General features: G+C 27.6%; 2 protein-coding genes across 3 annotated transcripts; one reads left to right on the top strand and one right to left on the bottom strand.

Moving 5' to 3' along the window:
- Positions 1-12,758: 12,758 nt before the first annotated feature.
- LOC112593304 (inhibitory POU protein) lies at positions 12,759-50,576 on the bottom strand. Of its 2 annotated transcripts, XM_025337684.1 has the most exons (4): positions 49,743-50,576; positions 30,622-30,681; positions 20,080-20,358; positions 12,759-14,618 (listed from the first exon to the last, which is right to left on the bottom strand). In XM_025337684.1, exons 1-4 carry the CDS (start codon positions 49,890-49,892, stop codon positions 13,833-13,835), a joined length of 1,275 nt encoding a protein of 424 aa, XP_025193469.1. In that variant the 5' UTR covers positions 49,893-50,576; the 3' UTR covers positions 12,759-13,832. The 2 variants fall into 2 exon arrangements, with proteins under 2 accessions (XP_025193469.1, XP_025193470.1); XM_025337685.1 differs by lacking the exon at positions 30,622-30,681.
- On the top strand, positions 22,054-26,374 carry LOC112593305 (facilitated trehalose transporter Tret1-2 homolog). Its single transcript, XM_025337687.1, has 6 exons — positions 22,054-22,114; positions 22,668-23,024; positions 24,369-24,610; positions 24,701-24,904; positions 25,670-25,903; positions 26,165-26,374. The coding sequence occupies exons 1-6, from the start codon at positions 22,054-22,056 to the stop codon at positions 26,372-26,374; spliced, it is 1,308 nt and encodes a 435-aa protein (XP_025193472.1).
- Positions 50,577-61,673: the final 11,097 nt, after the last annotated feature.

Here is a 61,673-nt window from a genome sequence, read left to right as displayed (position 1 = left end):
AATTGATATTGTTGATATTATTTAATTTTTATTACACGCTATAGGTATACTAGATTACAGACTAAACAGCGATGTAGGTATGGGTATTTATCAAATTCGGTTTAATAAAACGAGTCAGAATGTTTAAAAAGCTTAAATATTGAAAATTTAATTATTAAAATAAGCTTTAGTATTATGTATGTAATAAATACTATAATATTACAGGAGTTTTTTGTCACCGAAATATGTATGTATTTCAAATAATCACAAAAATGGCAATTGTATTTATTAAAATAACTGGTCAATTTTTGGTAAAGACTTGAGTTATTACACTTGAAAGATACACAACAAATGGATCGAAAAATGCTGGTAAGTCATGTTTTTAGTTTGAATTTGGTTGTAGTGCTGTGCATAATAGTTAGGATTACTGTGTAAAAAAAAAAAATTACAAAAAAATAGCTTAACTTGTTTAATTCCGAAAAAAAAGATTATTTTAAATACATTTTAAGCTACATTTATTAATTCAATCAAAGATAGTAAATTAATTAGAATTTTAATTGTGAATATTAATTTTTAAATGTACTTATCGTTTAAAAAATAAAAATATGTAATATATTATATACGATATTTTGGTATATTAAAAAAAAAAAACTTTTTAGATTCAAACATTTGATTTATCATTTTATTTACATTCGTTATTCAGCTTTCTTTTCATCTAGGATTAACCTTGTCCATAGTGGAAACTAGCTTAATGAGTCATGGCTTTACATCTTTTGTGCACCATAGCGATGTTTACACATTCGACGACTGCACGATACAGATCAGTAGAACTTCAGTAGGCGATGGAGAGGGTTTTTTAGAAAACATTTTATCAGTATGCGTAATTTTATACGTGCACCCTTGTTTAATACTTCAGTTGCTTAAAAGATACACTGTGAACGCACTAGAGTTGTATTTATGTATACTATGTTTGAGTAATATTTAAAAACTATAGTTTTCTTTTGTAAAATACAAAGAAAATAAATCGATATATTTTATGTATTATAACATTTATATGCATTAATTTTTAATATAATAATAGTAAAAATAGAAGATAAATTATCACTTACCTACTGGCTGCTAAGAAGTATAGTGTATAGTACGTATGATTGATGATTGGAAAAATTTTAAATTTAGAATATTATTTAATTAAATTTTTGACAACTTTTCTTTTTAAACTAAACGATATTGGTCATCATATAATGTTTTAACGTTTAAGTAAAATAAGTATTTTATTCGTTAAAATAGAAAAATAACTTTTTATTGTACATAGAAATCGATTTATTCACTTATTCATAATTTTACTATATACCATACACGTAAAAATAAATGATTTTTTTGAATACATATTTTCATAGAGAAATGCTCACCCACAGATGGGGTAATTATTTTTATTTATTTTTAAAAGTATGATAAATCAAATTAATTAAAATGAATATGTTAATTATTATAACATTAATTTAAAAGTTGACAAAAATAATTATGTATGCCAAAAAATGAATAAATATTTTAAAACAAATTCAGTATCACTTTTGAACTATTTGAAATTGCACATGTGTAAGTTTTATTATTTATTATAATATCAATCAATTTTAGTATCTATAAGTATTAGATAATCGGTGTAAGTTATAAGTAGTATAATATATTGTTATGCTTTCTGCTTTTAGTGACTCTATTGGGTTTTATATAATATTATAGTTAATGTTTTAGTCTAATAATCACATTTCCTATCAATAATTTTCAGTATTTCCAGTGAATTCCCGAAAATAATAATAAATGGAAAATATTAATATGCTACGAAATCAGTATGATTTGATCATGAAATTTCATTAATTACATTAATTTAAAATTTCGAAAATTATAATTTATTTTTTTGATTTTTTAGAAGATATAATTTTTAATAAGAAACCCAAGTATACCCACAAACTGTAACTCGTAATTTTAGAAAACAGTACATTTTAAATAAAAATTAGACATGTCTCCAATCAACTAATATATTACATACTTAATGAGACAACGACTGGTTAAAGCTTTAATTGTTACGCAAACAAGTTGAATTAAGATTTTAACCTTTTATTCTTCATTCAAATTATATTCTTGGAAAAGTTTTACCTGTCAAATTCTCGGTTGACATTTTCAGCAGAGCCTTAAGTTCAGGAAGTTGGATAATAAATCCGTGTATAATAAAATATACATGCATTGTATGATATACTTCTTATTTTTTAAAAAATATTTTTATAATCAATTCATTTATTTACATTAATGTCATATGTGTGTATTTGTTTTTGTGAACTATAGGTGTGTTACCATTTTTTTCTAGTTAAAGGAGTATATAATCGAAAAATTGTTATTTAAATTTTACAATTGATTTACAACTGAACATAGTTTGTTCTTTAAATACGTTATCTAAAATTAATATTACATTACTATGGTAAAATATATTATTATTAATTAGAGTTGTAGCATAAACGAATTTAACCAAATCGATTTTGATATTTTTGTTTTACCCAATTCTATGGATAACAATCTTATAACATAAGTGTTTTTAGTAAATATTTATTTTAGAACTGTGCACAGTCATTTTTAAATGTTTAAAAGTTTTAATTTTATAATGTTATTTTGATTTATTTTTACAGTGAAATATTTTCAAAAATATTGTTTCATAATATTATTCTTGGAAATTAAATTGATTAAAATTTTATGAAAAATAAGTATAACAATAACTTAATAGTTATGCCTCTATTTGGTCTATTTATACAATAATATGAATACCGATTACTTAATATATCCGACAAATTGATATTAATTTTATTTTACATAAAGCTGAATCTGTTGGTACGTATTGTGTTATTTTTGATATAAGTATTTAATAATTTGGCAACGTGATAGTAAATGTTATTTTCTTGTCGATGGGTTGAGTGGTCCGTAACCATTGTTCGTAGATCGAAAAGTACAGAGCTTATAAAAAAAAAAAAACCGCTTTTAAAAATCGACGACCTAAACCCTTTCTCTGGCCATTGTCCGTACTTAAACAAACCGTCTATACTTCTACTGACATGACAACAATAGACGAGGCCGAACGTTGTGCACACAAAAACAGCTGTACAATATGAACACTCAAAAGTGTCGTACTGCGAATATGGTGGACTTTGTAGTTACGCATAACTGACAATATCCACTGTACATTCTATTTTTTTTCGAGTGTTTCATTAAGTAGAACCTATAGTTTTAATGACGTGCTTTATCTTTAAAATACACTATTTTCTTTTATCATTTTTGAGGAAATCGACAACAGCTCTAAACCCTTTTTATACGTAAAATTTTAATATTCAATTTTATTTTAAAGAAACATAATGGATATATTATATTTTTTTAAATGTTAATAATAAAATTGTACATTATAATTTTATGATTTAGTTATATTTTTATTATTAAAATATGGTTAGATTATTATATTATTAAGTTATTTAGTTGCCATAATATATTTTACGCGATACAATAATATGCGGATTGATCAGAATTTTATTTTAAACTGGTTGTACCTTGAGCATTTTTTTTTTTCAATCTATAAACTTAACCAAAATAAGAGTATTTAAATACATATATAATTTTTATCTAGACATTAAATGTTTACATCATGTTTATCATTAATTTGATTCAAAATAAAATTGATCTTGCTTAATAAACTAAGCTGTCTAACACTTTTAGCCTGTCTATTCAAAAATAACTAAAAATATAAACATTTTCAGAATGAAATTTAGTATAAGTATACGTTCTTCTACGTTATACCTGGCTTGCTCTATGACTTTATAATTTAGTCAACAATTTGCGAAACATTATTTGTAAGTAAACAATATTTCCTAAATAAATAATTAGTGTTAAATTTTCACTTTTAAATTTAATATTAAATCTATTGTGATGACTTTTTTTAAATTTTAATAATATTTATGTGTATAATATTATATATAATGAATAAATATCAAATAATAGTAAATATTTATATCATTTAAAAAATATATTATTTTTGTTTTCGATTTTTATTTAATAAATACAGAACTGCCATTAATTTACATTAACGATATAGACAATGATTTTGTATGCTAATAATTTATTTAGGTATATGGTTAATGTCCTGTGACGTAACTAGGTTTTTAAGAGTCTTTGGCATAAAATCTCCTACATTTTACATTACATTTTTAAAATTAACAAAAGATAACTCTTCATTATTTTAGATAGAAAAGTTTAACTATAATGCGAAGTCAATTAATTGGTACAAATCATAAGTATTTAAATGTGTTAAGGAACATTAACATATTTATAAAAAGTATGATAATAATAATAATAATAATTATTATTATTATTATTGTTATTAAATCATTTGACAATAAATATAGAGAAACTAATTTAAACGAAATATACAAAAATTTTGAAAATATTAAGTAAGAAATTAATATAAAAATATTTTTATCATAAGTAAGTACATGTTTTTATCTAGTTAATTTGAATTTTGAGTTTGGGGCCCCGGGGTCCCTGGGACCTAGGCCACTCTATGTTTACGTTATAGCCTTATGTTTATATTAAATAAACATTATAGGTAGTACCTAAATGTGAAAGTGATTCCAAAGTCTTAAATCTAAAATACGTAGGTACGTAAATAATATATGATTAGGTATTTATACAATATACGAATAAATAAAATAATTTCTTTTTGATGTGAAAATATTTATATTTTATACATGTATATTATGAGGATAGAATAATATTTATATATTTTATATGAAAACATATGCGTATGTATGCAAACATGTTTTCATAGTGATTAAAACAAGACATTTATGTATTTTTGTGTTTTTCCTAGTGTTAAACTTCTTCGTGTCCCACGGGATTGCCGAAGTACCTAACGTTGGATTCTGTAACGCACAAAAAATAACCGTCAGATCCCGTCATCTCCTTTTAATCCCTTTGGAAGAAGGGTTGAACCGGTAGAGCGGGCTGCGGATTGGCCTCCGGTTCTACCACCGAATCCCTATTCGCCAATTCCGGACATCCGCTCAATAATTAACAACCCCACCCTCTTTCGTCTCACCGTAAATATCAACCCTGGTCGGGGATGTTTTAACGCACAGTTATGCCAAAGGGTTATATCATTGCATTATCATCGTTTTGCCCTGGTTATTACCGTTATAATTATTATTATTACAAGTTGTTTTAATTTAAAATGAAAATTCGTTTTTGGTACTCCATTATTTTTTACGCCTTCCATTTTAATAAACATAAAAGATTTTTAATATACTGAAATAAAAATAAAACTAGCCTTAACATTTATACATTTGCGATTTTTGAATATTTTGATTATAATATTCTCTAAAATGTTTTATTAGGATTTAAAAATAGGTAACCATTAAAATTTTACATTTTAAATCTTTTATTAAAAAAAAAATAAACAAAAATTTTAAATTGTATATGATTGAACAACAATAAATAAAACAAGATTAATTATTGTTAGTTTTTTGTATATAAATTATATAGATCATAAATAAAATAATAATAACTGACTAAAGTATATTTAGATTTTAATGGATGAATATTATAATATTATTCTGTATTTAAAACCTATTATTATCACATTTTTTATAGTAGTAAAGTGTATCTTATTATTTTCAAGCATTCAATTGAATTTAAAATAAAATGTATGATATATAATACACATACGATAGATTATAGAAGATCCATTTAAAAGTCGTCTCTTGGATCGAAATGTAGAAATAACATACTGATTTAATTTAATGTATTTCAAAGATTTTACAAAGGTTTTAATAACAATTGAAGTGTAATTAAAATAAAATATTTGTATCCTGTCTGTGTCTCTGAATAATATGTAATAAATGTTTTCGTTAATTTATTTTAAATACGCAATCTTAAACATACATATGGTTTTTGAGATGTTTATTCGTAGTCAAAAAATATTTTACTTGATAGATATATTTTTGCCGAGACGATAAAAAGCACAGAAAATTATTATAACTTATAGTAGATTTTAATTTTTAATGTACAATTGAAATTTGATTTTTATTTGTAACACCATATATTAATATATAACAAGTAGATTGTAGATACAACAAGTAGTAGGAACAACAGTTTTGTTCTGAATCTTTTGTAATATCAAATATCTAAGTATTTTATATATTTGTTGTTTTAAATGAATTGTTTTTATAAGGATAAAAAAATTACTAATCATTTGTTTTAAACATTATCGGAATAAACTAAAAGATTGCTACAAAAGCTTTACATATACACCTGCAATAAAATCCATAAAATTGCTATTAAGTACCATATGAAGTTATTTAAGTTAAAAAAAAAATTAATAAATATTTTTAAAATATAGTTATTATTATGATTATGGAATAGCAGTAGTTAATAATATTAATGTTGTATATAATGATAATATTATGTTAACATACTTTTTTATTAAAAGTTTTTCTATTTTTACAAACATCATTACGCTAGTTTTTTACAATATAAATAGATAGATTTTTTCTATGTTAATGGTTATAATTATCAATTTTAGTGAAATCGTAAATGAAAAATCGGTAGGTACTTTGTTTTACAATAATTTTGATGTCTAATAATGTTAAAATATAAAATTGAGATTATGGGCTTTCATATTAATGTTGTTGTTGAAATAAAAAATAAATATGTATTTTAGTATTTATGTATACGTATAATAATATATCTTAATCGAATTGACTGTATGTATTTATTTGCTTAGAATTCAACGGTATTTAACTATCAACACAACGTTAACAAACGGTTTTTTTGAAAATACTTCATTTTATCTAAATTTTTTAAATTTGATTTTAATTAACATAATAATACATAGTCATGGATTATGTTCAGATAAAAATAGACAAATTCTGTTTGGTTATATGTATTATACTACTGTTTTAATTTTTGGCATAAAAATTAGAAAAACTATGAACTTTTATTAAATTTTTCAATAATTATTAACAGCTACACACCAACCTAAAAATAATTATATAGTATTTTTAAAAATTTAACTATTATCGAATTATTGTATAATTTTTTTTATACCAGTTTTTAGCTTAGGTACAGTAAATAAATAAGTAATTAGGTGAATCAATTTTGGTTCTAAGTTGTACTATGTTAAATGTTGCTATTGTCTTTACAACAATATTATATTCTTTGAATACTTGTATTTTTCTTCGTCGTATGATTTATAAGATAGGGCTGAGATAAATACCCATACGTCTTAATCACGTAGAATTAAATATACGTTCAAACAATCATTAACTAACGAATAAAAATTTGTATTTGATAATTATTATTATACCAGTGTATTTAATATTTATTTATAAAACAATTTTCTACATAAAAAGGTTTGAAAGGAACAAACGGTTTCGTATTCAAGTGTTGGTTTTTACGAAATTGGGGGTTGGTTAATCAAGACGGCCGCTGAATGTGTAATTAATTTATTTTACGACCTCCGACATTTTACTAGCCCCCGGGGTACGAAAGAGAAAAGAAAAAAGTACCAAGTTCATTCATTGTCGACAAGACCGCCCTCGTTCACAGAGATCGTAAAGCACACAAGAAACGCCGGTATATTGCTTAAACAATTTTTTTCTTTCTAGCCAAGTTGCTTTTTTTATTGCACAATAAAGAAAACCCTTCCTACGAAGAAAAAAAAAAATAATAATAAGGCAAACAATAAAAACCAAATTATATCCAACTCCATAGCCACACAAATTGCCGCTTGCTTTGTAATTTTTATCAATTATGTTTATACATTACCTAAACATTTTTTCCTTTTACGCTCGTATTGCTTTTAGTCGTAATATTTTATTTCATCATATAAAACTCAAATAAAAACGGTGAGACAGCACTGTAGTTTGTTTTAGTGAAAAAATGGAAATGACCCCTCCGAACGCGGTATTTGTATTTTTTCTTTTCTTTTTTTTTTCAGAGGGGCTAGGTACGTACTATGTTACTATACTCGATATAAATTATAATTATATTAACCACCGAGGGATTTGAACCCCATATGCGAACATTTGTGTGTGTGTTATTTTTATTCGTATATATGTAGGGTTCATTTTTATTCCGCTCAATCTGGTTGATAGCAGGTGGCTTTTGAACAGGTGAGCACCTGCGATCTGAAATTTGCGTGGGCAAACATTACGTGACAGAAGGGCTTGCTGTGTGACGAGTTGTTCAACCCTATGGTCAGTCAATCAAAGGTCACGGTAAAATAGATCGTGTAGAATACTTTACTACAGCGTTTGATGCCATCTAGATCAATTGGTAAATATTTTTTAAATGTATTTTCCATTTATTTTTCGTTTTCTTTCATTCGTAGGTATACAAAGACCTTTATTGGGAAATTTACATTTCTCAATTTACTATTTTCTATGACGTTAGATATTTTGAGATATAGTTTTATTCCATGTTCTACACAAACATTACATTTAATATTATACATTAGCTTAAAGTAGCACCTATAAAATGTTGATATTTTTTTCAATCACGTGTGGCACATGCGTCGTACTCAAACTTAATTCTTATTTGTGTTTTCTTCTAAGCGGTATCGATTTTCTCTTTTCTATACTAATTATAATTTATCCATAAACAATAAAATAATTGATTGCCCTTTGAAACATAATATACATAATTTTGTGATATTTATAGTAGATCTGTGTTATGTTTTTCATTAAACAGTAGTGGCTCTCTCTCTCTATATATATATATATTATTGTATAATGCCATAATGACGTTAATTTTTCACGAATCACTTTTTCATTTTATGTATTCTTTATAATGCGCCATGTTCGAAAACACGAACTGAATTAAATTTGTTTTTTTTGTATAATTTTTTTGAGTTAATTTCTTTATTTCTTAATCAATAATTTTAACACTATTTTTAAGTATATACATAAGTTTATAATACTAAATATTTGGTGTAGATAGATCTATTACAAGTAACAACTTATTAAATCAATAATATTATGTTTAATTTTATCGAGAAAATTAAAATAAATATTTTATTTATTTTCTTTTAGTTATAGCTATCATAATAGAAAATAATAGGAATAATATTGTTTTGTATGTCGTACATTTTATGTAAAATAGTTTAAAAATATTATTTTACCATGCATAAACGATACGATTTTACTTTATAACGAGATATTATGTGGATAATTTATTCATACACATAAATCTTATAATACGTTTTCAAGGTATATGATTCCTTACTTGTCTAATAAATTGATAATAATAATGATCAATCCTGGATTAACAATAATTTTGAATTTATGACTTGAAAATAAATTAAAGTCTTTGAAATACGATACTTAACATGTATATCTCGCGTAATCGTCAGAAATAAAATTACTTGAGAAAGGTCATGGGTATGATGTACGATTTACCTTATACATGTTCCAACTGTAAGGCAGTTTAATTTTTTTTTTTTACAGACCGCTTCATAAAAGTTTTTTGTTACAATTCTCCATAAAAATAAGTTTAACAAAGTTTACAACGTTGTGAATTAAAGTTTATTTTTATGAATACTGTTTACATAATGATATAAAAATGTCAAACAATAATCGACTCAATGGTTAATAATCGAAAGTATAAAATTACAACCAATTATCTGATATATTTTAAATGATGCCTCTGAAATAAGTATACTTACCGTGAACTGCAAAAATAAGATGCAATTTATTTTGCTTGAAAGATTAGCCCTATTGTATACTTTATACTTGATTTATTTCGTAGTATAAATAGAGCTATTTTTTTTATACATTTATCGTTTACTTGATGAAAAAAAATTTCGTTTTACATTCCAACAATAGAAATATCTTAAAGAAATATTAGTATTCATTTAAGAATAAAAACAATGTATTGTTATTTTTTAGTTTTTTATTATGTCTTCCAAAAGATACTGAAAATGTTATCTATATAAGTTGCACTGTTTATAAATTTTATATTTCTGTATTATTTTTTGATTTGATTATTAATTTTATAAGTTTTTTTATTCGTACAAGGGAAACTATGCAATGTAATAACATTTATATTCGTGTATTTTCGAAATTAAAAATTGGTTTTGCAGGAAATAAATATACAAAAATATTCGTCATAACTTGAAATCTATAATATTATTTGTTTGATTATTTAGTGTTTCTGTAGCCAATTAAAAAGTAAAATTGATACCTTATACTCATATAGGAGTTTATGAAAACTTCAAAAATAAATAAATTTATTATATGAGCTAATTTACCGTAAATTAAGATAATAATTGTTATGTAGTTGCATAATATGTCAAATGTTCTGAAAATACGCTAAATACTTACATGTGAAATCGACAAAAACATTTTATTCGATTTTAGTAAAGCTACATTAAAAAATATAATATGTAGGTATTACAATTAACACTGGAATAAACGTAAAATGTTTTATTTTATATTGAATTTTATTTTTTCATCTACAACTAAAAGGATACAATTCATCATAGTCTATTTTACAATGTCTATTTTTACAAAACTACAACTTTACTGTACATATTACCTAACATTACAATAGTCTAAATAAAGAAAAAAAAATACATCTCCGAGTTCGGATTAACAATTTTGGATTAAAATACGTTAGTATCTATACATAGGAGTTGTTGATTACAACATTGATATTATAACAAAAATATGTTGTTTTATTACGTTGTATATAACACAATAATATTGTAAATGTCAAAATTTCACTAGTTAATAACATTTTCTGATAAAGTGTTAGGGTTCTCGGAGAAAGAAACTGCCGAGTCATGTTAGTGCTTGTTTTGACAAATGATTTCAACAGTTTTTCCATGGGGACGCGGGGAGGGGGAAAGACCGTTACGAAAACGGGAAGTCTATTAATAAATTTAATTTTAATTGAACATCAATCTTTTAATGTAGTGAATGTAACAAGTAAAATAATATTTTCTGAAAATTACAGATTTATTTTAAATGTATTTTTTTTGTTTATGTTTACACATGATTGAAAAAAAAATACTAAATAATATAATTAAAATTAAAAAAAAAAAAAACCATCATCATAAATGAATAGTTATTAAAAATTATATTGCACATTTCCATTCTCTTATTACTCTACAGAGAAGAACACAATTTCGATGAAAATTACGAATTTCAATAATTTATTTACATATATACCTAATATAGATAACTATATCGATCGAATGTATGTACAGTTTTGATGTCCTGATAGTAGTATTTACAACAAAATGATATTCGCATGTTAGCGCAGTGAGACAATAATTTATTATTTAAACGTTGTTTGTACATGCAATTTGTGAATAACATATTAACATATGTGTAATTAAAATCGAATGAAAATATATACACGATGTCTATCCGCGTAATGTTGATAATTATAATCCATTGAGTAGGCAAGTACACTGGTAATATTTTCATAAGTTTGATTAAATTACTTCAAAAATGAATGATCACTATCAACATTTTTTGCTAAATTCATTTATAAAGCTTATACGAACGTAGTATTTTGTATTTATGATTTGTCAATATATTGTACTTTAAAAACAATTAGATAGGTACTACACTTAAGATACGAGAAATAAAATAACTATCTTAACAGCAAATTTAATAATATTGTTAGTATTTCATGTTTGTGTGATCAACTGTTTAAAATAAAATAAAATAATTAAATTATAACATAAAGGAATTTCTATATATACCTAGTTAAAATATAATGATATAATATTTTCGTTGTGGCTAAATATCTCGATCTAAACATAGCTTTATAACTTTTAAATAAAATAATTTACGTTTTAATAATATAATGTATAAATATTGGTAATTATAAATCTTCGATGTTATATTTATATTTTTGGCTTGTAATATTGTTATTATTTTTTATTTTAAATAAAGATTGTTATTTTTAAAAGATAACGTTAGCACATTATTAATTTTTTTTTTCGTTTGTCAGGAACAATTCGTTGATATTTTTTATTTTAGCCAGTGTGACTTGAGTTAGACAAAATAAAGAAACACAATATTAATGACTACTTTAACTATAGCGTCAAAAATATTGTATTTAAAGAATATAAAAAAAATATTGAGAACCAAATTATAAAAAAGCCAATGTATAATATTAACGTGATAGATGTTTTTCATAAAAATATTTAAAGAATTTGTTAAAACATAAAACTACAAAACAAGGAATTTCCATAGAACTTTTACAACGATATATTGTGTTATTATATTTTATAAATTGTAATGAAGATTAAAAAATGTTTAATGAACATAATTTTAAATACTTTGAACGCAATTCATACGTGTTATGTTTTATCATTAATCTGTTAAATCAATCGGAAATAAATATATTAAAACATTATTTCTATTTTAGATAATAATTGGAAATTTAAAAGTTATACATTTACATAATGAATTTATTATTTTACTCGCTTAAGGAATGCTTGATAATTATTCAATTTAATTAATGCATATAATCTGAACCGACGGTAATTTGTTTCAACAAAATTAATTTGTATTTTATTCCTTTAAAAATCACACACTATTTTGTGTAACTATTATAAGAGTATGTTTTAATAAGTATCGTATCATGTGGTATTTTGTATCTAAAATTAAAATGTGTTGTAGATTTATTATGTAATACTTACCTATAATATCTATAATATGTTTTATGTATCTACCCATACAAGTAACAAGTTGTATATATATATAATTATATATATTTACTGGCTTTGAATATTTGTAATTGATTGTTACTGATCTAACTTCAACTAGGTATACAATTATTTGCTACTGAAAAAGATATTCGACTGGAGAGGTATACATTATCTATTATGCGTTAAATATTAAATTTTTATAAAATAACGCTAGTTAAAAAATACGTGCATCCAAAACAGAGGCTTTAGTTTTAAATTTATCTTAAATACCAACATATATCATCTATAAGTCGCATGATCACATTTGTATAGATATTTGTGTTTTTAGGAACATATATTAAAATAAGTGGCATTTATATCGTACACAAAAAGCAGATTTAAATTTGTACATTAGATTTCCTAACATAATAATTACATATAATTAATAAATGAAACTATCATGGACGTTTTATAAAATAAAACGCACAACATAGAGAGAAAAAAAAAGTTGAATCAAAACCATCTGAAACTTTTACTAAAAGACAGAGTGAGAGAGATGCAATGTTTGAAGTGATTTTTATTTGAGACGATTGACCCAAAATCCCATATTGTTTGAGCGAAATTTATTTTGGGCACCTAGTAGGTAAGTCTATTATGCTTATCTTTCTAATTTTAGAATTACACAACAATCTGAGATTAGCTGAGCACGTCATTATTACCATACAATTTTTTGACTTATAAACCAAAATTGATCATCTTATAAAGTTATACTTGACTTTGGGCAGTAGGTATACACAGCAGACAGAAAGATAAATTTGCTTAAATAATGTATGATCTACTTAGATAAATTTCGGGTGATTCGCCCAAATCAACGACATCCTGTATTTGACAAGTTGGTCGTCCAAACTCATTTATATTATATATATATTAATTATATACACAACTATTGTTTTATATAGACGATAATAAATTTATGTTATTATTATTATTAATAATAATAGCAATGTCTATTATCTTTATATAGAAACGATTATTTCCGGTTAATGCGACTAAAATGAGCACGTGTCTTAGGAAGGGATTCAAGTGTAGTGACGGATGGCAGCGGCGGCACGATATCCCGTCATCAGTGTTGGGCCGCAAACTTCATACGCTTTTGCTTTTGCCTCTGGTTGCAAAACCACACTCTGACCACGTTCTTTTTCAGGTCGAGCTTTTCCGCTATGGCCGCGATCTTCTCGCCCGACGGCCGCGGCTGCACGGCAAAGTACGCTTCCAGCGACCGTTTCTCAGGCGCCGCGATTGACGTGCGCTTTCGTTTCTTCTCACCGGCCGGAAGCACGCTCGGTGCGTCCGGGTCGCGGCGCTTGTTCTTGGCCTGCGCTTCCGCCTCTTCCAGCCACGCTTGCAGGATGGGCTTGAGTGCGATCATGTTGTTATGCGACAACGTCAGCGACTCGAACCGGCATATGGTGCTTTGGGATAGAGCTCCGACGCCCGGTAGTTTAAGGTTGGCCAGTGCCTTACCTACGTCCGCCTGGGTTACGCCCAGCTTGATCCGCCGTTGCTTGAACCGCTCGGCAAACGCTTCAAGCTCGCGAGGATCGGTATCGGTGTCGGGGTGCTGGAGCCCGGCACCTCCGCCGGCGCCGATCATTCCGGCTGCCGCGGCCGCCGCTGCAGCTGCCGCCGCCGCATGATGATGATGGTGGTGATGGTGGTGATGGGGGTGACCGTTCGGACCGGCACCCGAGTGTGAGTGGTGGTGATGGTGGCTGCTCATCATGCCTGCACCGTAGACGCCAGGATGGAGCGGACCGTGGCCGGACCCGTCCGACATCGGCGTCAGTGTAGTCATGGTCGACGACGATATGGGTTCTAGAAGGTCAAGGCCCTCCATACCGGGGTGCATCTGAAAACAAATTGTAAAACGTATGTCGGTAAAAACGATAATAGGAAATAGGTGTGAGCACGATTAGTTAAACAAAGAAATATTTTGATTTCATGCTACGAGATCAGTGCGCATTTATATGTGTTAAATCTAACGATTAACAGATAGTTGATACATCAATTGTTTTTATATGTATCTTGAGTATTGATTATTTTATTATTGTTTTATAGAGTGAGCAAAAATATTTACTTCCCTTTGTATAATATTCGTACTCGGTAAATGCCTTCAATTAATTAAGGTGTTTTTTTTTCTTAATATTGAAATATTTTGATTAAAAATTATTTAATTGAAAATTTTTTGATGAGAACTAAAATTATTACTGCCAAAAATCGAGTGGAAAATTATTATATTATATGAATTGATATATATCACTATTATGGAATTGGTGGTGCCTATATATTTGCAAATATTCTGCGGTAAATAATTTCAGGGTAAAAAAATAATTTAATTTAGCCATTATTAAGCAAGGTGTAAATACTGAAAACTAAGTATAAATATCGTATGAAACATTATCATGTTTAGAGCCTTCATGTATGAAGTAAAACACGAGAAGAAGTCAAGAAATAGAACAGGGTAAATAATGCAGGTTTAATTAAAAAAATAAATAACAAAATTAATTATATTGTCTAAAGATTACAGGGAAATCACTTGGAACTATAATCGTTAACAATAACGATTTTGAATAGATTGAGTATTTTTAATACATTGAATCACACCTGTAACCAAACCAATATAGATGAGAGATCAACATAAAACTGTTCATTTAGACAATCTACAGAGAACGCATTTTATGGTCCAAATAATAAAGACCAGGCTGGCTGTAGAATACTATAGTTTATATCCATATGAAATGTACGTAATAATTTTAATTTAATTTAAATTGTATAACGATCATGAAATAATCATAATTATAAATATAATACACTGGACAATGATCTGATACACCTACTAAGTCTAATAATAAAATATGGTAGACAGTTAACATATTAGGCATCAAGTGCATGTTGTAAACGTACACTATTTGAGATTAACGCAGCACAGTTACCTGGGTGCCACTTATCATCATTTAATCGAAGCCGAATGATCCTATACCGGGAATCAATTTTTGAGTCGACTTGGGATTGGTCAGTTTTGATCTAGGAATATAATATTTGTTTACTTAAATCTCCTATAAATCTGAGTGACCCATAACGGTTTAAACGTGGACAGGCGTTTACATTTTTGCTAAAATTGATCTTTCCGAGTTTTCGTCTTGAAAAACTTCAGTTTTTTAAATTTAGTTAACCCCTCATTATAAAACATATGTAGAGTTATTGATAATTGACAATAATTTTAAATATAACACAAACATTTATTGCCTACTATTGGATGTGTTATTTCTTATATTTATAATCAATTTATTTTTAAATATTTGGGTTAAATTTTAAGTCAATTAAAACAGTAAATATAGATTTATAGTATAAACAGATAATAATATCAAAAATGTCTTCTTGTATAGTTAAATTCGCATGATTTATGTAAAAGTTTTAAGTTTCAACTAACCTAACTTTCACGAGATGTTTCCTGAATAACACTTTAAAGTAAAAGGTACTTAAACTCGAACATCTAAAAAATAGTTGTTGGACTCAATTTAATATTACCGATTATTATATAGCCATATATTGGTACCTACATATATTGCGTACTGCGATAAACGCATAGTAGTAATTATATTTATTGTACTTCCGTGTATATATATATATTATATTATATAGAGCACGCCCGTAAAATCCGATGATAATGTATGCGGTGTTAAATTTATGGTGAACATTCTCGGTGCGTGTGTGTGTATTGCGTTTGTGTTGTGCGTGAAACTAATTTTAATCAAGATTGAAACCCTCGGTGGTGGCTCTACGAATTCAGTGTGCGAATATTATGATATAGGGGAGAGATTATCGGTTTGGCGATGATGGCGCCCCGCAACCGCTTTACAATGAGTTTGAGCGCGTTATTGCAATACGTGGGAACATACATATACAACGTATATGTTTTTGTGCAATATACTATAGCTGATCGTGCACGGAGTTGTCAGTGAAAAATTAAATAACGCTAGTAGATTTAATTTATCTTAAACTCCATTGAATTTAAACAACACTTCATATTCTTCACACAGTCCTTTGGGTAGATTTTAAATAATCTAGAAGTAAATGTCTAAAATTATAAGTACTTTATTATAATAATTTTTTTATTTTCTGAAACCGATTGCAATAATTTATAGAGGAAAAAAAATATTCGTTTTTCGTGAGTCAGAAAATTCCTGCACAAGCCCCTCTTTTAAATGCAAAATTTTATAAATTATATTCAAGAGGATGATTGTCTTTGGGTATAGGATTACTTTTTATCAACACCAAATACAACATAACATACCAAATTTCAGAACCACGAGTGCGATAGACTTGGCTGTGAATCGTTTTTAACACACACACCACACAAACATGAAACATTGCCTTTTATTTGTATGGATATGTGCAGTCGGGCTATTGGTACCTACGAAATGTGTAGCACAAAAAAAAAAAATATATATATATAATAACAACAAATACGTGATGCGATTGTCGAATAAATAAAACGAAAAGGCAGTGGTGGCGGTATTATGTATATATTATAGCACAAACATTCGCGTACAGGATCGGTAAAAGTGTGGGAATTTGCATTTTATACGGCTCACGCGTATGTGAACGGCATATGTGTGTACAAAATATAAAGAAAAAAAGCGACGAGCGTACGTCACGGGAATTCCACATCGAGGGAGTAGTGCATGTTGTTGGTGGTGGCGAGGGTTGTTCACCACGCGTGAATCCGACGGGGAGAAATTGTCACTGGCGAGTATATATATGTATATATATATATATATATATATATCTGTGTGTATGTGTGTGTGTGGAGGTAAACCTATATACAGTACAGGCATAGGTATACACACACACACGCACACTACATACCTACTGTATTACCACTGCAGTGTATGGTACACCTACTATTGTATCGCATATATGCCTATATATTATACGTATATGTAAAAGTGTTACACATATAATACACGCGTTGCAGGATGTGGGGTCGCGTGTGTCACGCGTATGTGCATACATACATACATACGTATATACGTATATATATATATATATGTATAGATATAGATTAGAGTATTCGTCGGGGTCGACGGCGAGAGATATAGTTTGGCGGGACGAGTAACGTGAAGTACATAACGGTGAGGGGTCGAAAGGGATGAAACGGCAAACGCAATCGAATGAATAATTGATTTGGATTGTTATTATACACACGCACACGTACACACACACATACGTTCTCTTTCTCAATATACCATCGTCGAGTACACACGCACATATACACACATACACACAACTTACTTGGCCCTTGTCGTCGCCGTTTACCCCTTTCGATTGGTTACAACGACAACGTAGACGACGAGGAGTATATTATTATTATTATTATTATTATTATTATTTACACACATACACACACATACATATTACACTCAAACAGTGCTCGTTCCTGTAATGAGGTAATCGGCCGCGTACACACAAACGCGACGGTCATATTATGCGCACGCCGCACCCTCCCCACGCGACGGTTAGTCACAGTAGTGCAGTCCCCGCGCGACGTATATTTCATCATTAACTCGGTCTCTCGTCTCCCTCTGGCGTAGTAGTATACCCTTCATCTGTTGTGGCACACGCACGCGTAAACACCTATATACGAGTATTGCTGCTTCTGATGCTGTATAGTGAGATGGAGAGCAAGAGAAACAGAGAAAGGCGTAGAGAGAGAGAGGAGGAAGTAGATAACGTGAGGAGTATTCCGCTGGGAACGCGAGTCCGTGTGTTTTTTGGAGGGCGGTAGCGGAAATATACGAGCAAAAGTTAATGGATCGACAACTTTGACGAAGTGCTTCGGAGGAAAAATATTTTCGAGCGATGAGGGACGAACCACGACGACAACGCCGTTTGTGTTATAATATTCACCGATATACATTCTGCCCTTCCGCGTGAAAATGTATATTTTATTGATACCCACTCTTACGTACGTTTTGTTATTTATACAATATAACCAATAGCCTATACGAGTGTATAATATATATAGTTATAATAAGAGGAATAACTGTGTGTTAAGTATAACTGTGTGGGTGTGCTTATGTCTACGAATTTTCACGAGACGTAGATTTACACTGTCCGACTCGTTAGGTGAATTGTACACCGAGGGAAAAACGAAATTGTTGAGTCCTGTGTTCAAAAATGTTGAGTCTTATTTAAGAAATACCATTTTATTATTTTAACTTTGCTCATGCCCTTATTAACGATTTTTAATAGTATCTAAAATTACCAAAATGTATGATGCATATAGTTAGATTAAAGTTGAAAAGATTTTGCAGAACTAAAGATTTTGAGTTTAAAAACCTAATAATTTCTTCAAATTACTTTAAGTATCTAGTACCAGTTAAAATAATATATTTTTTTATAGAACTCTTAAAGTTTGTAATAAAAAGATATAGAGCATATAAATAATTTACGTGCCATTAAAATCCAACGAAATATGGCAATAAAATCAAATATGGCATAATAATATGGATAGTTATAAGGGTTATTTAGAGGAAAAAAATAACATAAACTATTTATCTAGACTATTAAATAATACTTAAATATATAACGATGTATATAATACGTGTTAAATATCAACATAATATATTATATATATAAGTGTAAAAATAACCTATAAACAATTTTTAAACTCAAATAAAATATTTTTAAACATAGATTATGTCATTAATTATCATTTAAATAATCATTGGTTTATAATGTGTTATGGTAAAAATTAAAAGTGTAAAAAGTTTCAATCGTTTAGTTTTATTATTTGTAACTTTTATGATTTTTATATTTTTGAAAGAAAAAAATGTATACATCTTTTACATTATTTTTAATTTATACGAAAATAAATATAAATACAATAGTTAATCAAAGAAATAATAATAAAATATAAAGCTATTTATCAATTTTAGAATTAAATATTTTTTAATTCTTAACGTAAGTCAGTATAAATCATATCAATTTAAAAGTTTAGGGATATATAATAAATAATATATTAAATTAAAAATGCTCTATGTTTGAAAGAAAAAAACCAATAAATCATAAATGTCTTATAATATAATACTATAATAATAAATTACTTTAAAATATAAAAAAGATGAAGTTTTGAAAAGTTTATGAATTACCTATCAATTATTTAAATTTCAATATTAAAATTAAAATTACATTTGAGTAGCCTCGACGTCTTGTTTAATAATAAATGTTTAAGTTTATGTTATTTAGTGTGGAATTTTCTATAACCCATAAACTTGGTTTTAACTAGTTTAATTAAATGTATTTACCTGGTGACCTCGATGGTTGGATTGGCTACCTGAGTGTCCACCGGACATTCCATGATGGTGGTGGTATGATGACATAACGTCGTGCTTGAGCTGAGAGAGCGGTCCAGGTGATCCAGTGGATCCAGGCCCCAATGATCCATTGCCTTGGCCTCCACCATTGCCATTACCAGGTCCCGGTGATTGATGGTTATGATGATGGTGATGCTTTCCCATATCCACAGCAGCAAGCACTTCAGCTCTACTGAGTAGACCATCATTGAGACCACCAAATAAGTCACCCTGTATAAAATAAATATTTTTAAAAATTAACTTTATGCGGTATGATGATTATTTTTGTTTAATTTTAAAGAATTAAATTTGTTTTTAATAAATAGAGAGAATAATTATTTGAGCAACATTTTCTTTGACGTGCAAAATGTGGAGAAGACGGTCAACAACTTCCCATACTTGAATATTAATGAAGAATGTCTATCCTTAGTCTTAAGCGGCTACGTTTTCTCACTAAGCGTGGAATAAATGCTGTACTGCGTGTAAAAGTTTTTTGTAAAGATAAAATTCACAGTGGACTTATGACGCCCAAGATAAGAAGTATGGAATTTACTGAAGACGTCAACGAGTATATAGAGTTTACTTACTAGGGTTTTTTTTTGGGGTGTGTGACAAGTGCTTCTGGACTTTAGAGACGAGTCGTCAATTATTTATGAGCTATCCCATTACTCTCTCATTCTTTTACATGGTCATTGAAAAAATGAAAAAGTATTATAAAAAATAACATGAATAACTACTGTGAAAAATAGATGGATTTTAATTATAATAATGTATACAAAAATATGAAAAATATATCCATTAAAAAGGTAATATAATATAGGAATAATAATAATCCGTATTAGGTACATAGACAATTATTGGATACTTTTTTATTTCACTCACTTCAACGAAAAATAGTGATGAAATATTATTATTATTTTGAAGTGATACTGAATTAACACAATTGAAAAATTACTTTGATCAGTGATTTACTACATGTATGCATAAAATAGATTTTAAAAATACTATAATAATAATTTTATAATTGAATTATAACGAAAAAATCAAAATGGGTTTAGCACTAATGCTACTTATTTCCAATTTATCAATAGAGTAAAATATTTTTTATGCTCAGAAAAACTACCCAGAGAATAAAAAAAGAACCTCCGTTAGTTCTATAAAGTACATTGTAAATAACATTTATTCTCTGAAATGTTGTCATGGACGTTAAGATGCACTCAAATAACAGATATCTAAAAGAGTGATCCTTTACTTGAAATATATAAAATCCTATCTATACTATTTTCGAATAATTTTTATAGATTATGAAACATTATACTTGGAATAAATCATAATATTTAATTTTAGTTTATTTTTCTAATTCGAAAGTAGTTGGATATTGTTTCATTAGTCAATGACATTAAAGATGTTAATGGAATTTTTAAATTATTATATTATGATCTAATAAAAGGTAAAGTGCAATACGAGTTAAATTATTTGTTTTCATATTTTCTATAAAACGAGTAAAAATAAAAATGGATTTATTACAATTTGTATGGAATAAAAATACTTAATAGTGTTTTAAACGTCTTAAAAGACTTTTTCTGGGCTAAAATAATATATATATAAATGACAAAAACTATTATAAACTATTTTATAGTTTATTATACGAGTATACTCATATAAAAACGTTAATTTAATTTTAGGTAAGAAAATAAAAATAATTATTGTTTTGATTACTTATTAAAAAAAGTAATTGGCTTATTAGTATAACAAATGTGTACTGTGATAGAAAAAAATAACAATTAAGTAGTTAATGATATAAAAAACTGATATTTAATTTTTTGTTTTATATTTACGTTTAATTTAATATTATAATTGAATCGATTCGTTAAAAACGTTAGTTTTGATTTCGTTGCATGTGTGTTAATTTTTACGAAAACAATTATGCCGGAAAGTATTGTAATACAAGAGGGGATATTGCGACAGATTATTTATACAATTTTAGGTGAGGATTAAGTATAAGTATTATTGTATTAAGTATATTGTTATAAATTACATTTCAAACGTCGTTTCCTTCTAAATCCCATGTTCCCTTTAAAGCTTTATTGGCCAATGCAATTATAAATATATTTATACCTATTCTTTAAGTATTACGTTTTTCATTAGTAATTAATATAATTACTATTAAAAAATGTAGAAAAAAAACGTAAAATTACCCATTAATAAACCTCCACAATTTCTAAAAATGTTTAATTATAATTAAATATTTGTCATATTTTTAAGAATCTATCTCAAAAACTCGTATAATTCAACTATTACCGATGCACGTCCTAGACATTTACTTTAATAAAATTATTAAATTCATTAAAATGTTGTTTATTGTAATATTATGACATAAAAAATTCTCTGTAGCGCATTTTATTTTCGTTTATATTAAAAGTTTTAACGTATTTATGTAACGAATACTCAATATGACATTTTATATTATTCCAGGTAATGTATGTACAAAAGTTATTAAAATCGAAAATTATAAAGTTTTTTGATTGTATATGTTAAAGTGTCTTGGTGTTCTTTAACGATTGGCATGTGTTTGGAGTGGACGTGGTACGATGATGACGTGAAAACTAAACACAATTTGGGTGTATCGGAAAGCACGATAAAAACTCTCATGTACGTAGGGGTAATCATCAGCGCTGGACCGGCGGCGCTCATCGCATCGATGCAGAAAAAACTCAGAGAGGTGCTAATCATCGGGATATTTTTAACGCTCTGCGGGTCAATTATATTTATGGCGTTTTCGATCAGCGCATTGCTCACACTTATTACTGGACGAATCCTGCACGGTATGGGTGCTGGGATCGTGTGCGTCGTCGTGCCCAATTACTCAGCAGAAATCACTGAGCCGAAGTATAGAGGTGAACGTTAATGATAGGTAATAATTTTATTAGGGCTAGGATTTCTAAGCATTAGTATATTTTTATTATCAGTAAATTTAATTTGTTTAATCCATGTACATTGGTTGACGGTTATAACCACGATTTGGTTCATATCGTAGAATTTAATAGAACAGTTTTTTCCTTTCATATTTTTATCAAAATGCGTATAACTGCACGTGTAGAGTTTTTAAGACGCGATATGAAAAACGAGCGTAAAATCATATTTGTCTTGTTAGTACCTATCTGTAATTGTTGTTGTAAATATACTATTTATGAACTATTGTGGTCGATCATATCTTAAAAAAGATAAAATTCTATTTTAATATAGGCTTGTTAACTATGTGGGGTTATTAATTTAATAATCGTTGGTATAACACATTTTTCAATGTAGGAAAAACATTTTATATTTTTGTGTGACATTCAGTGTAACTGTAACATTTATATTGGTAAACGATTTAGAAGAATGCCCAAAGTTCGAAGTGAAGGTGCTTAGTTATGAAAATGTATTTAAAAACTATTTAGTGAAGTTTGCCAAACTAATGGTAAAATACTTCATTTATTATTTATTTATTTGCAATCAATTTTCGCATAAAAACTATTTGATGATTTATAGAATTTAAAATATTTTTAAAAAAAATCTACACATTTATCATTTTATATTGCATACCTACCTATATAAATCCTAGCCCTAAAAATAATAATAATAACACGTGTTTTATGGAGTCTACATTTAATGTTATTGTGTGTTACATTTTAAATCATATGTGTTCTATGACATGTATTATGCGACACAAAAGGGTCAAGTAAAAAACGCTTTGTAATATCCACCTGAAGTACTTCCGCGTAAATGATAAACCCATTTAAAATTTTAAATACACTTTTTATTGTTTGTTCGATATTGGTTTAAGCTATTAAATTATATGAGTGACCATAATTTTTGCTATTCATATCACAAGAATATTAATATAAATTAAGATTACATCCATGAGTGTTGAAAAATTAAAAAAAAAATCTAAGCTTTTATAGAGATGAACGTTTTAAAGTTATAGGTATATACACAGATTGAATCATTGATAACAGTAAGCATAACTTTATAGTCTAAACTTCTAAGTATATTAACATATTTATTATATTTTACCTAGGTTAGCACTTGTAATTTGAACTATATGTTCTAGATTATGAACATTATTTTTTTATTATTTTTTTAGCAATTGTTTATGAATTATGATAAACATATTCATTATAATTACTAATTTTTTTTTGGTCGTTTAATTAAAAATTATAAATAGCAGATTATAAATTAATGTTTATCATTGTATTTAGACGTGCTAATTGGTTTACATCATGTACACTTGTTGAGTGGTATGATTTTGTCACACATTATCGACGAGTATTGTATGTATTCATATGTGAATATGGGAATTGTAGCTATGGCAATTTTAAACTTGATAGCATTATGTGCCATTAACGACCCACCATATTTCCAAACGATATTTTATGAAAAGCTGAAAAAGAGTGAATTAGAATGTAAACGCATTAATGTATCGAGCAATAGTTGTCACAACGTAAAAAAAAAGTTGCAATAACAAAATATTATGATTTCCGTGGATCATTGTGGTATTGTATTATGAACAAATGTATATTTATCGTTTCAGATTTTAAGAAAACGTGACATCGACAAAACAATGCATGTGTTTTCGATTTTTACGAAAAAACAATATTTTTATCCTTTGTTAATTAACATCTGTTTAATAAGTATTCAACAGTTTGGTGGTAACATTTCATTGTTATATAAATTACAATGTGCATACGGAGGACCACCATTAAATAAAAAAATGTCAAACGTGACTGGTATCTTAGTTCTCCAAGTATTAACACCTTGCTACTGTTCGTTATCACTTATCATGCATTATAAATAATAAAATGCACAAAATTTAGTATATTTTATGGGTAAATAGAAATAGTAGCGCATGTATACTATCGAATGTCAAGCATATTATGGTTATTACTTATTTCACTATTGGTTAGTAGAAACTTTCAGACATTTTATTTATCGTTCAATTGCCGGCTGGAGATTTTGTCGATCGGATACCACCCTAACTAATAGAACAGTAGACTGTATAGTCTCGGGACCTTTCAAAGATATCTTAATCCTGATTAGGAGTTCATACAAGAAGTTTTACGGAGTTTCAATATAGGAGCTCCCTTGGCAATTATTTGTGTTATTAGAACACTTCTATCGATTGCAGCAAGGTTAACTCAACCTTTATTTTCTTTGGGGGTGGGGGAGGGATATTATGTTCACATACATCAATAAAAATATATTTTAATTTTATAATTTATTACAATAATATAACAAAAGTTTATGGATTAATATATTATTTTATATTGATAATATTCTCTCCTATAATATAATATATAATATAAGATGAATATCAAAACACAAAAAAAGGTTTAAAAATATGTAATCTAATGTATTATTTTTTTTTTTTGATTCAATGAAAATCTAATTTTTTTCATTAAATCATAATATAAATATTATTTTTTTATCTTATTTTATTTTAAACGTTATGTGTATTTATTGTATGTTAAAAAAAGTGTTATTTTGTTTTACATTTTTTTAGCTCGTTTCATCAAGTTTTTGTTTATTAAGTCTCAGAATTTTAAAAAAGAAATATATATTAATCATCTCAGGACTTGGCATGGCAATCACCTTAATTTTGATGAATGGCAAATACTATATGCAAATTATAGATACGTTGTGGTTACCTAATTTAATCGTTATCTATATTATTTTTTATTCGATTGGATATGGTCCAATGCCATGGATTTTGATGCCTCAAATATGTCCAAGATATGTAAGTTATGAATTTAAAATTTAGTTTTTTTATGCGTATAATGCATATATAATACTATTTTTAGACCATTTTCCATGGATTTAATTTGAATAATGCATCATACTTTACAATTATTAATTTCTCAATTTAAAATTAATTACTTTATATAGGTACATAATTATTAGATTAGTTTAATATCTCATGAGAAATAAATTTATTTGTTAATATGAAATAATATCGCATTGGTTTTTAATTCAGTTTTATTTACCTATATTTTTTTAGACGAAATTGTGGACATCTGGTGTCATTGTAAGTCTATACGCTTTTTTGAATTTAATCATTAATCAACCGTTTATCGACATTATAAGATATATGATATATATGTTAAGTGGAGTGGATATATTTTTATTGATTTTCACTGTTGTAAGTGTTATTAGTATAATATTTGCGTGTTTGTTCACACCAAAAATAAAAGACCGTATTTCGTCATAAAATGTGTACGTTTTATCATTTAAGATTACAGATAAAAATAAACAAATTTTCCTACTTTTTTTTTTTATTTTAAGTTAGTAGTGTTTAATTTAGAAGGTTTACAAAGCTGTAAAAAGCTTTTAAAAAGGTCTTGACTTGGCAAAAAACCTCTCTACATTGTGATAAAGTTTGTAGATTTTGTACAACCATAATATAAAAACGGTAAAAATGCATAAGATCTCCGAAAAATATGAGATGTTAAAATATAAGAAAAAGTACACTTTTTAGATTATTTATCATTAATTTTCTGAATTCTACAAATACATCTTTTATGATAAGTGTATTAAACTAATAGTTAATACTATTATGTTATATATATTTTTAAAATCAGTAATACAATAACTTTATCTAAATAGTCTATGAAAAATACTGATTGCTATGAAATACCATTTTTCACACATATTATAATGAATAACTAATTATTAACAATATAAAAATATTGAAAAGTTAGAAAACAATGATATTCAAAGAATACAATTGAATAATTTTTTTAGAAAATACACAATTTATATTTGAATCGGTGAAAAAAAAAGTCACGACGTATATAAATGTGGAATATGATAATGCTCAGTATGCTTTTACGAGTACAAATTTTATAATATTCACTAAATTCAAAAATAAAGTGTGAGCTAAGTATGGACATATCTACGTTCATATTTTGTTTTAAACCCAAAATTAAATATCAAAAATAAATAATTCTTTTATATTATCATGATGGAAATTCATAGAATGATTTCATGTCATCGTAAACCTGAATTTCTGTAAATAATGGAGGGGGGGGGGGGGGTATTTCTAAGGTCTAGGATAATTTACACTTCCATTTCCCACAAATAAATTTATTTTACGATAATAAAAACCAAAAAATAATTTAAGCAATTAATTGTTTCTAAGTATATTGAAATTATATGAGTACATATATTATATAACCAAATATTTTCATTAAAATTAACAATTAAAAAAAAAAAAATTTTATCTTGAAATAATACATTTTTATGAAAACTTTTGTTATTAACTCAAATTGAAATACATAACAAATTTACTTTAACAATGTACAGATTCTTGAATACTAACCGCGAGACGATAAATATTTTGCATTAACCCTTTTGGTTGCCTGTCGGGATGTCAAGTGTTTATTAATATTCGCCCTTTCGACCCCCGCGTCGGCTACATCACGAGATGGTTCCCTTGCAAACTGTTCGCATAATGAGAAAATTACATGTTTCCATAAACCATAACTATATACGAGGTAAACCGCAACGACTTTATGAATAGGTACCATCAGAACAATATTATCTAACTATAAATTATTATATAATTTTAACATGCTTTTATAATAACCATGGTGGTTTCTGATTTTGGATTATAGGCTATAATATCAAAAAAAGCGAAAAAAAAATAACGAAATCAAAAATAGAGAAAAAATATTACTGTGATAAGTATAGTAAAAAAATATTCACAAAACCATAATATTACATTTGTAGGGTTAAGTTATTATTGATACCTTTTAAATAATTAATATTTTTGTAAGTATTGTAAGATAAGATTAGATAATGTATTTTTTCTGAATAATTTTCATAATTTTTTTTTTTTTTTTAATGTTTTTTTTACACTAGCAATAGACTGTTTTTATTTAATGTTCTTTAAATGTTGCTGATCTTTCAACACATCGATAAATGCTCAAAATGTTGGATGATTTAATAATTTCCATAACTCAAAAATATAATTCAAATAGAATAATAAGCACAATACTTGATTGTGACGTTCCAACGCCGTATAAAACTAATTGATGTTCATATCATATTAGGTATGCGCGAGGTATATTATATTATTCACAATAAAAGCGATAACGGATACTACTTCGAGTCACAATGATAATGACAGACTAATTAACTTATTTATAGTTTTTCCCTATTCCCTGTTCACTATTTACTCTAAAACAAGAGTTTTCCTCTAATAATTTATTATTTTTTGCTACAATTTAGTATCGTTATTTTTGTTTTCGATACTTTTTTTAATTCGTAATTTTTTTGTAATTTTTTTTTATCGCTTTTTTGACCGGTCACCTTAATTTTGATCTGATGGGTGCGCAATGTTTTATTTTTTTTTCATTAAATATTGGGGATGTGTATTGTTTTAATTTGTATATTAACACCAACATTGATGGAAATTATTTTATTTTAAATAATTTTCTAGGCACTTTAAAATATAGGTAAGTATAAACCGTCAATCGGTATCGATTGAACTCTCGGTGTGTGGCAAAATAGAGTTGTAGGGTAAAAGCGTGGCGATAGGCGCTATTCATGAAATATTTATGATTCGCTTGATCGTGCTTTTTTACCTCCACGATCGGTCTTAAAGAAAAGTGTTTTATAAACAACTATATATAAATCATCACCTCGATTTTTCACACACATACAATATTAGTTTTAACTCGTGGTGTAAATGCGTAATTGTGTTATAGCAGTATTATATTTATTTGTGAAATAAAAATAGATACATAAAAAATCGATACACGTTAATATAGATTGCAAGTACTTCATTATTATATGATTAATGAATTCTGTATTGTTAGCATACTTTTTAATAGGTTTATTTATTGTTTTATTTTATTTGTCATGAGTTTTGCTAACAATGATACTAATAATAGTCATAACATAATATATATATAAAAAGTTTTATTCTTATGACATTTAATGAATATTAACAGTGCGTATTAATATTGTAATAAAATATCAAATAATATTGAGCTCTTAACGGTTTGATAATAAATTAATTTTCAAACAACAATGCATTTAATTTAATTAAGATGATTTTGTTTTTGATTCATTAGAACTTTTTTGGTTATAAATAATTTTTATACATATGATTTATGCTGTATAAATTTCATTACTTTACAATAACGTGGAATTTAAAAAAATATTTATTTTTTTTTTAAATTTTTTCTATTTGGTATTTACTATCCACATTAAGGCATACTAAATTGTATTACTATTTTAGTATAATAATTTGACTTTTACGTTAACGTTTTTGTGATTTTATGGATTTTACTAATATTTTATAATAATTTAAATGGATTAATTGGTTTTGAGAGTTTATAAACATGCATATATGTTGTTGATGTATAGTCAGTACTCAGATGAGTTCAATACTTCAATGCAAAGAAATCCCAAGAGGGGATTTATGAATCCGTCCTTGTGTAATCGGACTAGTGAATGTGAATCGTATACATATAGTGTTATTTAGACATTATCTCCGGTGTGCTCGATACATAGAAGAGCTTTCCGAAACGTTTTCTCTTGGTATTAAGGCATCGGTGAAATTCTGCCTCACGTATCCGGTATAGTTAGTAGATGTGCAGAATAGAGGGAGCGGATACGACCGGGGGCTCATTTATTATTTACCGGAGCCGCGAACGGGACGGTTTTAAGGCCGCTTGTGTGTTCTCTACCCCGGTCGTCGCTCGGTCCACCGAATAAAGTCCTTTTAATTCCTGTTACCGAAGCCACTTTGCGACGACGAAAACCAAAAAGCCTTGCATTTCGTTGATGATTTTTAGTTTATAGTCTTCATCCTCCCTCATTTTTACTCTCGGGAGTTTTGTTCTCACTCGAGGGACTTTTTTTTTAATGTGTTGGCTAAATTGTTTCTTCTTTAAAGCAAAAATGAGAGAATTTAAAAAAATAAAATAAAAATGTTAAAAAAAAAAACAAAGAAAAAAGACACCCTTGACTGAGCGGAGAAAGAAAAAATACGGTTCTTATTAATGTTCACTTTAATACAATACTGTCTGCAACGTTTAGGACCGCTTTTAACAGAAAGAAGGAAAAAAGTTTCTCAACAAGTGTTAAGTCGATTATATAAAACTCGCATTTCTTAACAACTGAAAAAATAAACCTCACCTAACGATTTTTGACAAATTGATATAGGTATAGGTATAAAACTGTAATTAAAAAATACAATATACATTGTATTGATAAATTTATTTTTATATTAATTGTTAAACTTGGTAAATTTTCCTTAGCATGTCCCTTAAAAAAACGCATCTATCAGTCTATAAGCACTATTATTTTAGAAATAAAATGTAACACGATAACTAAACAGTCTACTTTTTTTAATATTTAGCACGTTTATCGAAGCAGTTTAATGAATATTTTCTACGAATTTAAGGCATAGTATAGGTACATATAGATGTTATAAAGAAAACGTACATTGTGTCGTGGAGACCAGGTGTTGCACATGAATGAGGACGCATCCTCTAGGATCCGGCTCTGAAAACACGAAAACTGTGGTTAGATTTGTAGAAATACTTGGGCGAGTTCCATAATATTTATGAAACTTAATATCTTTATAAACTTTCTTCTTTTTTTTTTTTAATTCTGTGATATTATATAATGCATGAATGTATTTTACACATCATACGGAAAATTCAAAAGTGCTACCAAACAAATGAGGTATTTCAAACATTTTGATATAATGTTTTTTATGTTTTGTATTTGAATTATTAATTATTTTGGGTATATCGTTTTTATATCTAACAATTAACCACACAATTTATGGTAGGTACTCGTTTACACAGGTAATTCGTAGTTCATAACCACTTAATATTTAACATAAATATATAGACATAACAGTCATTTTCATGTCAAAATAAACAATTTTACAAAAATCTAATAAGAAATATGTTTTAAATAATATATTATGTATATTTAACTTAATATATATTAAATTCCTTTTCAATAAGTAATAGTATTCAGTATAATAAATATACAAATTACAAACAATCGGTAATGTACGAAAATCAATCATTCAACAGATATTATTAGGTACTTATTAGTTATTTTATTGAAAAAGAAACCTAAGCACGAATATCGTATAAAATAATATTGTATCCATTGCAGATTAGTAGATAATTAAATGCTACGCGTACATAGATATATAAATATAAATCGTATTATTATATATAGTTCACTTTAATTATCGTAGAAAAGCTGGATTAAATATTTTAAATATTTAATGTTTTTTTATAAGTACAAAATAAAAATAGAAGTATAATTGGAAATGCGTGTGTGCTACGTGTTCATTTTAATTGTCGTAGAAAAGTTTAAGAAAGTCTTAAATATCAAATGTTTATCTAAAAGCATAAAATAATAAAAATATTTAGAAACACGCGCGTTTAAGTAAAATTGGTAAGTACACACCAACGACGATTAAACATTCGCGTTTTTAAACTTGGAACAATCACGATTTATTTTTTTATTTTTTTTTTGACACTTTAATTTTCATTCAATATACCTGTCGGTAAAACGGTGCAATATAATCACAGAAAAGATTAAATTAAACCTATATTCTACGGTAAGCATAATTTTAAATAATATAATATGGATATACCTATTATCTACGTCATACACGTCATTACATTACATTTGGACACTCTTAAAAAAAAAAAAAAGCCCCATACGAATTATTACGCATATACGACAACATATTATATTATAGTTCATGTATTTGAAATACGTCAGTGTAATCGTAAAACTAAATATATGTACACATTATGTTTATATCGTACTTGGCTAAATTGTGCATAAATCAAACGCACAGTGACACGAAAAGGGGTTTCCGTTATATATAGTGGTGTAGTACCTACATATACAGTGGCAGCGGCTGGATTTGCGTCACGTGTCATTTTCCCACTTGGAACGTCCGAGCTTCGGTGATGTGATAATCACTCGCACGTGTGTTGCATTACGCGCGTACTCGTAACGTGGACGGGGCCGGGGAGGAAGGAGACTTCGCTTCAAAATTCAGTTAGTACTTGACAGACGGTCGTATACACAAAATAATTACCACAACCCGCCGGCCGTTTAGTATTATATACATAAATACGAGCGTTGCACTGTTTTGACACAACAGTTACGTTATTATTATACTTGGCCGAGGTAGAATAAAAACAAAAAAAAACTTTTTTGTTCACTTATAATACGCACACAGAGAAGGGGAAATGTGCAAAATTAAAATCCTAAGTAATTAATGTAATTGTGTCAATTAGTATATTATATGTGTGTTGGTGTATAATATTAAACGCACCTGCATCAAGTTTTTACAGTTTTTCATCACAATTATTATCAATTTCTCAATTATTACAAAAATACATATTCCAATATTAGTAGGTATATCATAACGTATATTAGACCATTAGACCAATTTTAGACCATCGAAATGACTCTTGCTATGAGTATGAACTATGTTTTTTTGTAAAAAATAATATAATAATATTAAAACACCAACTTTTAATGGACACGACGGAATAATAATGATGTGAAATAAATAAAACTTGCTTGACTATATATACTGGCTAGTAGCTACTAATTATAGGTAGAATAAATAAAACCATTATGATTTTAATTTTTAAGCCTATTAAACACTATATTACATTATTCAGTAGATATACAGTTATATACTTTAATTTTTAATTCATAAATATACTATAATGACTTTAAGAATTAATAACAATTTTAATTTCTGTTTTTAAATATTTGTATAATATTAATTGCTTGCTGAAATATAGCTTATTTATATTATATTGATTAAATTTCGTTTTTGAAAATTATGCATAATAATATTTTTATTTTTTTCTAAGTAGTATGTGTTATAGTACAAATGTCTAATACATATATTATACCAAGTACTTTTGTTATAATATTATCAAGTTTCAATTTTTCAATAATCAAGACTCAAAAGACATAAAAATAAATGTTTTATCATTCCATAAAAATATAGTTATTTTCGTCAAACTGAATTTTATTAAATATTAAATTAAATTAAATTAATTAATGCATATTTATTTTATAATAGATTATTTATAAACATAAGGTACAATTTCATTGAATAAAATTAAATTTCATAGAAACCATATTTATATTAGCATATATCGATGTGTAATGGGTAAATATTTAAAATGTAAAAAATTGTTTATATAAAAAAAAAATAGAAAACCTAAAAGATTATTTTAATTTATAATATTAAAACTATAAATATAAATAACTTAAATTTAAATATTTCCCTAAAACTTGGTGTAATAAATACTAAACAACGAATTTGTCAATATGATGAGGGTTATTTCAGTTACGTTAGTGATGGCAGCAGGTTGCAGGTATATAGAAAACCGATCAATAGCAAATTAATGACCGCAACCTATGTTTCAGTCGACACATATATAGTTAAAATAAAAGGTATATTCAAGACAAAAACGTTTTAAAAAATTACATATATATATATATTGTTTTATACTCCTTATTTATTATAATTTTAAAACTTAAAAACTACTGATGATAGAATTCTACAATCAATTTAATATATCTACTTATTATACCTATAGAGTAATATAAAAGTTGCTATTTTATCACATCCTATAATGAAATTTGGAATTAACTAAATTATCATATTTATATATAAAAGAGATTTTATTTATTTGATTTATACAATTTAACATGATTATTATAATATTCTCTTTTATAAGAACAAAAAAGTTGTAATAAATTATGTTATGACAAGGTATACGACATTATTATAGGTAATAGTTATATTACGGTTATTAATTGACATTTATAGTCACTTAACGTATAAGTTAAGTTATAGGTACTCCTGCAGTATTTCACATAAAATAATATATATTTTATTAAACTTTTATTTTCTGAGTATTCAATATTTATTCAGTCATTTTCAACTAGGCAGTACAATTATTGTGCCGATTGTTGGTTTATGTATTGTAATAATAATTTTCGAATGTTTGTAAAGCGTTAACAAACTAGACATCTTTATAGAATAGTATATTACATAATTAAGTTCGTGTCAATTGTCAGCCTACTAAATATGTTAAATGATGTTGTTTTTAAGCAAATATTTGAAATAATAATAATAATAATAATAATAATTGATTATGTTGATTTGAAAATGTCCTATATAATCTGCAATATGACTTAATATACAATATTGCTATTCGCACTGTGAAAAACGAATTAATTTTAACCATGTGAATACCAAATTACATTTATATATATAATATATATTTAATTACTAAAAGTGTCCTTCATTTGAATGTACATTCTAAAATTGCTTATTAGTTATTTTAGTTTGTTTTGATAAATATGTATTATAACATAGTAAAGATTTTTTTCACGAAAACGCTTTGCAAAAATTGATATTGTCTAGTAAAAAACGAACTATGCATAGGTATAGTCTATTTATTCTTATCGACTACATTCAAAGACGAATTTAGACTGAATTTCTGGTTGGCTAGCGAACGGGGTATTCATTATTGTATCTGTGGTTTGGAAATATTTTACAATAATATATTTATAGTATTTAAAGCAAGTTCAAGGACTGTTTTTATCATTTATAGCTTATATATGTTCAAAATTTACCATCCTTCGCATAACTATAAATATTATTTCTGCAATTTTATCTACACTCGGTTTTATTTCTTTATAGCTAATATATGGGCGCGTGAGAACCAATCTAATATTCCTGCGCAGATTAATCGATGGATCGTTTAATGCTCTTTCATTGCTCTCACAAATGAATTTTTCCTAACCAACTGTCCTGTTCTTGGAACCGTCCTTGATGGTATCACTCAATAATTAAAACCTGCAACAGCGTAATAAGCCCAGTTCTATACTGCCTGAATGATCTTTCAAAAACGGTAAAACGGTAAGTTTGCGTTTAGTAATAGAAAAAAACCTTAATTAAATCGTTGATGATTTTTGTTGAACCACGAAACTCATAATTATATAACTGCATAAAAGGTGGTAGAATGATTTATTTGTTCCCGCACCGTAAAACGGTATTAGCGAGGTTTAACACCAGCTCACTGCTGCTGCTGCTGCTGCTGGAAACACGGATTTGATACGGTCAAATAATTGCGCATAATTGGACGCTATAATAGCATCACTCTCGTAGCCGTTTGTTACTTAAATGGAGATTTATTTCACGGACGGGTAGACGGTATGTATATGATGGGCGGTTCGGGGGGGGGGGGGGGGGGGGGGGGTATATACGTATATATATAATATAGCAAAGCTTTTGCAAGGGGAGATGGATGACGCGGATTCCATCGCAGCAGCACAGCCGAAAGCGAAAGATACGACGGGGGCGATTAATAAATTATTTAAGCGCCACCACCAACGACATCAATCACTCTTAAGCAGTAAAGTGAGGTAAGGCCGCTGTTGAGGGGAGAGGAAACTTGGCGGTAATATGACGTTATTGGCCTTACCGGGTCCGTTTATTTCTTACGACTTTTTATTTATTATTCCGCGGCACTTAACAGTTTATATATATATATATATATACTATACTCTTGTCGCCTGTACACGAGATTATTATTATTTATGTAAATACGCAGAGATATGGTTCCTTTGCAGCCGCCGTCGACAGATGACATACACCGAGTGACGTGTATCACGGTCCGGATTCATTTTTGTCGGAAAGTCCCGAGAGAAGAAAACAAAAAAATAAAAAAGCTATATAATGGTAAATTTGATTAATTTTATGTTTTTTAAGATTTTTTAATAAGACACCTGCAATCTGTACTGATTTCAGACGCACGCCAGTCACTAGAATGTGAATTAATGCAAATTGATATTTTGTATTATAATTTTAACACGAAAATAGATTTTTTAGTTAAATATCGCATATATAAAAGTACAAGCATATGCCTTCAATTCTATGTATATTATGTTTAACGCTTATAATACAATATATAATAGGTTGTCAAAGTACCTATACATGTACCATATACCTATAAAGATTAGCGTTCATTTTGTTCATAATGACACGAGTTCTGTTTAGAAATAATTAAACCCTTTTGTGGACATTTTTAGTACAGACTATATATTATACAGTGTATAATGTACCTAGTTAAAGTAGGTTTGTTTAATACAGTGAAGATATTATGATACATAGGTATAACTATTGAAAATAATATATATTAATAAATAATACAATATGTTATATGAAAGTAAGTATATACACGATTAACATCATATAAATTTAAACTGTGTTCTATACATAATAATCAATTATCAAAACTTTCATAGTAAGTCTTAATTTAAAAAATTTACAACTACCTATTAAAAATTATCTGCAGTGTATTATATCCATGAAAAAAATCTATTAAACTTTTAGCCAAAATCAGTGACGTATTTTTCAATTTTTTTTTTTTTTATCGGAGAGCGGAGTTATTATAATTTTTAAATATTTATAAAATAAAATAATGATATTATTACTACAGTTATAAATTCATAGCTGATCTCACAATGTCAAAGTGATATCACCTATATAGGCGTAGACTTGTGTGCACCATAAAGAATTAAAAATACATAGATGCCTCTGTTAAAAAATATTTGAATCCAAAGAAATAATTTAAGTTTTTCAAATAAAATTAAAGAGTAGATAAAGTGTTAAAAGATTTCTGGTGAAATACATAGAAATTTATGTGAAAATGAAAATAATTAATTTTTTTAGAACCTTTGACCACTGTAAAACTATCGTTATAATTATAATTTTACATTGTACCTATATACTCGTATTATATAGTCTCTATTAATTATAAGATATAAGTTTATATAGGCAGTGCAATATATATATATATATATATATATAGGTAAACATGAACCTTTAATCAATAAATATAATAAATTTAAATAAAAATTGTTCCCATTTAGGTAATTCAAATTTTTCGGTATTTGTGTAGGTATGCCTATTTGTATTATATTTTATATAAATGTATTACTACGTGTGATGGTATAACTATATATTATAGTTACGACTGAGTATTGTTCGCTGCGGCAATAGTTGTACTCCACGAGATCCACGCGTGCAATATTATGCGAACGAGTCTTTGAGGTTTACTCTTTACCGATAGGTACATATAAATACGTAGGTATATGTGTATATCATTTTTTACTTATCTAATATAATCATATTTTATATATTATGTACACGTATACCGACCATATCTATATACCTACTATTATTATTATAAATAAATATGCTTGTATATTGCAGACTGCACTAGTAGGACCTTCCTTTCTGTGTACATATATAAATATATATATTGGTGAGCGAGTATTTCTAAACAACGAATATATAATAAATAGATGCTGTATAAGTGTTATGTCCGTGATATTGGACGGGCGCGCATAACAACACTGGCAGCCGATATAAAAAGTACGTTTTACACGCGCGTCGAACGGAAATGAAAAAAATCGACCAGCGGATAACCAACTCACGGAGCAGTACTCTGCCGGACTGCTGCAAACATAATATATATTGTACACTAGCGAGTCATCGTGCGGTGCGTATTTATTTATATAAATTATATACGTGCGTATAAATGAAAGAAATAATATAACGTAGCACGTGGTTATCTCGGACCTTGCGGGCACGCTTATAATATATATATATATATATACACACCCTATATGTATGTATATATATCTATACGTGTTGTAAGGGGTATAGTATACGAGTTTTATGTATTATATAATATATATAAATATATATATATATATACAATATACCCACCACGGCGCGTTCGTTTATCTCGTTCAATAAATTGGAAACCCAACTCGGGGCACACGTGCGGAATACCAAAAACCGTTTATACAATATAGGTATATATATATATATATATATATATGTGTACGCGTTTCGTCGTGCTCGTCCGCATAAATTCCACATCGAAAAGTCTCTATACCTCCCCAAACGCTTTTATCGTATTCATCGTTTGTACAGGTATATTATATAAGTATATATTTGGACAGATACACGTATACATATATATACATATATATATATAAATAACCGTGCCGTCTTCGCGTTTGTCGCGGCGGCGCGTATATTAAAAGCAGCCGACCGACATATAGCAACAACGAATTACACATATAGCGTCTTGCATTCCGGTCACGGAAACCAATTCGCGGACGCGTTATATAATGTAGAGCGGTGTTCGCGTACCTTCGGTCGGTCGGTCGGTCGGTCGGTCCGCGCGGCGGCTTGCGCGGCGGGGCGGGGCGGGAGGAAGGGCGCGCGCGCCCGTGAAACGCCTGCACCGTCGTCGCGGACGCGCGCGACGCGCCGTTACGCCGAAAACTGTATAATATTAATAATAATAATAATAATAATAATAATAATAATAATATAGCAATGCGGCGGTGGTTAGCCGGGCGAGTGGGGGTGGAGCGCCGATGGACCAATTGACGAGCGGCGCGCGCGAGACCGGCTCTCCGTCATCGATCTCGGGCGCCATTTGCTGCCCGCCCGTCCGCCCGCCCGGGCCGGCGGACGACCGGCCGCAGAGACTCTCATCGTGCCGCCGAACGACGACGCGACGTTTTTATCGGGACGCCGCAAATTGATCGTTGCGTACGCAAACGGCAGTTTAACGTAAGTGCCCCTGTACAACACGCGTGTGTGCAGTGCGCTAGCTGTATACACCTACAACAATCTCCGCGGACATACACCTACCGCGGCGGGTGATCGGTTGAACCGCGTACGCGGAACACCATATTATCGTTATTTCGAAAACTTTTCACGTTTTTGAAAATATTTTTATCGCATCACTACCTCCGAGCGGTCAAAACACGGCGATCCCCTCCCCTTCCGCCCTACAAAAAAAAATTAAGCGTTTTATTATTTTTATTTGATGCCTAACATCAATTTTTTTTTTTTTTATAAGTTGATTAACACTTTTTTTTTTTTTTTTAATGACAGCACGCGCATTTTTAATCACTATTATTCCTGTATAAGTATAGAATATTTTCCGGAGTACCTATACCTACCCACTAATTGTAATTGTATAAAAATAACATTTTAAACGAGTAGTCCTAGATTTATTAATTATTTAAAGTAAAGATTATATTGCGGAGTCGAGTGATACGGGGATTACACCGCAAATTTTTGGTTTCGCCTAAACTTTGTAAATCCTAAATTAATGAGCAACAGCTTGTCCAAAATTTGATTATATATAAACGCATTGAACCCAATTAAAAATATGGTAAATTTAGTTATAGATGATTTTAGAGTTTAGACTAATAGGTATTCATTCTGCAATTTTTTTTTAATTTTTAAATTAAATAATTATATTTATAATCTAAATATAATATACAAAATAATCATATAGTCAGGTACATTTAATAAGACTATGAGAAACATATAATAAACCGTCAAACTGTTTAAAATAATAAAAATCTACACTTATAATATTTAAAGAATTTTATATTATAATATAAAAATAGTAGTAATTGCCATAAATTGTTTGCGTGTATAAATTAGAAACAATATCTACCTATATGGTTGTAGAACATTTAGAAGCAGTTTTATTTTTTTTCTTATTTACTACTTTAGAATTTTTATTTTTTTACTCTTATTGTTTTTATATTTTCAAAAATATGTTGAGGATCTAAAATCTAGTTTATTAAAAGTCGCTTTCCGTACTGTAGTTTGACTATTTCTGGAAGTACACAAAAGCATTTTAATTAAAAACATTTCATTTCCACTATAACATTATTATTAACAAGACCATCTATATAGACATAAAAAAAATTAAATTAGTAATATTTATGATTATAAGTACCTACTGTATTTTACCAGGAGAAGCGCGCTTTTAAATTAAAAAAAATGTTCATCAATAATAAGTCCACTTAGATTCACTTTACAGTTTAATTATTTTTCCAATGCGACGATAGCTTGTGGTTCAGTAGTTTTACTATAATCTGTTGTGTTGTATTCGAAGAATACGTCTTTTACATAATACCTATCATAAACAGTATTCTTGCTCAATGTAGTTGGTCGAAGTTTACAAACACGACCAGAATTTGAAGCTGTAAGCGGCTTTCGACGTTCAATATGTCAAATCCGAGAATATTGGCCTGGTTTCTTGTTATTTTTTTTCAATGAACCATTCATGTTTGTCCAATTGTAATGTATTTATAAAATCTTCTTTTGTTTTTTCTAATACTTCTTTTGAAATATTATCTCCCGATATTGGTTCAGCTAAACCATAATGTTAATCCGGGCGATTATTACAACTTTTTTTTTGAATTTCCAGAGAATGGATTTTGGCTGATATCTTTTCTTATCACTATATATAGATAGCTAGCTGGTACTAGTTTTATATATTTCTTCTTAAGAAAAACGAAAATTTTGATTAAATAAAATTAAAATAATATATTATACTAAACTCAGTGCACATTATATTTATAGTATTAGTACCTATAATATACTTATATAATACGATATATATCGTATATATCGTTAGTTTTTGTAAAATAATTGTTATAATAATCAAGCGTAATTTATAATAACATTATCATGTTTGCTTTATTGTTATAACCTTGATATTATAATAGTTAAAATGGTTGATTATCAGCACCGAAAAAAAAAGTTCCACAGTCGATTCGGTTATCTCTGAATTGTGTTATTTAAATTCAAATAAAATTGAATTATTCTATAAATTATATATTTTTAATTATTAAAAAAATCATTTATGTTTTCTTTAATTAGGTATTTGTTTTGGTTGTGGTTCTTCGTTTGTGAACTCAGATTCCTTTTCTCGATAACTTCTATTTGAAAGAATATCAATTGTATATTTTTTAATGGGTCCATTGTACGTTAGAAAATACAAGGAGTACGTAATAAAATAAAAGTTTAGTGAGAAAATATGAATTTTAAATATGACAAAATGATAATATATAGTATAACAGTGATTTATGTGTTTACTGGCTTATGCGCACATGTTAAGATTATAATAACCATAAAAATGATTGTCATAAAACGACAAACATAATCGTTATATACATAACATATTTATCATCTATTTTAATAGTCTAAATTAATAAGTGTTGTAATATATTATATATTTATACATTAATGATTATTTATTTATAATAATATTAATATCATCGATAGGTATAATTAAAATAATCTAAAATGAAAACATAAAGTTCACACTTCAACAACTAAAAAAAAAGCTTATAAATTTGTTATTTATTGTGAAAATCATTTAATTTATTCTAATCTAAATGTTGAATTTCAATCAATTAAATGTGTTCTATACACATGTACCTACAAAATTTGTACTCTATTTTTGCGAAATTGGAAACGTAATATATTTTATTTTCATTTATAATATTAATTCTCAACATTAGTTACGCTTAAAGAAGATAGATAAATACACTCCATGTTTATTGAAAAACTAATAGTAATTTAAATAATTGTAATAAATTTACTATTTTATACAGATCTTAAGTATTAATGCAATAAGTATAAATAGAACTGTGTTATAAAATGTTTTTATATTTCATGCATTTCCATACATATTTAGAGGAACTGCAGGAGCTTTAATTAATAATTAGTTTGTAAAAACATCAGCTAGCACGCATATATCATACTATCATGTTCAAATTATGTATCTAAGTGACATAAGCAGAAAATAGTCAACAGCAATGACACGAAACATTCTAAACGGGGGTCTATGTGAAGTAATAATGTACCTCTCTCGAGAATACTGCGTGTAGCCCCGCTGTGGAGACAATGGGCGTGGTTACGGAAGGCCGTTACGAGACAATGAGATAGAATTTAATGCCATCTCTTGAGCATTGTACGTGTTTAATTTTAACTAGAACGGCCTGTTAATAGATCGGAATACACTGAATAATATTCTGTTTAGGAATATTAAATTAAATATGTTTGTTATCATTCAAAAGAGTAACAAATTTAAAATATAATTTTGTAACGACTTAAAATTATGTGAAAGAAATATTTTCAAAAAAGTTATAATGAGAGTCGTATATGTCAATTGGATTGTACCACATATATATAAATGTTATTTATCTTCACATCTCTCTTCAGCCACCTTATTGTATACGGATACACGAGTGTACAACGGTTTTTTTCTACAGTCTGCACGCGTTTCTCCGTGTCTTACTCGCTTACAATTATACGCATGTCGCATTGTTTTTACTTCGAACATAGGTAGGTGCATACCTAAACGCTTAAAGCTTAAATGTATTTATTTTTTTTTAATCTTATTAATTATGTGAGCATCTATAGGTAGCCAAATTAATGGTAACTAATGTTCTTACAATTTACATATAGCCATATAGGCTTATAAAAAATTGTCAATACACACGTGTTATAGTATTTTATACAACAAATAGTAAATAAATATAAACATTCAAGACTACACGAGTATTATAAGTTTACCGACGTCACAAAAAGTATGTCATTTATGCATCCGTCAACGTATAAAATATATTACAGCTCGTATATCATTACTGCGCGTCACGCATTGTCATTCGTCGTCTATATACAATCACGTGTAGCATTTTCGTATACATAAAGGTTGCCTTTAGGTACATTGCTTAGGTATATAATAATATGAATATTATTACAGTATTATATAGAAGTATTTGTTGCGAGTACGTTCGTATATTAATATGTATATACATATATGGTATATACGCTGATGACAATTCATGTCTAAATTCTAAACCTAAACTCAGGGCTGGCCTTGGGTATTTTTCTTTTTTAACCCGGTGCAATTTTAAAATGTTCCGCCCTTTAAGTTATAATACATTTACATACAAATAAATAAATATACAATAAATATACTTTTTATTCAAATGCAAATTTACTTTATGTCCAAAAAATATCTCGTAATGAATATTATAGAAATATGAAGAATGTAATTTCCTTTATTATATTATGCACCATAACTCATAAATCCATAATTTCTAAAATTAAAATTTCACCCCTAATTATTCACTTAAAATTACTACCCGGTGATGACAAACCGCTTGCACGTGCCTTAAGCCGGTCCTGCCTAAACCTACTTAATACTTTGTACTGGATTTCATAAAAATGAAAAAAAATTCAAATCTTCTATAATAATGGTGTTACACTTATTGGTTAAATAATCTAACCTACTATAGTCATTCTTACAAAAAAAAAATCATTATTTTAAAATGTATTAAAACACTACATATCCCTATTTTTATTTAAGATAAAAATTGTATGTTATATATATTCATTATAAATAATCCTTTAAAAGTATAAATGTATATAAACAACCTGTTAAAGTTCTTACTTTTTATTATTTAGCTAATATTTTTAAAAATAATAAATTAATACAGGTATTTAATATAATGTGTAGAAAAAATATTTTGAAAACTTATTTTTTCTGATATTTATTAATGAAAATTTGTTAGGCTTCGATATACTTAGGTACTATTAGAGTATCGATCTGACTCATAATTTTGCTTATTAAAATTTGGACTTTATATATAATGCATATGCGAATATTGTGTCTACAACACCGCATTATAACAAATTATTTTACCATTAGTACCAGTATCTGCTATATATATATTTGGATGGCCAAATTTATTTATACTTATTTTCTTAGAGTTAGTCTGAAATACTTATGTTTGATTATTTTAAAAATATTAAAACCTAAACAAATTATAATTTTAAACTTATTCTATATTAACTCCTCTTTTATACACATCTCAGTGTTAAAAGTTATATTTAACGTTAATATTAAATATGTTTAATGCTAATCATTGTGATTATATTTCATACTTTTTAATCGCCATAATTAAGTCACATAATCATCAATCATCATTAACCCTCATTTACACGAGTGAATTAATGCATTTTTAAATGTATTATTGGCAGGTAGGTACTATAGGTAGATTCTTATAAATATTATTTTAACGTATCGAACGATTTATTTTGATTGCGTTGTTAATTAATTGTTTGAACTAAATAAAAACCATACATGTTAGATACGCGGATATATGTGAAGTACAATAAAATGTAATTGCATGAGCGAAATTCTAATGTTAACACTGTGCAATTATAGTTAAATTGAGAGTTGCCTTACTTAAATATTTACTTTAATGTACCTATAATATAAATAATATAATATATTTAGATAAAAACATATGACTTAATTATTCATAATGTCATTTTAAAATATTTACGTACCTACTTTTATACATATATAAACAAATAATCATATAGTATATCTATATAAGTATAATATACAGTGTATATATAATATTATAAATTGTATTGCGTGATTTATATTAAATATATATTATATAGTATAACTCAGAAGCATTATTTGCACCATATGTTGTAAGTGATAACATGATATTAATTAACTATACAAGGATGGTGAAATCTGTATCGATCTAAAAAATTTGTTTAACTATAAACACTTTTAGAGAATACTTTTTAACATACCAGCTAGATGTTTGCATTACTTGAATATATTAGGTAAATATACATATTTGATATTACCTATAACGAATGGAAAACTTTACGTCCCCTCAAACATTATAATAATATACATATAGTGAGGAACATAGTATGTAACATGGTATATTGTTGATGTATGCGTTGTTTTGTACAAGTAGGGTCGAAATCGATAAACGAATATACGAACGAAAGTTCGCAAATAAATACAAACTTTTGTGTATATATTTTATACTCGCCTATATATTGTGCTGAACCGAAACACTCGTTTAACTTATCTTCGCTCTCATAAAAGTCGTATAACATTTGGTATTTTTTCTGTAAAACTTATTTATGATTTTGTAAATGTCTTATATTTACTTGGTTTGATTTTATTAAAAAACAATAACCATGGGAATCATTTAGATATTAAATATAAAATATACCTACTATAAATATTACATATAAACAAAAAATCATTGGACATTCAATGGTTTATTTTATGTGAATTTTATTGATAATAGCATACAAATATTTTAAACGTTTTAGCTAGACTATTAGAGATCAACAATAAATTGTTTTTTATTATGCCTGGAAATGATTCTACTGAGCAACACGTATGTACAACAATCTGTGCTATAAATTTATTATCATTGTATAATAATAAATATTATATTAGGATAATCAAAATGGTTCTTTTTGGCAAATTTTGATTTCTCAAAAAAAAAATATCAAGATTGCAGAATTATAATAACTTTGCTAACCATATTTTATAACCTTCGATTTCATAAATAAATTTAAAATGTTTTTAAAAAACAAAATAAACATAAATATACCGATTTTAATATTTATGAAATGTCACTAACATACTTATACTTTAAACATGAAAGAAACAAGTTAATAAAATAATTTATTATACTCAGTTTGTTTACAAAAATAAATAAATAATAATTATTAATATTGTATTGCTGATAATTTCTGGATTTTATGACATTTATTTTGTATATATAGCTCTACACTTTTGAGTATTTACATAATTATTCTAGACATTATCTGTAATAAAATATAAGTATATAATAATAATAAACATTTTCTGGTTCAAATATCCCTAATGGTTTTTATAGTTAAGTATCTACTACCTACAATAAATTGACTAATATTAAATTTTTTTCTAAGTTACAGAATCAAACATGTTGTCATCCAATCAATAGAATAACTGATGAATTTACAAATTATTTAGAAAAAACTGGCGTTATTGTTAAAATAACTGCTGTATTAAAGCAATTGTATGAAATGAACGAAAAACCGATTGATCCTCTCGAGTATTTATAACGATTTTTTTTAATGAAAGATATTATGATTTTTGTATATTAAGCAATATAATTTAAAGAACCAAAACTATATTTGTAATAATTATACACAAAATATGTCATTTAATTTATTATATTCTATTAGAAATTAAAATATTGAGGGTTATATGGGTTAAAAATTGAATGTAAATATTATCTGTTTGCGTGGTATCAATTAACTTAATTCATAAATTTATATTAATTATAGTTAACTTTTATCCCACAACGGTTCAAACTTCAAATCTTAAAAATTGATCATCAGAACTTGTTTTATATTTATTAGTTGTTTTACCTTCTGAACTATATAAACTTAAGTTAGTTAAATTATAAAACCCACTAGAACTTGGCCGTTTAAACAATGGGGCAAGTATAGGTAGTTTATAAAATATTTTACATAGATGTGTTGATGTTTAAATTATTTAAATAAAGTTTATGTGTACATAGATACTTTACTTAATATATTTTATTCATTAAACGCTTTATCATTATACAAACATATAGTAACATATTATAATTTCTCTCTACCGAATTTAAAAACATTGAAAGTAAATAGGATTTTAGGATTTTAGATTGTATTAGAGAACTATTTATAGATTAGGTATATAGTTATAGATAAAAATACGATTTTTTGGGTTATCACATTTTCGAATTTTTATAATCTCAAGATGTTCAAGCACATTACTTTAAAAAAATTAAACTGAAATAAAGTATTTTTTTCAATTTTCCATTTAAGATTTTGAAAAGAAAACAATTAAACTTAGAACCTTCTTAATTTGTGATATGCCACCATGGTTCATTTAAAGTTTAATGTTTTAATTTCAATACTTATTGAAAATAATAATACTTTACGGAAAAATTAAAAAGCAAAATTATTTCCTACTATAGTTATTCTTTGTAACTATGTATTTCACTATATAAGGATTTAATATATTCTATATAATATGTATTTTAGTTTTTTGATTCGTTTGTTTTTATACCTACAGTAAAATATTAGTCTTTTATCATTTACAGTTATAAATAATTTATAAACCTAGTACATTTTATAAAAATTTAATGCTACAATTTAAAATACGTAATACCTATACGACATTAAAATATATACACTATTTTAAATAGATTTATACGTACGAATATGACCGAAGTTATCTCAGAAAAAATAGAGTTAACAAAGTTAGAGGAAGAATATGATACCGTAATGCAACAGATTGCCATACTTCAACAAGAGAACATGAGTATGATGAACAGATTAAAGGAATTAGAAAAAAATGAAACTAATTCTGAAGAAAACAGTATATTTAGTGATAATATAAAAACCATGAAAATGCTTAAAAAATAGACTTTTATTGCTATATTTTAATATCTATCTACTGTTGTTTTTTTTTTTTAATTATAAATAAAATAATATAAACAAACATAAAAATATTTAAAAGATTAGAATATATTAAATCTATAGCTTCCTGCAGTTTTCACATAACGTGATAAAATATGCTATTCGTTTTTTACATATTTTATAGGTTATACATGGTGTATATTCTGCTTTTAATAAATTATTGGTACCCTATAAACGATACATGTGTAAAAAACACTTTAAATTAATACAAATATTAAAATATAGTTATTTATAAATTAAAAATAAACAAAAATTTGTTGGTACTAAAACCTATATGCTCGTGAATCTAAATCTGTATTAATACGTATTTGATACAGTAGACTTTATGCCAGCAAAAGTAATGTATGTATAGTGTATAGCTTCAAATAAATTAAAAACATATTTAAACCTTTCCATAGCCTTAACATTTAAAATTACTCAACAAGTATCATTCTATAGTTAATATTTTATTCAATAAATTTAATAGTAGGTACCTACCAAGGTATATAGTTAAATAGGATACTTTGTACTTTTACTTTAAGGAATTAACTTTACGGTTAATTTCTACTTTTAATTATTCACTCATCATATATATACGTATATAGCTACTATATTCGTTTTACAATGATCAATTTTACTTTTTTGAGCAGAAAAAATCGTCCCTATTATAACACAATAAATGGAGAAATTATTACTGTAGAAATCAATCAATAACCGTATTTTAAAAATAGGATTTTCTTAAATTCTTATCGTGGATTTTAAAATATCATTTGAAATGAGCTTATTATTGTAAATTTATGTTTTCATGAATTATTGATAATTTCTGTACTCTTAACTTATCTATTTTTCGAATTAATATTATAATTTATCATTATATACTAATGACAATCGCTAACATGAGCGACTTCATTTATATGTATTTATTTTTAGTTCATTATTTATCAACTACATAGGTCCTATTACTTTAGAAGTAAAGATTGAAAGTGTTCATTTTTAATAAAACAAATGATTGATGATTATTACTTAATAGTGCTATAATTAATTCCCATGAGGATTAAATAAAATAATTATTAAAAATATAATTTAATTTTGTCAAAAACTGTAATATACACTATATAATATTGATTTTATTGTTTTTATAAATTAATAATTTAGTACCGATTGTTTGACTTTTCATATTAGGTAAATACTATACACAATTGTGCTTATCATTATAACTTAATTTAATAATTGTTTACACCTCTATGGTAAATTTATAATCAATTATATTTAATATGTTATCAGTTTACCACTAACTAATCGTCTACAAAATAATATTTAACATTATACGAAGTTAAAGAAATAAAATAAAAGTACTTTAATAGAGGTATTTTGTGCATCAATGCACTAATATTTTACGTATTGAGTTAAAAACTGTGACTATAATGCTATAAATATTATAAATTGATATATAGTATAAAATATATATAAAGGTAAATGCTTAAACATCATATTTAATAAACAATATATTTTATAATGCATTTTTATAACTTATATATTTATTAAATTATGTTCTCCATACAAAATGTATTCTAATACCTATTACCTATGTATTAATGTACACCTAAAATTATAATTTACTACAATTCTAAATAATTAAAACAATAAAATTCAAAAATTCAACGTATCTACAAATTACAATATAATAATAACTATTAAATTAAAAATCATGTTAAACTCTGATAATCTTTTCACATTAAATTATATTCATAGTTTTAAGTTGTGAACAACCAAAACATCTATATAGTTATAATCGCATATATACTACTTATATCTATTTTTTAAGAAAAATTATATTCAGTGATCGTACAGTTTTTGGCGTAAGAGGTTACATTCAATTTATTACATAATTACTATATTAAAGCGTTACAATAATAAAATATGTTAATATGCTGTACCTACTGCATAATATAATATTATAGGTATATAATATAATGTGTGTATACTTCGTGCCAGTTACAATCTGTTCATGATATATAATATGTTAATAAGCAAAGTAAGTATCGATAAAGAATGTACTCTTTTAAGTACATGCGAGCATATATTTAAATACTATTATCGCTATCACAACAGTTATTAATTATGAACGCATATAGCCACATAGGCGCATGTACCTACGTATAATGACGTGAAACACCTAATAAAATTCGAAAAATAATAAATCCCGAGCTGCTGCGAGAGGCACGTGCAATGGCGTGGGACCGGGCAGTGACGATAACAATAACAATTATCAAAAAAATGAAAAATAAAAAATATACGACTTTTGACTTACCGACGGGTTGGCCATACATCTGCGCATCGGGTCCGCAGAGTTCCGGTACGTCGGCGAGTATCGGCCGGGAAAACACGGTCCGGTGGCTGTGATGGGCAACGGCGGTTTGCCGGCCATCATTTTCTCCGATCCATACATCATGGTCATCATACCATTTGCGGCAATGCAGTCGCACGCGACGACGCGTTATCCTGTGCAGCTACGCGTGCGGGGCAGCGGGCGTGCGATAGCAGCGGGGACCCGTGTATGGTAGGCCGCGATCCGGACGAGAGCACGTGAGGTTTTTTAACGTCGTTTCAATAAACGGTGTTTTTATTTTCTATCTATAATATTCTTATCGAAACGTGCAGTCGTGTCGGTATGACGATCACAACACAATGTATAGGTAATATTATTGACTATTACTGCTGTATATAATATACGTATTATCCGTAACCCATAATCGTAGATTTCTGGACGAACGGCAACATGACGGCTGCAATGACGATGACGTAGGTATATCGAACAAGATTATCGTCAGAGGTTAAAAATAATGCTATATTGCACAGTTTTACCCGCGTACACGAAATATTTTCGGAAAAATACGAGTGCCCAATACAATAATATTATTGCTCGTGGGTATAGGCGGGGGTCGCCGTCGTCTGGGCGCTCCGAACACGTGACGCGTGAACAGTGACGATCGGCGCGGAGCGCGTGCAATACGTTCGCGCGTAGGCGTGCGTTTGTGTGTGTGTGTGAGTGTGTGTGTGTGTGTGTGTGTGTGTATGCGAGTTCGCGTGCAAACCCAACAGCAACCGACCGCGGTGTATCGCTCGTATCGCCCGACGGTCTGCGCGTCCGGCGGCACTGTGTATATGTGCGTCGTCCGCTGTGGCGGCGGTCGTGGTCGTCGCGGGGTCGGCGTCGCCCGTCGGTGGCCGTCGCCGTGCCGTGGGCTGGACCGTCGCGTCGCGGGGCGGTCGCGCGTGCGCCGCTCCGAGCCGGCGGTGACGCCATGACGCCGCGCGCTCGCCTGGCCCACGACCCGGCAGAGCGCACGCGCCGACCCGCCGCGCCAGACGCCGCCGCCGACAGCCGGGGTCAAAACGTAAATATGATTTCGGCGTGCCCGCGCATAATGCACACTGATGGGTGTTTTAAACTTAACTACCCCACCACTCCCATCCCGCGAACGCCGATCATCCCTTTCCGCGGCACTCCGTCGTTTCGCATCCCGCTCTCCATCAAGCCGCCGTCGCCGCCACAACCAAACGTCGACGACTGTATTATAATATATATATATATTTATATTATAATATAGTTATATATATATATGGCAGCGCTCGTCCCTTAACTGCGCGGCGGCGATATTCTTCTCCGCCCCCTCACACCCGCCAACCGTTGACGATGGTTATATACACGATATATACACATCGGGAGCGCGCGTGCGCGAGTGTTCTAATTAACTGCGCGTGATAAGTATTATATATAATATATATATATATATAGGTAGGTATAGCTACGTGCCGCGTCCCGAACTCTTACCGACGAATTACATTACAAAAGTACTTATACACTATATAGCTATTCCGTCGGCTTATACAGGTACGAAATTTGCGTATAATAATAGCTGGTACCTATGTGGGTAGGTAGCTGCAGGTATTATATACTACACTTCCGTATAGTTCCGCGAACAAAACCTGCCGCAGCTCGGCTGCATACGAATTGCGTCCCTGACGTAAAAACTGCGATTTGTGACATACGTACCTACCTACCCGTTGCGTCCCGATAATATTTAAAAACTACTGAGTTCAATTACACGGACAACAAAAAATAGCTATATGAAGCTTAGGTATGTCAACGGTATGTTTTATTCTGCTCATTCAAATATCAACAACTTTATTAACATAATACTTAAAAACGCACAAAAATATACTCGCATAAAAATTCGCAATAGTAGTTTAATTATAAGAAAATAGGATGTGAAATATATTAAAAACAATAATTATTGTTAAAATAAGAATATAGTGATTAAATACGACGTAAACGAAATAACACGTTTTGTCCGTTTTGATTTTGTCAAAACCGTATCGTTCAAATTTTTTCCGAGCCATAAATAATATTATAATAACATATAATATTATATAACTTGCACATTATAACTTTATATTTTTTATTATTTTATTTTTATGTTTAACGATGAAAACAATATTTTTAACATACCTTAAGCAATATAATATTTATAATATTTATTTTATGTTGTTATCGAGTCTTAAATTTCTTTCAAATGGGAAAGAAAATAATGTATTTACAACGGACGCTACAATTAGTATAGTTATTAAATATTATCGGGCCGCAATTAATATAGTTGTTTAATATTATCAGGACGCAATTTGTATGAAAAAGGGATCTTGGGACACAATTCGTTTGCACCGCGCAACTCGATGGCTATACGCGCACGTCTACTTATTTCGCTTTAATAATAATTTATCGGTTTTATTATGTTTTTCGATGTAGAGTGAGAAAGAGAGAGAGAGAGTGAGAGAGAGAAGTTTGCATCTTCACCGCAGCCCGACTATTACGAAAATATTATTACCTATGTGGCTACCTGAAATCATGCTATAATAATAATAATAATAATAATAACCTAACCTAAGCCTTACTACAATAGACATATGAGAAAATACACATTCGAGATCGCGGGTGTACGGGAATATATAATTATAAATAATAATCTTAATCTCTTAATCTTTATTTTGAAGTATTGTATTTAAATTATTTAAAGTAAAAATTGATGTGCGATATACCTATACAAGGAGTAGGCTGTTAACATGCTATACGCGATATTTATGCATTTAAAAAAGTGTAATATAAAAAGGTAATTTTCTATAAAAAATCTACAGTATTCATTTTATTAACATATTCCTGAGATTATTCAATATTTTTTATGTTGTTGAAATCAAGTCTTAAAGGTAACAACATAGATACATTGATCAAGGAAGCCATTCGCATACAAAAGTGCGTCGTCAGTAGAGGAACGAGTGTGGCGCAACTTCATACCTTATAAGTTATAAGAAAACACTTTCTCAAAAAACAGACGTCGTTATCAAGACGTAATTTTTATTACTTAAAATAACTGATATGAACTCATGAACAAGTTAAAAAAGGAAATTAAACTTTTTTCATACATAATATGCTATGGTGTTAATATATGAAAGGTGTTATTTAATGATATATCTAAGTAATTTATACATTTACCAAATAAAGACGATAGACCACATGATTTTTAATTTAGCTAACATTCCTCTTTATTGTTTACTTAAAGTTGGAAATAGTTATAGAATAAAATGACATTTCTACAGCGTATGAACTAGTTGGTATTGTTTTCGTGATCAATAACAGATCCGACGATTATTTTATTTAATAATGATAATGATATACATTTCTGCATACATATATGATACAACATCATTTATGTATGAATAATACCTCATCTTTATATTCAAAAATACTATTTTATTTTAGAATTGTATGTTGTGTATTTTAAAATTTCACCAAAGTTATAGATCTCGTAATAGCAAACATAGTATTCCACTATTATTATATGTTTCAAATTTATGCAATTTATAAATTAATATAATTTTTAAAATTTTAAATATTATAAACAAATTTCATTATACATAGAAATTATCGTTGGTATTTTTTATATGATTATTATATTTTCATACTGAAGTATTTATAGAGAAATTTAAAAATAATATGTACATTGTACATATCATTTTGTTCTTATTAAATGTACGTGAAAACTATTTAAAGTTTAAAGATATTATTATTCTTAAATATAATCCAAATTTTTCATTATCAAAAAAAATAAAAAATAAATAATCTAATTTTAAACTATTTAATGATGTCTGTACCTACTTCAAATATTTTTCAATTAAGGAATATAAAAACTTAAACTAAAGCAATTAATTCAACTGTAAAATACATATCGAACAAATGTGTTGATTGTGACACGTAAATATAATTTTATCTTTCGAAATATTTTGAGAACTGAACAGTATTATAAATCATCATAATTTAATGAGAAAAAACAAACACGACAGTTTATCAAAACTTTTTTAAAATATGAATCTATACTTAGTATCAAATAAAATAAACCGTCAGGTTTACCTGTTTAAAAATATTGTTAATATACTGAAAATTTTATTCATCGAAGTATTTATTTGGTTTCTTGCCAATATTGTCCAATATTATTGTTAATATAATATATTCTGAGATGTAAAAGATCTTATGCAAATTTTAAAATTCGTCGAGTTAATTTATTTTAATTTCGTATTAATGATTTGTAAATAATAAAAAAGCTCTGGGAGTCAATCTGCTGTATAGTAAATTTCTAATGCATGCCTGTCTCATTAGGTTAAGCAGATATTTACTTGATGGATGTGTTAAATTTGAATTCACCGTGTCCATTACGAAATTATTTAATTAAAATTAACTGTATTCATTATTACGAGGATATATTTGTATTATTATATATAAAAAAACAATTTCAAGTGAACACAGCACATGTCAGCTTCTATTCCTAAGGATATTTTAAAATTTATATTTATCTCAGTGAGTAATATGGAAACTAGGTTAAACTAATTTTCGCCAAAACATTACATAATAGCATATTATTTAATAATTATAAATTATTTTAATACATCATATATTTTTATTACTTACTTATAAAATTATACCGATGTATCATAAAATGGTTTAAATAGTTTACAATTAATCTAAACATTTTGAATATATAAATTTATATTTTTAAGATTTTTAGATACTTATATAAAATTTATATTGTATCCCGATTACAAAGACTTCGTCGTATATTTAAGTTTAGAATATTAAACATTTTCTCCTACAAAATAAATATCAAATTTTTGCTTTAAATACTTACAATAATTGTGAAATTTTTCCGTAAGAAAATACTTATGAAAAACTTTGTACATCATTTTTAAGCTTTATGACTTACTGATAAAAAACATAAATGTTCAAAAATGTAGATTTTTCATTTATTATTCATATTTAGAAAATGCTAATATACATATTATGTTGTAAACATTTCTACCGCAAGGTTATTCTTTATTGATTGCATAACAACAATAACAACAACAAAAAAATCAATTTTATCAGAAGACGGTTTTGCAAAAATATTCCAGTTTTTCTTGGTACATTTTTTATTGTTTTTTTTATTATTTTAAAAACGATTAACTTATTATTAATTTTCGGATTTTTATAAAATATCAACTAGGTTTAATCTGCTACTAAAGCATCCTGAACGTTTATGATTGAAGTATTTTTACTGTTCCTAAAGACAATGTTAGATACAAATTCAAAAATAACAACATTGTATAGTTAAATATTTACAATATATTCATTGTCCTACTTAAAATTTAAAAAAGTAAATATTTTTGAATAGGTAGTGAATGTAATTTTATATCAAATTATACGTTACATATAACGTTTGCAGTCACACTCCAATCTATTATTAACTCTTATTTACCAACTTAGAACGTAATTGTCCCCCCCCCCCTAGGATCCGTTACATTACAAAAGTATAAATCTTAAGCACCAATCTTAATATAAAATGTACCTAATATTCCATATTTCTAAATATATAACATTTAGTCCGTTTCAGATGAAATAGTGAATAAATTCGTATTAATTATTAGTAAATAATAATTACATATTTTTCACTCGGTGGTTGATAGAGAATCTACTCTATATAAAACCTATTATTAATAATTGTTTTTCTCTAATTATATCTTTTGAATTGAAATCTCTTAGTTCACGTTCGATATTCGTATAAAGAGCCAACAATTAACTTTTGGAATTTAATATAAAATATGTATATTTATTATTTATCTAATACAATCGGGTACATATTTGTCTAGAACTTGAAGATAACAAAAGGTATAACGTGGGGCGTTCCACAAAGGCTCTGACTTACATTGGGTAATATATTTTTTGACGACCTGCTTAATAAAAATACGCCAGATGTTGAACGCTACCTATACCTTTTGCAGATGATCTGGTTTTGATTGGCGAATGCCAATACAGCCAACTAATTGAAAAGCTGCTAAACACAATGTTCTCCAAAGTGGATCAAAGGATACATTAACAGGAATACGGTTGTTCACAACGAAACTGAAACGATAATGCTTATCCAAAAGTAGGCTTTTTGGATTCCTGAGTTTAAAGTAAAGAGCACAGAGTATTAGTCCTGCAGAAAATTGGGTCAAGCTTGACTCCTCGCACTTCACATTTCTGAAACACATCAAGTAAGACTTCGACTATATCTGTAGTGACTAGACAGTAAATTTTATTACATTCCACTTCAATTTGAACTAAGGGAGAATATAAAAATTGCTAAAATCTATAACAACCTGATTAGAGCATAGCAAGTTACTGCTGTCAGAGTAGTAATAAGAGCATTCAGAAATGTATTGGTGAACGTTGTATTTTACTCCGTGATATTCCTCCGGGAAATCTGTTCACGCTAATGGCACCTGAAATACGTGATTAACATCCATGTCTAAAGGAAATATGGTCATTAAGACATTTTGAAAAACGAGAAGTCCTCGCAGTATGTAATTAAAATGTTCTTAGAATGTTAAACAATTTTTATTTTTAAAAATGTTCAATAAATAAATACATTTTTAAACGTTTTCAAAGGGTTAAATGTAATTCTATCTTTTTGATTATCATATAATTTGCTTGAAACCAGTAGTTAAATGAAGTTAAATTTACAATAATTTAACTTTTTCATCATTTATAAATAATGTTTAAAGTTTGAATAACAAAAAAAAAATAAATATCTTTAAAAAAAAAAAAATATTTTAATTTTTAATTTATTGAATATTATCAATTGTATTTTATTTTTATTACATAAAACTTCATTATTAAATTAATCATTTTATATATTAAAATATATCTTCGATCATATAATTACAATGTGCCATATAGTAAAAATCATATTTTTTTAACTGTAGATAGCATCATTTTAATACCAATACAATATAATTTATAAAACTACTTTAAAACGTAGTAAAAAAAAATAATACAGAAATTTCATTTTAAATTATATTTATTTCAGTAACTATGATGGCAAAATGTATAGAGTTGTTTATTGTTTTGATTGTTGAGGTTACCGATAGACAATATATAAAAATTTATGTATGAAATTCTATAATTCTATTTATTAGGTACGTACTGTATTGAAAGTTCTCACTTAAAAAGTTAGAAATAATTTTTTATTTTACAATTTGTATTACTATCTGAATAAATCTGTAGTTTTAAAGTTCACTACCAGCAGTAAATCTTACTCTATTTTTTTTTTATTATAAGGTGTTAACAGTTAAGAAGATCTTCACAGTAGTTGAGAGGTTTAAGCTAGTCGTATTATCCATAGTTTTCTCTCAGACAAAATATAGACAATTAAACAATTATTTTTTAATTTAGTATATTTCTAATTGAATTACGCAAATAATAGAGTTCGAAGTTCATGATTAAGATTTATAAACAACATTTTGTTATAATTTTCAACTTTATCAAAAGCAATAGTTCAAGATGTTATTCATATATTTTAAAAAGAATTTATTAGAATATATTTTATAACTTAAGCAAGTAATATATTTAAAACTTTAATTTTGTATATTATATTTAAAATTGTTTTATTCATAATCAATTAAAATAATAAATAATATTTATTTGGGTATTTTATATTTAGTAGCAACATTTATATTATAATTTAACAAATTAGTTGATTTTCAACAAAACTACATTTATTTTTTATTTTTATTTTTTTTAGAATACCTGAAATTGCGCATCTGAATGTGATACGTGAAGAAACCATTTTAAGTTATACGTAGTGTAACACCAATACCATTTATAGCAATTCTACGGATATTGCTTTTTAATAGAGTTAACCGTACACGTGTTCAAACCATCAATCGTGTGCGACGCCCAAGACCACTGCCGTCGTTCTTTACGATTCCCCGGACGCTCTGCAGCAGCTATATACTGTATGTATACTCACGTAAGCCCTCTTAGATTTACGATATCCGTCTGGTATTATAATTTTGGTCTATAAAAAATCCTGAAGGAAGAAATTCGAAGCAATCGAGTATAAGACGTTTGCGGAGGAGCAAAGTCGGGGGCAAAAAAGAAAAAAAAAGTAAAATACGGCATTGTAATGCTCGCCAACCGAACCGACTCAATTATTAATATTCTATTAGACCCGAAGTATTGTGTATACTACCTACCTGCCGTGCCCGGGAGCATGAAATGGCTTTAATATCCACCCCGCGGAATTGCAGGAAAAGTAAGAAGGAAGCGAAAAAAAGTGTAGATTTTTATATTCCTTTTTTTCGTATTTTACTTTTCTGTGTTGCCTTTTTTTCTACACACAATCGTATAAAAATGGACCTGGGGCATTCGTCTCGTTGGTTGTTGCCCCACGGGGAGAAATTTCTTCCAACTATAGGAAAACAGGAAACGGAGATGGAGGACGTTAAATTACTCTTGGATTCTGAACATCTTTTCTGTTTTTGCCCTTTTAAATTGCCGAATTCGTCGGTAAGATGCATCGCTGTCCGTTTTGCGTAGAACATCGGGTAAAGCAATAAAATCCCCTGACATTTCGTGTACAAAGGATATAACATAGAAATAAATGTATGCTTTATATAAGTATGTAAGTATATTTATATGATAATTTTTATTTTTCTATATAGTGAACGCATTGAGTAAATTTTAAGTTTAGTTTATGGTCTTCTTACAAGAAAAAGCCATTAATAACTTCTAAACTAATTTATATTGTGAGTTATTTTGATATCATTTCATCGCCAAATCTACACCAACCAAATAATACAACGATAAAATATGAATACTATACATATATTTTTTTAAACGAAATATTAATTTTTGTCATTGTAATATTATCATATTATTTAAAAAACCAATATTATGTGGCGTTTAGTCGGTATAAATTTTGTATCTTAAAATATTATTATCTTAAGTATGGAATTATTAATATTATTTTAAATAATATTGAGTAGTAAATCCCTTACCCCATGCAAAAAAAACATATTATTATATGTAGTCACGCTTATATGATCATTTGTGTTTTGATAAAACACGCAAATGTGGTTTGTTTATCGTGTTATAATAATAGTGCATACTGAAGGGTTGTCAAATCGAACACAATCTGTTTGAAAGAACAAGTGTGCCACCCGACCCCTTTTTACGTAATGAGCGGAAGTAGTGGTTACCGGCCGGAAGTTGTGATATTCATTATTATTATTATGTTTTTACGTCCCTAATTTTTTGATCCCATTGCTAATTATTAGGTAGAAGGGTTTTGCTTATAATCATCTAGGTCTATAGAATATGAACAACCATAAAAAACAAATGTTATTTTAACATAAAAACATTTTTATGGAACTCGGCTATTTTGGTAAAACAATAACCGTATAATATATTTTTATATATTCTGAGAATAATTAATTACATTTTCAAAATAATAGATCTTCAAATTCATCATGTTTATTTAAAATACATATAGCTTAAATATTTTTAATATTTTTTTATTGTTTTATATTTTTAAATTAATAATGGTACAACAAAAACTATTTTACTAATATATAAACATTAGACAATATATAAAATAGTGATAACATTAATGTAGTATGTATTTATGGAAGACGCAGTCTTAATATAATTTAGTAAACGAGTACAATAATATATTGTTTAATATTGTTAAAATTGCATACTGAAACCAAAATAGCATAACCTTATAATAAGCACAAAAGAACACTGCAAAATTTCATATTAGTATTTTTGACAAAATGTTGTTAAATAGAAATTATTGTAATTTTTAAATAAGTCATGGAATTGCATAGTACACGATTTTATTAAAACGCACTGTTTCTTATACAAATAAAACTTTAAAACTACTAGTTGTTTTATAAGATTACAAAATTATGGCATGGCAGAAATTATCTCAAAATTAACTATACCTAGCTTGTATAAGTTTGGTGCAAATGTATTTTAATTTTTGATAATTATAAATAAATGTTTGTACAATAAAAGTTTATAATTATTTATAAATTATAATATAGTTAACATATCCATGAAATTTTGATGAGAGCCGTCTCAGATTTGAAATAATTTTATAGTTGATTAAACTTAAAATATACAAATTATGATACAATTTTCATTTCAAGTAAATAATACAATTTTAATTTCAAGTAAATAAATTTACCTTTTAATAATATTTTCCTGTTTAAATAATAAACTATTTTTTTTTTTTTTGGTATAAAAAAGTTAGGTAAATTTTATAAATCATATAGGTTAGTGTATGTATTTCAATAGTATTTAGTTATATATATATATATCATAATCTAAATAAATCTTTTGAATACAGAGTTATTTTGGTAGTAGGCATGCAATTACTATAATATAATTGTTTGGGTTTGTTTTTTTCATAGAATTACCAGTTAAACATCGTATGGAAATTGAATTTTTTTAATATAGTAAACTCGTTTTTAGTGTACTACATGTATCAATAACAGCCATCCAAACAGACCCGGGGCGAAACTTAACCCTCCATCGATGAGGATATAGTCACTCGGTGATTTGTTTCACTTTAGCTTCCCCCTTACTCAAATACTGATTCAATTATTTTAGCTCTATTGTTAGCTCTCACAAATAAATTTAAATGTAAAAAAAATCAGTATAGCCTCTATATTTAGATTTGACTAGCAATCGAATTAAGTTTCATAACCAATAATATTGTAAATTTAAAGTATAAAAACTATAGAAAATATTATTTTTTTAAATCTCACATTGGTCGTAAATATGAATATATCAAAAGAAAAAAAAATCTATTTATATTGTGTTGATTGTTGGTTAAATAAAAAATCGTAATAATTTATAAATCGATATAATTAAATTGTATAAAAACTTTTGTTAGATTATACAAAAATCTATCTATTAAAAACAAAAGGCCCCGACTTAAGCAAAGGTTGGTTAAAATACATGTATTTATTAGCAATATTAACAATGCTTTAATTTAATTTAATTTAATTATTTTCAGTTTATATTTTATATCATACTCAATATTATACATAATTTAAGTTATGAATAATAAATTATAATATACATATATAGGTTAGGTTATTACTCACCTATAATTGAAATATCGATACAAAAATCCAAACAAAAAACTACTGACATTTCTTAGTCAAAAATTGTATAAAGTATTTTTCTTGCTTATTCATAATATAGTTATAACTTATTACACAATGTATAAATTATGAGAAAAGTTACTCGTACCAATTTAAATACGTCAGTGGTCCCGTCAAATTAAAAATGTGATTTTTCGAATAAAACTATAGCCCAAAAAGGTTCGATGTGCCGGTGCCGCTATATAGTACTGGTAAATGAAGGAAAGAGTGAAGGGTTATTTCCAACGGGTAGTTAAAAATTAAAACGTTACTGTCATGATTTCGGATGACAGCGAGGCCAACGAGCCACGTCGAGTGTATACAACAGCAGGAGAAGTGCTGCTCTATTGCCGTCTCTGCTAAAAGCCCCGGAGATCGATTCACCCTGCAGGTCTCCTATGCCATCAGTATTTTCGTTGTGTGTTAGTGAAGAGAAACGTTGTGTTATCTAACCAATGCGGCAATAGTAACGGTGGAGGTGGTGGTGTTGTTGCCAGAAGACGATCGATTCCAGTAGAGAATGTCTAAGCAAATTTGGATTTATTGGCCGATCTGTGCGAGAGTAAGATAAAATCACTTATTGGTAAGTAGGTATAGCAAAGAGAGGATGTGGCTTTGTCTAAGTCTACAACAGGCGAGTAAAACGAAAAAACACGATAGCTCAATCAAACAATGGCCT

The sequence above is a fragment of the Melanaphis sacchari genome, unplaced genomic scaffold (genome assembly GCF_002803265.2).
Source record: "Melanaphis sacchari strain LSU unplaced genomic scaffold, SCAv2.0 Contig1_pilon_pilon, whole genome shotgun sequence".
NCBI classification, from domain to species: domain Eukaryota; kingdom Metazoa; phylum Arthropoda; class Insecta; order Hemiptera; family Aphididae; genus Melanaphis; species Melanaphis sacchari.
This window is presented reverse-complemented; position numbering and strand designations above follow the sequence as displayed.

What these genes read in the sequence shown, in the direction of transcription:
- LOC112593304 (XM_025337684.1), bottom strand. Translation starts at nt 49,892, where the DNA reads ATGATGACCATGATGTATGGATCGGAGAAAATGATGGCCGGCAAACCG. An exon ending in CCTGGTCTCCACGACACAAT is followed by an intron (nt 20,359 to 30,621) that starts GTACGTTTTCTT and finishes TATTTTATACAG; the next exon opens with GGTGACTTATTTGGTGGTCT. An exon ending in CCAACCATCGAGGTCACCAG is followed by an intron (nt 14,619 to 20,079) that starts GTAAATACATTT and finishes ATTTGTTTTCAG; the next exon opens with ATGCACCCCGGTATGGAGGG.
- LOC112593305 (XM_025337687.1), top strand. Translation starts at nt 22,054, where the DNA reads ATGCCGGAAAGTATTGTAATACAAGAGGGGATATTGCGACAGATTATT. An exon ending in CGAGCAATAGTTGTCACAAC is followed by an intron (nt 24,611 to 24,700) that starts GTAAAAAAAAAG and finishes TTATCGTTTCAG; the next exon opens with ATTTTAAGAAAACGTGACAT. An exon ending in CTCAAATATGTCCAAGATAT is followed by an intron (nt 25,904 to 26,164) that starts GTAAGTTATGAA and finishes ATATTTTTTTAG; the next exon opens with ACGAAATTGTGGACATCTGG.